This window comes from Watersipora subatra, chromosome 3 (genome assembly GCF_963576615.1).
Source record: "Watersipora subatra chromosome 3, tzWatSuba1.1, whole genome shotgun sequence".
Lineage (NCBI taxonomy): Eukaryota > Metazoa > Bryozoa > Gymnolaemata > Cheilostomatida > Watersiporidae > Watersipora > Watersipora subatra.
The window spans coordinates 69,194,563-69,254,851 of NC_088710.1; the positions used below are offsets into that span (position 1 = coordinate 69,194,563).

At 37.0% G+C, this 60,289-nt stretch overlaps 3 protein-coding genes across 4 annotated transcripts; 2 read left to right on the forward strand and 1 right to left on the reverse strand.

Moving 5' to 3' along the window:
• Positions 1–1,333: 1,333 nt before the first annotated feature.
• Positions 1,334–13,099, forward strand: LOC137391116 (ankyrin and armadillo repeat-containing protein-like). The gene is made up of 10 exons (XM_068077480.1): positions 1,334–1,543; positions 2,896–3,023; positions 3,276–3,428; positions 5,314–5,585; positions 7,072–8,173; positions 10,098–10,351; positions 10,538–10,694; positions 11,668–11,815; positions 11,924–12,046; positions 12,509–13,099. The coding sequence occupies exons 2-10, from the start codon at positions 2,969–2,971 to the stop codon at positions 12,750–12,752; spliced, it is 2,508 nt and encodes an 835-aa protein (XP_067933581.1). The 5' UTR covers positions 1,334–1,543; positions 2,896–2,968; the 3' UTR covers positions 12,753–13,099.
• A 649-nt stretch (positions 13,100–13,748) lies between these two features.
• LOC137390226 (all trans-polyprenyl-diphosphate synthase PDSS1-like) lies at positions 13,749–21,656 on the reverse strand. 2 transcript variants are annotated; one of them, XM_068076538.1, is made up of 8 exons: positions 21,533–21,656; positions 20,864–20,983; positions 20,637–20,770; positions 17,555–17,811; positions 14,965–15,074; positions 14,586–14,666; positions 14,294–14,488; positions 13,749–14,042 (listed from the first exon to the last, which is right to left on the reverse strand). In XM_068076538.1, the coding sequence occupies exons 1-8, from the start codon at positions 21,569–21,571 to the stop codon at positions 13,902–13,904; spliced, it is 1,077 nt and encodes a 358-aa protein (XP_067932639.1). In that variant the 5' UTR covers positions 21,572–21,656; the 3' UTR covers positions 13,749–13,901. The 2 variants fall into 2 exon arrangements, with proteins under 2 accessions (XP_067932639.1, XP_067932640.1); XM_068076539.1 differs by having other exon boundaries at positions 14,586–14,641; positions 14,928–15,074.
• Positions 21,657–22,594: 938 nt separating this feature from the next.
• LOC137390938 (zinc transporter ZIP4-like) lies at positions 22,595–49,537 on the forward strand. Its single transcript, XM_068077252.1, has 16 exons — positions 22,595–22,810; positions 26,121–26,310; positions 35,312–35,404; positions 35,851–35,927; positions 36,662–36,773; positions 36,861–36,965; positions 38,597–38,745; positions 39,752–39,853; positions 40,676–40,856; positions 42,967–43,136; positions 43,313–43,424; positions 43,994–44,052; positions 46,286–46,381; positions 46,981–47,188; positions 47,360–47,550; positions 49,095–49,537. Exons 1-16 carry the CDS (start codon positions 22,595–22,597, stop codon positions 49,227–49,229), a joined length of 2,196 nt encoding a protein of 731 aa, XP_067933353.1. The 3' UTR covers positions 49,230–49,537.
• Positions 49,538–60,289: the final 10,752 nt, after the last annotated feature.

Consider the following 60,289-nt stretch of genomic DNA (forward strand, 5'->3'; position numbering starts at 1 on the left):
ACTCATGATAGAGACAGTACTGTTTCGGCTATATAATATATGTATATTTATAACATATATATACACATAACAGATAGGCCTACATATAACATATATATATACCGGTGTATATATACATGTATATATCTAGATATATAACATATATATATATATAATGTAGATATATAACTCATATGTGTATACGCATATACATTATATAATTTTAATTCCATGTAAAAAAGAGCATTTCCAATAAAAGCCTAACTGAAAGGTATTCATTGCGATTATTGATCTTTCAGTGTTACTAGAGCTAGACTAATGTGGCACATGCACTCACAGCCTTATTAGAGACACTTTAACAAAACCCACAATCTGTTTGCCAATACTTGTCTATTGAAAGGGAAATCAATAAGTCAAAATGTCAGCTGTGTTTAACAATGCAGAAACGCGTGTCGTAAAGAGTAGATATCACTAGGGATATGGTCGAGCAGACAAACACAGTTTAGATATTTGAAGGCGAGTCACAAGTGGAAGCTGGAGATAATCTTTCACCCATTAAGTAAGTTATAAGAGAGGAAAGCTAAGAGAACTTCTGTGTTCCATTAGGACTGGTCTCATTTGCCCAACTGATGTCTTTAGATATACCACTGGTTACTCAGCTAGTTGTATGAAGTATCATTAGATTGGATTTGACAGGCATTGATAATTTCTAGAATAATTTTGCGACAGGCTGTAGTGTATCTGTGAATAGGAGAAGAATGAGTTAGCGATACAGTGTTGTATTCTTATAGAAAGGTAGTCGCTTTTGAGGAAAATTGGTCACGCTGTCAAATCAGGACTGTCTGCTTGCCACTGAATGAGTAACGACAGCTGAAAGTTGATGACTTCTCCAATTAAAGCTTGTAATTTAATAATTTCATGTATTGGAAACTTAGGCTAAACCATTATTGGAAACTTAGGCTAAACAAACTCATGCTTTTTCTTTTGAAGTTTTTGCTGCCTTTCACTATTTTACTGAAACTAATATTTTATATATCAACAGATAAGTTCATCAGATATTCTTCTGCAAATACAAATCTTTAGCTGCCTCTGTTGCAAGAATTGAAGATTATGAATAGTTACCATGTCAGTGCATGGTACTACTTCTATCAGCATATTGATTGTAGCGGAATGCTGCTAGTGTTGAATACGTTACATTAGTCACTGTTAGGCTTTTCTCTGTCGAGGCTAATGCCATGCCACCAGAGTATTATGTATTTTCAAAATCATTGTTTCTCAGGCAGCTCTACACTGCTCAGCAGAGGTCAATCTCTTTCTATAACAATACCATCATGTCACTCTACAATATCAAACCTTTGACACGCATAGATTACTGCAGTGGAACTTCAATGGTTGCTAAGTGAATATACTAGTATTTGCAGACTGACTGTACGATCATCTCTTCTCAGCATAGATGGCTAGTCGCTGCTTTCCTGCGCTGTCATAAGCTCGTGACAGCTCCTACTTGAGACTGGATCCTACATGTAACATGAAGCTCAATTAGCTACTAATTTCAACGGTCACAGTAAGTTCTAATTGGTATCGATGGCAGAACTAATGCGAGCGTTTGTATGTGGCATTGAGATTGAATGTTGTGCTGACGGTAATTTAGGCCCCAGTAGACCACTTAGGGATCTAAATAAGAAAGTGTGATATTGTGAGGTTTTTTGCGCTGTATTACACCGAACTAGCCAGACAAAGATGCTCGCTGCTGACACGTCTAAGGTGAAGAAATTCAGGGCTGTGTAAGTAGCTTACCACTCCTGTAGGCAGCGGATACTCCGGTAGTAGTAGTAGAGCTGGCTAGAGTAAATACTTCATACAGATTGTTGGCAAAACTGGGTAGAGACCTTTCTAAAGAAAAAAATATTTTGAAATTGCTTATCAAAGCGACCGTATTACCATTGCCTAATTTCTTATCTCTGCCTGTAGATTTTTCTATGAATTAACCTGTTTCTCAGTCTCAGCTATCAGAGAAAAACAGGCTCAGGGGTTATGGTATTAAAAACAAGTTTTGTTTTACTGATTTTTGGTACTAACAGCTGAATTCATCTCATCCCTACATGCAACAATATTTTAAATTACCTAAGCTATAGCACAGCATAGACCAGCCTTGCTGCTGGATAGAAATCAGCTCCATAGCTTATCTCAAGAATGCTAGCGGCAGCACGATTGCTCCATGTGTGAAAACCGTAACTTTCTGTAGCCCAGGTATTTACTTCTTACCTGCTAATGGAATGATGAATTTAAGAACAGCTATAGTTCAGCATATAGCTAGTATAATTGGAAGCTTTCTGGTTTGGTCTAAAATATCATCAAGTTAAATAAATCAAACTATCAGGAGGCTGTCAATAGGTCAAGGTCATAATATGTTAAAAGCTCGACTTTGAAATGGTTTCATATTGAAGTATTTAGTAGTAATGCTTGGTGCAGTGTCTCTGAGCTCAGACTACAGTTACATTTTTCATCAAAAGTGTACTGAGAGCATATGCTAGTATTGACTGACAATATAGTGAGGTGTGGCTCCGTGCTTATTGATATCTTAGCATATTGTCATTCACTCACTTGAACCTTGCTACATGGCTCATTTCTTTAATAGTTCACTACTATAGAGAAAATTGTGAAATAAATGGTTTGTTAGAGGTGATTCAGCATACAGCTGAGAAGTTGTCAGCACCCGCCCAAGTCTCTAGATGGGATTTGCAATGACTTAACAGTAAAAACTATACTCATATATAAACTGCACAATTACTAGCAATTTTGGAAGTTCACAAGGCAGTCATTAACTAATCACAAGGTGAGCTACCAACATATCTATAAACGTGTTTATATGCGGACGTTGTTCATTTCTGTTATTAGCTGGTTTGTTCATTGTAGAGCCAGATCTGCTGTGGTTAACGTTCGCCTCAGTAAATCAGTCTACACTCCTGGTGCTATAGAACGGAGGAAGATGAATGAAGTTGATGAGCATGGATGGGCCCACATTCACCAAGCAGCAAAGAAAGGTTAGTTGTCACCAGCTATATACATAATGTATTCTAGTCACTTGGTGATTGCTGACTAACCTGATGTGCATTTATAAGTCACCATGTCATCATTATGTCTCTCAAAAACAAGGAGCAAGAATTTTTGTTGAAATTTGTCGGTTACTTTCTATTCGAGATGAGGAGGTATTTAGGTGTTCCAGAATTTCTGCATGATTGATTGTTGTTTCTAATTATTTATGCTGGTTGAATGAGAACCTCTCAAATCTTCAGGTTACTTCAAGTCTGTGGAGAAGTTCATACAGGCCAGCGATGATCAGATAGAGTTTGAGACGCAAGATGACTTGAAAGAGACGCCACTTATGGTTGCAGTCAGAGCCGGCAGCAGCAATATGGATACTATCAGCACTATTATTAAACTTGGAGGTACATCCACTTGCTATGGCTGACTTTTAGTTTAAGAACTAGGCAGCCTCTTGTACAGAAACTGCTATAAAATTTTGACCTCTGCCATGACAGGATCACCGGCAGCATAGTTTTACTTTTTCCTATTCCTATTAGTAAGTATTGCATCACTTACTTTCTCCCACCAGCGAAAAGGTCTCCATAACAAAGTGTAACTCTATACATATGCCTCATAGATTCGGTAATTGTTTCTCAAGACGGATAGTATTTGGTCAGGCTTCTAAATGGCCTTTTTTATAAAAAAATTTTTTTTACAGATGCAAAATATCATTTTATAATCCAATCAGCAGAAGGTATCTGCTTTAGATTAGATTTATGCGAGTTGATGGCAGCGCTGTCTTTCCTAAGCAGTTTTATTAAAACAGTTTTGACAGAGCGCTGCAAACAAGCTTCTCAGTGATCAATCTGTCTAATAGTCAGCTATCAGCCCAGACTAGGGTCGTGTAGATGTATGCAGTCACACGTAAGGAGAGTAGTTCAGGCATTCTACTGCCTATAAGAAGATTCCATTAACATGAAATGTATTTATGTATCACTCTATGTATGTATCACTCTATTTATTTATCACTCTATTTATGTATCACTCTATTTATGTATCACTCTATTTATGTATCACTCTATTTATATATCACTCTATTTATGTATCACTCTATGTATGTATCACTCTATGTATGTATCAATCTATTTATGTATCACTCTATGTATGTATCACTCTATTTATGTATCGCTCTATTTATGTATCGCTTTATTTATGTATCGCTCTATTTATGTATCGCTCTATTTATGTATCGCTCTATTTATGTATCGCTCTATTTATGTATCGCTCTATTGGTATTAGTAATCATCATCAAGACGATGTTTTTTATTCCAAGTTAAAAGAAAAAAATGAGAAGACAGAAATCAGGAATTGCTGAGTGAGTAGAACAAGTTTTTATAAGTTGGTAGTCTAATATAATTGTGAAGGAGTCAGGATAGTGAATTGTAGGTTGCTGAAGCAGAAAGTTTATAAACTGAAACAAATGACAGTGAATGTAGCATGTTAGTACTGAATAAATTGTTTTCTCACATTGGATGACAACTTCTTTGAAACATGGAGGAAGTTTTAGAAAGGTTTTATATATCTATCAACTAAACATACATGTACTTCAACATGTCAGCATCCCATCATTAATAATATGGGTAGGTGACTTACCTTTCTCAAAAAGTCTAATTGATTAATTCACCTGGATGCAATTGCTCAGGACTGAGTTCCCTCATGAGTATTATCTTCGTGCTAATCATTAGACTCTGAATAAGAATGGGTAATTGTTTATCAGTTATCGCTTATAACTGGTGCCTTTACAAATCTCCATAGTATCAGTTAATTTCTATGGAAGATATTAGACATGTTTGCAGAAAGTTTTACATTTTCATGACTAGGTTGGTTTTTTAGTACTAGTATTCAGATATGAACACTAAAGAAACGCCAACTCTAACAAACCTCTGTATTAGTAGCCATGTGTGGACTTTTTAGTATACAATTCTTCATGACTGTTCTTCAATATACTGTATGTCTTATCTGATGTAGAGAATTCATGAGAAGTACATCAGATCACAAGTCAAATTTTGTAGGTCTACCAGAATGCGAGTTGAACACTTGATTGAGAATCCGCTATCCAAATCGTTATCAATTTATTGGCAGCTGTGGATATTTTAGGTGGCTTTACTGAATAAAAAGTTCTTTGACTGCCTACTTCTTGGCAGAACCCAAATCTGCTCCTTCTAACTTGGAAACCTTTCTAGTAAACCTCTTGCATTGTAAGCATTATGTTAGTCGATTTGGCGAATGCATTTGCTTCCTGTATAGGAAAACTGGATGCCATCAACAATGTCAATCACGGACTGGTAGAGATCTGTTGCATGGAGGGACACACAGACGTGCTGGACTACTTGCAAAACTTGGTCAGGCCGGAACTGCCGGTATGGAATAACCTAATCAAGTTCTGCGCCTCTGACCTAGAAGAGGAAGCTGAGTGCGCGGGAAAGGCTGCCAGGATACTCACAATGTCCTCTGACGGAGAAATAAATAGCAACTGGAAGCAGATTTACGAATGTGGTGGTGTGAGTGTTCTAGTCAAGGTAGGTCAGCAGGGGGGTCAGCGTCTCACAGTAAGTAGATAGGTTAGACCAAGGTATACAGCTGTACGCTATGAGTAAGTAGATAGGTTAGACTAAAGTATACAGTTGCACGCTATGAGTAAGTAGATAGGTTAGACTAAAGTATACAGCTGTACGCTATGAGTAAGTAGATAGGTTAGACTAAGGTATACAGTTGCACGCTATGAGTAAGTAGATAGGTTAGACTAAGGTATACAGTTGCACGCTATGAGTAAGTAGATAGGTTAGACTAAGGTATACAGCTGTACGCTATGAGTAAGTAGATAGGTTAGACTAAAGTATACAGTTGCACGCTATGAGTAAGTAGATAGGTTAGACTAAAGTATACAGTTGTACGCTATGAGTAAGTAGACAGGTTAGACTAAGGTATACAGTTGCACGCTATGAGTAAGTAGATAGGTTAGACTAAGGTATACAGTTGCACGCTATGAGTAAGTAGATAGGTTAGACTAAGGTATACAGCTGTACGCTATGAGTAAGTAGATAGGTTAGACTAAAGTATACAGTTGCACGCTATGAGTAAGTAGATAGGTTAGACTAAAGTATACAGTTGTACGCTATGAGTAAGTAGATAGGTTAGACTAAGGTATACAGTTGCACGCTATGAGTAAGTAGATAGGTTAGACTAAGGTATACAGTTGCACGCTATGAGTAAGTAGATAGGTTAGACTAAAGTATACAGTTGTACGCTATGAGTAAGTAGATAGGTTAGACTAAGGTATACAGTTGCACGCTATGAGTAAGTAGATAGGTTAGACTAAGGTATACAGTTGCACGCTATGAGTAAGTAGATAGGTTAGACTAAGGTATACAGTTGCACGCTATGCTGGATGCACAAACGTATTTAATTGTTCAACTACATGTAATTGCGTATGGAGCTCTTTATTGTTAGTTGTCTTCACATGGAAACAGCCAATCTCTACTGCTCATTAGAGATGAACTTGCAAAGGATTTTACTAGATTTTATCAAAAAACATTGGTATTTTTCTATTATTTGCAATTGTTTTTGATGTTTGACATTATCTGACTGCCAGGATACTTCAAGATTAAAATTGACACAATTTTATCGCAGTTGAAATGCTCAGATCAAACACAAGTGCGATTATAACCTCTATAGTTGCAAAGAGAGCGACAGAATAGAGACGTATAACGCTGCAACTTGAACGCAATAGCCAACATCAACTTTAGCGACGTTATAGAATAGTGACATAATTTCGCACTTATTTTACTTCTGAAGATTTCAACCGCGATCATGTTTTATCGATTTTAGTCTTGAAACATCCTGGCAGTAAACTCACCTCAAACATCAAAAATAATCGCAAATGATAGCGAATACCGATCCTTTCTGATAAAATCTACCAGAATTGTGTGTAAGTTCAGCTTTAACCCTCTTTTTCCTGCAATTTCTGTAAGTGGACCATTTCCCATGCTCTTGTTTTGTTTGCAGGTGATGAAGGGTGGTATAGGAAATAAAGCCAAGGCTGAAGTCATGTCTTGTTTAATAAATGTTCTAAGGCAGCGGGAGATCACGGACCAGGTTGTAACGTCTGGAGGAGTTGAAGCATTTATTAAGCACCTTAAATCTTCCAACAGTGCCATTGTTCAGCGGTCAGCCACAGCTCTCGCCATCCTCAGCACTGTCAGAGACTATGCTGAAATCTGCTGCAGCAAGGGAGCCATCTCGGCTCTGGTTAGTAGCCTGCGGACAAATGATAAGAGTGAAGTTCTGGTGGCGGTCGTCAAGGCGCTGGGCACGATATGTGAAGGAAGCTCTAGTCGACAGTCAATCCTCAACTCGACTCCGGAAGGCATCGAAAGTTTGTGCAGCACTCTTGAAAACTGCGAAGATGCTGAGTTGCTTCTGGTGCTCTGCCAGTGCATGACTAAGATCGCCCAGCACCACCCAAACAACCAGAGAAGCATCGTGGACTGCGGTGGAGCGAGCGATCTGATAATGCTCGCTGAAATAAAGAACAGAGAGATCCAACTGGCAGCTGTTGACACGATACACATGCTGGCTGATAGCAATCCTTTCTCTCAGGCTAAGCTAGTCGAAGATGGGGTGATCGGGCCTCTCATCAATCTTCTCAACAAGAGCAAGTCTCAAGTTGTGCAAGAGAAAACAGCGAGTGCTCTTTGGTCTCTTGCAGGAGAGGATGGCGATGAGAGGAGAAAGATGGCCTTGACCATGGGAGTGAACCTGCTGATAGACTTTCTCAGCTCCCTTTCTGAGATTCTACATTTTATAGGCAGTGAAGGATTGGGGGTGTTAGCGTACGGCGCTCATAATCAGCAGGACATGATTGCTGAGGCTAATGGAGTCTTCCCGCTAGTGAGACTGTTGAAATCAGAGAAGGAGCATCTTGTCTTGAGTGCTGTCAGAAGCATAAGGCATCTGTGCCTCGGGGTGGGCTACCTCCCTCATGCAGAGAACCAGAAAACAGTTTCACAGGCTAGAGGCATCAAACTGCTGATTGCCCTCATGATTCTCTCCAATAACGACCTAATACAAGTGGAGTCTGCGTTGACCATGGCCAGCGTAGCACTAGGTGAGTTTACTTTGACTATGACAGTATTAGGTGAGGCTACTTGGACTATGATTAGTATAGTATTAGGTGAGTCAACTTTGACTATGATTAGTATATTCTATACTAATCATAGTTAGGTGAGTCAACTCTGACTATGATTAGTATAGTATTAGGTGAGTTCACCTTGACTATGATTAGTATAGTATTAGGTGAGTCAACTCGGACTATGATTAGTATAGCATTAGGCGAGTATAATTTGACTGACTAGTATAGCATTAGGTGAGTCAACTTTGACTATGATTAGTATAGCATTAGGTGAGTATACTTTGACTATGACTAATATAGCATTAGGCGAGTATACTTTGACTATGACTAATATAGTATTAGGTGAGTTTACTTTGACTATGATTAGTATAGTATTAGGTGAGTCAACTCGGACTATGATTAGTATAGCATTAGGCGAGTATAATTTGACTGACTAGTATAGCATTAGGTGAGTCAACTTTGACTATGATTAGTATAGCATTAGGTGAGTATACTTTGACTATGACTAATATAGTATTAGGTGAGTTTACTTTGACTATGACTAATATAGTATTAGGTGAGTTCACCTTGACTATGATTAGTATAGTATTAGGTGAGTCAACTCGGACTATGATTAGTATAGCATTAGGCGAGTATAATTTGACTGACTAGTATAGCATTAGGTGAGTCAACTTTGACTATGATTAGTATAGCATTAGGTGAGTATACTTTGACTATGACTAATATAGTATTAGGTGAGTTTACTTTGACTATGACTAATATAGTATTAGGTGAGGTTACTTTGAGCAAGAACATAATACTACTATCATACAAATTTATTGTTTTCATTCACAGAGTATGTCAGTTGAGTGCAAAGACATTACTAGACCGCCATTACTAGCTTAATTTAATTTTAATTTAGCCCACTGACTTTTTCAACATAGAATTATAGCCCAAGTTCTCAGCCTGGTGCACGCAAATTTTTTAACTCGCTCAAAATGTGGTCACAATTTGGCTAAAGTTAACTTTTTCTTTTCACTTGACAACTCCTCAAACGACTGCTTCAATTTTTTTTTTCAAATTACCCAGATCTTAATTTTGACCAAATCAGGATTAACTTTAATAATAAATGACTCTATTTATTGGTTACTCAGAATGAACAAAATGGCCTGAGATGAAAATAAAAAAACTATTATTTCCAGTTCTATTAATTTGTCTTGTACTGCTTCGCCACTCGAAATTATTCAGTCAGTAGCATATGTGTAAGAATTGAGCCTGCGACAAGAAGTGGCAGCTATGACGTCACAACATACAGAAACATTTAATAAATGTCGTAATAATGAGAGAGTTGTTTCTGCAACTTCCATCTATTGCTATGAAACTGGGGTGTTGTTCAATAATTCTATAGCCAAGGTACTAAAGCTAACTCTGAGAACTTGTGAGTGAGCTTTCTATTTATGATATTTGAAAGCAGAAATTTGCAGCCTTTTAGTATCGCCCTGTGTTGAGTGATCCAGCCATAGACCTATTAACTTTACTGTATAGTTAATAGGTCTATGGATCCAGCTCATGCCAAGCCAGTCAGATACCTTAGCCCAAGTATCTCGACAGTAAGCCTCTACTCACTTGAGCAGATCTTCTCGTAACAAGGGTTGATATAGACTCAGTTTTAGCTGACAGAGACAAGCTATAAACTTGCTATGACCCCCCCCCCCTATCAGCGTACATACTACTGCAGTTTTACTCAGAGCTACCAAAGCCAAGCTTCAGTTATAAGAACCAGTTAAAATAAGCCTGTGTGGGCTGCTCACTAAAAGCTCCAACAACTCTGCTAAGATTGAGTGTCCATGTATGTTTTATGTTTTGCCCAGCTGGACAATACCATGTCTACTTCAGTTATTTACAAGTTAGTCTTTTTTAGGCAACCCTACAGTGATAGAGGAAGTCATGAGCACAGGCCAGCATCTTCAATTTAGCTATGTGCGCATCCTCACCCATCTCTACTCTGAGGACAGCGCTGTAAGGGTGCTAGCAGGAGCAGCGCTTGCAACATTTGCCTATAACAACATGACTCAGCAGCAAATGATTGCTGCTGAGGGTGGAGTAAGGTTCAGTTGCTTCGCTGACTTCCTGCAGTCAAGTGATGAATATCTGAGATGCAACACTGCTTTTCAGGTGAGCCTTCTCTTTACATATTGAACACTTTTTAGTCTTTCACTAAAGATACAACTTTGCTGCCTGTCTTTTTTTTTAGATGCAAGCTTTGAAAGGTTCTTAATAAAGGCGCATTTTAAAGCTCAGAACTTTGTATCAATTCAACAGCATGGACAAACAACTCCAATATAATGTTCTTGTACATAGGTGGTTGTATTGGCAAGAATCATTCCAGATGAAGAACAGGCAGTAGCTTCTGCTGCGGGAATTAAGCTACTGGCAGATATTTTAAATGATTCATCTAGTAAGATCATTCAATCGCTTGCTTCTGACTGTGTCGCTCGCCTTGCCCATACTAGAGCAGGTAGGTCTACCACATACACTCTAGTAAGCAGGTAGGTCTACCACATACACTGTAGTAAGCAGGTAGGTCTACCACATACGCTCTAGTAAGCAGGTAGGTCTACCACATACGCTCTAGTAAGCAGGTAGGTCTACCACATACGCTCTAGTAAGCAGGTAGGTCTACCACATACGCTCTAGTAAGCAGGTAGGTCTACCACATACACTCTAGTAAGCAGGTAGGTCTACCACATACACTCTAGTAAGCAGGTAGGTCTACCACATACACTCTAGTAAGCAGTTAGGTCTACCACATACACTCTAGTAAGCAGGTAGGTTTACCACATACACTCTAGTAAGCAGGTAGGTCTACCAAATACACTCTAGTAAGCAGGTAGGTCTACCACATACACTCTAGTAAGCAGTTATCTCACATATACTCCAAAAGGTATGCTCTAGTAGGCAGGTCTCAGCCATACTTAGGAAGGTCAGTCTCAATGATACTCCAGTAGGAAAATATCTAAACTCAAAAAGCTAGTTCTCCCCTGTACATGATCTGAGCTTCAGTAGGTACATGTAGATCTCACCCATACTTAAGAAGTAAGGTTTCATTTTAATTTACCCCAAGCAAGTCTCACCTGTTGTCGAGTAGGCAGGCCTGATCCATACTCTAACAGCTGAGTGTTATCTGTACTGAAACAGATACGTTTCCGCCATATTTGACTACATAGGCCTTGTTAACAGCCACTAAGCCGAGTATCACTCATAGCTGATAAGGTTGGGTGGGAGTCCATCATTTACTGCTCACATTCTAACTAAAGAAGGCTTCAGTCTGTAAAAGGGTCAAACTTTAAGAGCATGGTTTTATGTAAATATTGTGCATGTAGATTTAGAAATATATATTGTATTCTTGCACCATAATCTCACCTTAGTTTATGCATTTCAGTTTTTCTAAGTATTCAAGTTGCCAAGTTCTACTTTCATTACACTGGCAGGAGTTCCTGAAGCATTAGTTGCCATGGACTGTGTAGAACGACTTTGCAGTCTAATGTACTCAGATGTCACGCAAGTGCGAGGCTGCGCCGCTATTGCCTTAGGCTACTTGTCATACAACCATAAAGCTGAAAGACAACTCCTGAACAGGTAGCTCAAAGTACCTCATGTTAAAAAGAATTGCTTTGATGTATTGCATTGACTCAGGCTCATTACAACACAACTATATTATATTTTATGTGAATTTATTCGCTGTAGGTGCAGAACAGATCCCTACCTCATCAAATGCCTTCGACATTACACAGACAGACACAAAATCTCTAAACGCTTCAAGGATGAGTGGAAACATTATAAAAAGCTGGGAGGACTACCAGCCATACAGTAAGGTCTTAATTGTGAAAACAAGTTTTGTTTCAAACAACATGCTGTTCTCCAAGACCTGACAGGAAAGGCAGCAGCCATCATGTGTATCATCATGACTGGGAGGAGACAAATCATAGAACATTGCAATCTGGTGGCTAGAGCACGTGCATTCACAAGACGCCCAAGCAGATACTCAGTGAATATGACACGCCCATGATACCTTAGCAACATGTAGCAAATGTTCCAGAAACAAGAGAACCTTAGCAACATGTAGCAAACGTTCCAGAAACAAGAGAACCTTAGCAACATGTAGCAAAAATTCTAGAAACAAGAGAAGGGAGATGGCAAGATATTAGGAGCTGTTGAATGAGCATTTTAATATTTTAATTTCCTTCTTTTATTTCTAATAGTTAAAAAGAAAAGTTGTTAGTACTCAACAGTTTGAAGTCAGTGTTAATAGAGTTGGTTTAAATTTTCCAGGGTTGGCCGACCTAACTTGGTGAGCAGAGATTACAGGACACTGGCACTAGCTGTCAAGACAAGACCCCAGCGAGGTGTTCTTCCGGACACTCCCACTTCCTTTAAAGCTGGCTCTGTTAATGACATCAACAAAGCTCCCATTTCTCGAGTCTCGACTGCGACAGCAATGCAAGATACCTCACAGAGTGCAATTATAGAGGAACAACCTATGGCCACTCCTGTTATGCCTGTTACAGCTGAGTGATACCTTGCCTCTGGCAGACCAGCTGTAGGGCTTAATGGGAAATGCTGTGATATGACCATGACAAGGGAATCACTCCCAAAATACTCAGAAAAAGGAATATAGCTAATCCATAAAACCTTGCTATATACAGTAATGCAAACTCAACCCCGAATTACTAACAGTAGCAATTTGACATTTCCAATCGTGTTTGTCTTTGAAGATTTGTTCCACTGAACGTACAAACTTATCTCATGTACTTGTAAGCATTATATGTACATCCAAAGGACTTGTACTAAAATATTGAATTCCGTCCCCATGGGCCATACTCTTCGAGTTAGCCTCCCATGCAGAATGAATAAAACAAGTACAGTGGACCCTCGCCATACGATTTTAATTTGTTCCAGTGTTGACATCGTGAGGCGACAATTTCGTTTAGAGCGGTATAGAAACTCACAGTAATCATCTAATAAAATATACCTACAGTATATTTAGTGGTTATGTTCTGCAATAAAATGTAACGTTACAATGTACTATGTGCAGTACTTACCGTAAGAAGTTCTTACCTTCGAGGCAGACATTTAACATAAACATTTAATTTACTAAACACATACGTAAGCTAAGTTTTAGTAATTATTTTAGTAATTTTACTGAACTTCAATTTTTTCATCAGCTGAAATTTTATGTTTCTGGTTTTGTTTCCACTATAAATAATAACGAACAACGCTGAACTGAACATCGTATCTATTTCATACGTTGTGGGAGGGATTTCGGCAAATAACATATCGACATCTTTGTTATTCCGTTGTATTTAGCACACCGACTGCCAAGTTTGAATTTATATTTCACATGGAGAGGACGAAAAAATATCCTGTTCTACATCGTAAGTTGAAAAATTGTATAACAGGGTCATCATATCCGAGGGTGCACTGTAACTAGATGACTCCTGGTGAGCACATACTAGCTCTCTCACACATAGCTCAAGAGATCACAGAACAAAAACAGACTTATATGCGTAGTGAATATAGTTATATCTATTATTGATATAGATCTCATCGAAAGAATGACAAGCTATTAAAATAGAAATCTAATAGGTTAATCAGAAAAGGATCACTTAAAAAGACACAAAAAAGGAGCAAATATAATGTTAACAATTCAACTAGAATTGATTGCCTATTTAGTCCTGTCTAAAAGTTGTTGAACGTATTCTATCAACTTGTGGCTGTGTTCACTCTCCCTGATGTCTGAGATCACACGTATGGCCTTCTTACCGTACCTGCTAGCCAGTGATCTTGTCTGCTCCAGTCCGCAGCTCTGAAAAACACCGGACCAAGAAGTTAATGTCAAAAAGCAAGAAAAATAGTACTGAGGCATATCAAACGGGTGGAATATTTAGTTTTCAAATTTAATATATATCCCATGTACACATGAAAATCCTTAAAAAAATGCTGCTACCTTTTCTCCAGCATGCAGCCAATAACGGCAGCTCCACTGACTATAACTCCACTTACACAACGCTGCCAAGCACAAAACAAAGAACTTCATCCACGATTGCATAAACAAACCTGCTTCACGAGGTGCAAGGCCTCTTCTACATCTCCATCTTGTGAGAACCTTCGAAGAATTAGTGAGTTCAGCCGGGGAAACTCATGAGCGGCAAAAAGAACAGGGGCAGTAGCAAGCCCGAGCTTTAGATCTGCCCCTGTCGGCTTACCCATATCTTGCTCAGTTGACTCATAGTCTAATGCGTCATCCACTAGCTGCAGCAGAAGTAGTGAAGATTATAGCAAGGTCAAGGCAACAAAAAGGAGTAGTTATAAACTATTCACTACATAAAAACAGCAGTTTATAAAATACCTGAAATAAGATTCCAAGATTCTTGCCATACTCGTATGCTAACTTGATCTTATCCTCTGTTGTATTTGCCAGAACAGTAGCCTGAAGACAAGCAATAAACAAGTCTAAAGCGCTGGGGACTATCATACGACTCCTCCCAATAACAGAAATAGCCTAAACGCAAACCAAGCATAAAAGTTGCATTTTAAGAGAAAAGATGATAGCGTCTACCAATTGGCTTGCATAGCTAAGCTAAACATTGCCAACAAGCTTCAACCGCATATATAAAGATGTTGACAACTATCTGAAGTCACCTAATTAAGAAATGACAACTCCAAAAATTTTCAGCACCACAGGCAGTACCTGCCCAAGTGTAGACAAAGAATGGTATTAAACTTACTGCTTGGCAACTGTTCGCGAGTAAGCTAGCAGTCTTTCGGTATGATTTTTCTATATAGTGATTAAATCTCTCATCCTCATTAGCCTTTGTACCTAGTTGCATGAACTCGCCTACAAATAATAGCCTCTAAGGTAGGGCAACAATTGAACAAGTGTACGTACAAGCTCAGGGCACAATGAAAAAACATGACGATCAGCATTTTAGCAACAGCACCCTGTTTGTAGGTCAAGTGTAATTAGCCACTGTTGTGTCAGCTCCTCTCCGAGTCAATATTCACTGCTATATATAAGAAAAACTCTTGTAACTTTTCCAAGAAATCGCAGTCATGTTATGAAAAAGAAGTTAGTTTCATCTGAACATTCAACCTGCACAAACATTTATGTTGATAGGGTTCATTTATGTTAAATACAGTCAAACAATAACTTATAATTGCCTTTACGTACCAAGTTGTCTGTATTTGATGTAAAATTAGTGCAAACTAGTCCAATATGTCATACAGATTAATAATCGGCATATCATTGGAAATTTCTCAGAACATTACAGTAAGTTACATCATCTATTTTTATCACTCAATCTACTTCAGTTGACTTCTGTTTTTTGGGTTTTGAAGCAAATTCAATGAAATATATATTTTTACAAAAACATTTGCTCAAACGTGTGATGGTTTTGATGATATTGGGTCAAAATGTCAACATACTAAAAGTCGACAACCAAAATGTCGATGAGCACAACATCGACACATAATGGACTAAATGTCGTCAGATAAAATGGCGGCATCCGGAAACTTTCATACTCTTTTCAAAAGTAAATTCCTTCAGCATAGATTTTTTTTTCTTTATAATTTATTGTTCTTTATTTAAGTGTATTTACTCAATTAACAACACAAACTTTTTTACGAATGTCTGATGTCAGGTATTCACTGAAATAATTTTAATCTTGTTGTAAACTGTTCTCTATATAAGTGGTTCACATAAATTAAACATGCATTATATACTTACCAAGATATACAGTAGGGCCTATATACTTACATAAATCTACAGTGTATACTTACCTAAATACACTTAATTGAATATACAGTATATACAGTCATTTGCAAAAGTTTAAGACCACCCTTGATTTTTCCAAAAAATTAACATTTTTGGTATTACACCAAATTTTTTCTTTGTTGTTTACGCTATGATACAAGTTAGAGAATACATAATCTATACTGTGCTTCAGTTACTCCAAATGCTGCTAATGTCAATAATTTGTATGTCGTCCCTCGTTTTCTATTACAGCTTTAAGTCTCCTTGGCGTGCTCTCAATAAGTTTTTCACAAGTCATCGGTGATCTCAGTTATCAAACTGTCCTAATTGCTTCATATACAGCTTAAGCAGTTGGGGCTGCTCTTTTGCTACTTTGTCCTTGACTTTGTATCACAGATTCTCAATTAAGTTGAGATCTGGGCTGTTACCTGGCCAAGCAAGAACTTCGACTTTCATCTTTTTCAGATAATCTATCACCTTATTCAATCTGTGGCAAGGTGCTCTATCGTGAATAAAGACAGTGCATTAATGTACCTCATATATAAAGCTATATTGTGTTCAAAAAGTGTTTTTTCTTTTTCACCATTCATGGTGATGTTTTTATCTAAAAAGTGTCAGCCTGCAGTCCTTTTGACGAACATTGTCTTCCATGCCATATGACTCGGTGAATGTTTTATTCTTATGACAGCTTTATCTGTCATCAAAGCAAGTTACTACTGGTCTACAAATGTGTCTCTTGCGTAATTTAAACTACATTAAATTAGACCTATTTTAGAATAACACGTTTGACCAGTCTTGAATGGTCCAGTGGCTATACCTCTTGGTGACAAATATTTTGGTTTGGCTCTAGCAGTCGGTGCCAAGGCCTGTTTTAAACCATTTTCACCATGTTGTTTAAACTAATATTTGCCACAAAACTGAGCCAAAAATTAAGTAAAGCATTAATCTTTATGCTCGACAATAATGAATCGACTTAAGGAGCGACTGATTGTATAAGGATCGACATTGTGACCATCGACATTGTGACCATCGACATTGTGACCATCGACATTGTGACCATCAACATTGTGATTGTCGACTTTTAGGCTGTTGACATCTATTCATTCGGCATTTTGTCTGCACACCGTTTTTACATTAGAAGTAACTAGCAGAAAGGATTAACTTTGTATGTGAAAGTTTAACTACAGTTTTATAAATAGCTGACTTACAGAGAATGAAGTGGTACAAGCATGTGTACTACAGACAATGGAATGATACAAGCATGTGTACTACAGATAATGGAGTGGTACAAGCATGTGTACTACAGACAATGGAATGATACAAGCATGTGTACTACAGACAATGGAGTGATACAAGCATGTGTACTACAGACAATGGAGTGATACAAGCATGTGTACTACAGACAATGGAGTGATACAAGCATGTGTACTACAGTCAATGGAGTGATACAAGCATGTGTACTACAGACAATGGAGTGATACAAGCATGTGTACTACAGACAATGGAGTGATACAAGCATGTGTACTACAGATAATGGAGTGATATAGGTAGAGAATGACAGCCACCTTGTACGAGGTCCTCCAATATCTGAGACATAAGTTGCATGACACGGTTGTGACGCAACCTGGAAAGATGGAGCGAGGCTGTGCTCATTATATAGTCTCCGGTAATCGTTCCTTGCAGTTGACCCCAGCGAGCAAACGCACTTGGATTGCCTCTCCTGCTCAGGGACTCGTCTATGATGTCATCATGGACGAGACTAGCCGTGTGTATCATCTCGGCTACCATGGCAACAACAAGCTGCTCCTGAGTGGCAGTCCACCTACAGTTACACACTTGTTGTAATAACAGTTTAAACAAAACAATAACTAATAAAACAAATATTTTGATATAAAATCAAATAACGGAGTGAGATGTTACAACAGGTCAACAGCATTTCCTAGATTCCATATAGAACTTTAAAGGGTAACTGGACTTTTGGGCGACAGCCGATAGGGTGACAAACACTTAGGCAACACTTTCGGTTCGAAAGGCGACAACTTCGGACGGAAGGGCAGACCGGCGACAATTCCAGATCGAAAGGGACAACTTGATTTGCAGTTTGGTGGAAGGCCAAGTACAGTACTGTATTGACAAACTGAGATTCTGTCATTGCGCGCAGTGCTTACACATATTTTTGAAGCGTAGCCTTGACAACATTGTTTCCTTTTGTACGAATTTTTTTATAAATAAAAATAGTTGCATGCATCTTTAAACGCCATTGGTGGAATTTTTCTGATTATGCTAGCCCAAACATTTAACAAAATTTTAAGGCTAGTTTAAAAAAATGCATCTAGCTTAATCAATTAAAATACAAAAAATTTGTTTTTGTATCTCCATGTCTGCTCAGCATGTCGACAACCTTGTCTCTGTTTCTTGAAATTTTAGAGTTATCTTACCTCAAAAAGAAATAATTTTCTGGTTTCGATCATCAGAATCCACAGTAGCCTGCGAGAGAAGTTTGCTCTTAGCATGAAATAAAAAGACAATTCCCTATTATTGTGATTTCTCATTCACTTATGGCAAAGGTGATTTCCTTATCTTTGTTTTTTTACAATTATGATAATAATCCAAAGTCATTATAATGCAGACAGATTGTATTTGAGTATGAATATGAAGGCTTTTTCTGACATAGACGTCTAAGATATATCCGTATTGTATTAATTTTGCAGCTTGTCATAAGGAGACTAAGCAACATCACAGAAAGCTTATGGAGAAATGACCTATTTCAAATCATAGAAATCAACTGGTCCTCCATGTTACCCTTAAAGTCATTTGAGATATTTAACCAAATCACTCTTGTCACAGATGCCGATGGCGCACACAACTTGTAGTTTGAGACAATGAGGAGTCATCAACACCTCAAAGACCTTTGTGATATATACTCAGCTGCAGTTGTGGATTAATGCTGCCATGTGCCACATCATAGACTATATTTTGCATTTTAATTCGCACTATAAATCTTTTTTATAAATGACAATTTTAACAAAGGACAGACTTCCTAAAACAACGGAAGATATTACATTGACAGCCGTCGGCTTGAACTCTAATGACAGCTTTATTAAAGAGTGGTGTAGGGAATTTCCTGCTATTATTTTTGTGTATGATTGGAAGTGCTATTATTACTATTAATATATGTATTTTTGATAGTTATATATAAAAACGATCAGCTTTACACGTTTGTATAGATACACCAGAAAGCAAATTTATTAACATGTATCAAGTTAAACTCAGATGTATGTATTTTATTTCTATAGTGCAAATAGAACAAGAGTATACATTAGTTGGAGAGAGTTACAATGAGGGTCCAAATACATAACATGAGCCAGCGATAGTATAATAATCCATCAACCGGGGGTATGCTACCAAATACATGATAACATGAGCCAGCAATAGTATAATAATCCATCAACCGGGGGTATGCTAGTGACTCAAGAATGCATCGCTTCAAAGAAGTTAAAAAAAGTTGGTATCTCCATGATGTCATATGTTAGGCGGTAAGGAATTTCAGACCTTTGCCACATTGATAAGCAACTTGCCGTTTTCACAAGCAGCCAAGGAAGTGAAAAAGAAAATAGTGACTGTCTAGATAACTTCTGAGCATGTAGAGTTGACAAACTCTAGAGTTAAATTTGTGGAAAAAGATGAACAGAAGAATAGTTGAGTTATTAAAGACAGATAAATTTCAGCAGCTTCTTTTGAATAATATCCATCTCAATTAAGTGAATATTTGGTACAAGCTTTAATACAATATGAAATTCTACTGTGTTTAAAAGAATAATGTAATCAGATTAATGAGGATATAAGCGGGTAATAGATGCCAAGGAAATAAGGTAGAGCAATGATGAAAGATGTACTAATGTAAGATTTCTGATCGGGGCATCAATAAAGCTGGTGTCTTGTTAGTGTTCACTACAAATTCACAACAACGTAACAGGATTTAATATTTAGAATTAATGCTGCCCAAAAGTCGCCTCAAAGTCCGGAATTGTCACCCTTCTGTCCGCTGTGTCGCCCTTCCGTCTGAAGTTGTCATCTAAAAGTCTCGCCTAAGCATCTGTTGCCTTAGCGACTGTCGCTTAACCGTCCATAAACCCTTTAAAGGTGTTACTCAAATAAGAATGTGAAAAACAAACATTAAAATTCCAAAACTTAAGGTCACACCAAAAGTAAGTCATTTGTAACATTTGAAAATGGACATGCGTGCTTGCTATGAACTTGAATACACCTCCAGACTTAATAAGTTAGCTCACAAAGTATGTGTACTCTTGTGTGTCAACCTCTATAGCAGCTGGACAATGGATTGGCAGTGTCAGTCTGCAGTATTGAACATGTTCTTATGCATAAATCCTCTGCTACCTTGCCGAGACTGTGTACAAATTATCAAGTTACAAGAAGATTAATGTTTGATGTCGGTTGAAATTGGGTGATCACAACGTATATAAAGAAGACTGTCACATGATTTGCTGTTAACAGATTGTTGTATGTAATGTAACCACTGTTCAAGAACATGTTTAATAATCAGCTCAGCTGTGACGACCTTAATAATTTAAGTAAACCTATAAATGAGCCATCACGCCAAATAAAGAGATCAAATTAGAACCTGACCTTGAACCGCGTGATGAATCATAGTTAAAAGCTTGAGCCGCAGTCAGAATAATAGTAGGTCGAACAGCTTTTCCTAATCCATTAAAATGGTAGTGTGATATGTCCCTGAGTAATGCTGAGTCTGTATTCAAAACCTAAACATTTGCAAACTACTAGCAATAGCAGAATTTATGAAGGCAGCATTAATATGAAAGAATTAGTGATGAAATGATGAAAAGTATACACACATTTTGAATATTTCTAAAAACATCTGCGGTGCTATACTTTGGTGGATGCAACTCAATCCTTTCTTGTGTTGAGTAGGTGAGTTTGGCTGTGCATCTTTTGCAAATACGACCCCACTTGACCTGCAATGAAATTGTATTCATTAATCAACTGAAAATTTACACTATTCATTGCATTGCTAAAAGTTAAGGCCAATCAATTTACTATAATGCTATACAGAGCACTGAGAGTGGTACCAAGTTATTATGAAGAGAGAAGAGAACGTGGTAACATGTTCTATAAACCAACAATATTTTGGTTATTGTTAATAACAGTTTGCTATTTACCAACGACAAAAAAACATTGAAATAGCCTTAATTTTCTGGCAAACTCCTACAAAGAAGGCTAGTAATAGAACAGATGGCTGTTAAATGTTAATAATATATTTCTAACAGATCCAAGAACAGTGGCTGACAATGTGAAGAAAGCTCAATATTTTATATTAGTAACAGAAACTATGTTACGTTAGTAGAAAGTTTAGTATATAAAAATACAAACAATGTCGCACTTTTTTTTAGGTACTTGATCATCAAATTTGTTTAAAATATTCAAGCTCATTCGTATTTCATAGTTAAAAACTTGATAAAAATTAGTAATATGTCTGCACGACATATGTACAAACTGATAATCACATTTAAGCGACCAACGCTGCTGCATATAGCTCCAGACATAGCGCGGCGATGCCTTCAAATGTTCAATCTTCGTTATATAACCTGCGCTCAAATAGTATTGCGTGAAGTCTCATATCTATACCGGTTGCATCGGAAATATGAGGATACAAATCAAATGTTAAAATAGTGCGCGAAACTATCGCTCGATTAACGATTGTCGTTTTCCAGCATTGCCGAATGTATGCGTAATGTTGTTATGTGAAACTGGCCTACTTTCACGTTTCATATGTGATAGTTTCACATTTCGCCAAGGCTTGCTCAGAGTAGGTACCACAATAGGTTTCCATAGGACTACATTACTCATTAGGTGATTCATATATATGCACGGTACTATTATAATATACTATGCTTATAGTCAGAAGCTTTAAAGAAATGCGGATAATAATTTTTAAAAATATAGTTGTATTTACTATTAACTATTACACAAAACTTTCAAAAAACCAAAAACATTTGTTTTTGGCATTTTAATGACATTCCTTGGTAAGTAAATTGTTTTGCTAAATTTTACGATGTTTTGGTGAAATGGACTCACATCTTTTGACAAGTACAGGTAATTCCGAGAAAGATTATACGGTGAAGATAATTCCTAAGCGTTGCTGCAGGCATCATATGTTAAGGTAGTTTTGTTCTATTATATACAAATATAATCTGTCGTCATTTGATTTGCGTATTGTGAACATGCAAGAAGGATAGTTCAGTCAGCCGTGACATTGTCACTGTGTGTAAGTGAAGTACAAGGTAGGCTTCAAATTAATCTTTGGACAGTTTATAGGTTCACAAAAACTTTTTGTTTAAAAATTCAATGAAGCATTAATAAAAACTTTTATGACCAATTTTATGAGCAAACAGTATATGAAAAAAGGCTGTCATTGGCACCTTTTATCTACATAAAAATCTATAGAAATAGTGTTGATCCGGTAAAAATCTGACACCTCTCTTCTTTATATCCCATTACCTAAGTTTTTCAATGCTTGATTCGTTTATTTTCACAGAGACTGCTGTAGTAAAGCTGCCTGAAGCAAAATGCAATTCGCTCTTCTCATCGTCGGACTTCTCGCTGCCTCTGAGCTAGGAAGCTGCGACTTCGCTGCCGAGTCAAACGCGCTACACGATGTCATCCACCACCTTTATGGGCCGTTCTCTGGCAGCACGCATCTCATGCAGACTACTCTCAAACCGCTCTATGAGGAAGTATTTGAAAAGGCTGAGTGCGCCGAGAAGTCTAGCAACTGTTCTGAGGTTGGTGCATACAAAGTGACTTCCAAACTGAGAGAAGAAAAGCGGCATTCTTAGTTTTCACATATTTAACTGAATTTGATTTGTTTGCTCAAATGTTTATTTACCAGAGTGAAAGGTTCAAAGGTATTTAAAGCCAACAGATTTAGGCTGAGATGACTTACTGTGATTACTCAACCATTTACTAATTATACTGCTGCAAAAATGGCTGACATTTTCTTATCACAGTTGCCAAGGTTTCCACCCAGCAGCGTGTAATGCTAGCATTGAACATTATGTAAATTACTTAATCCAACATGTTTTTTTAACAGTAAAAGAATTCTGTGGCATCAAGCTCTAATCAACAAACAAAAAACAAATGGCGGTCGATTCGCGTGAACACACAGCTCAAGAGCCTCGCTGTCTTGTTTACCAGCAAGATTATTAGGTTAGCACCTGGCATGTGATTTCACTACTTGAAATATTAGTATAACCGGGCCGCAATGGGAATAGTTTCACATTTTACTTCTCCGCCTGGCTAGCCTCGAATAAAAGCTCCATATTGCAATGAGCTTGACAATGGCTGCCCTAAACAAACGACTACCTCAGCAAAGTTCCGAGTTTGTGCAATCAACTCCATGTATAAGGCTTCTATCATGCTCATTGAAATGTTAATGCTATTGAAATGACGTCCGTTCGCTTACACCTGACAAGCTGTAGTTCATAGGGGTCCTATATGCCGCAGTCTATAATAGAGGCTGCAGTCTTTAGAGGACGTATACGCTCATAGCTTCAACAAGTAGTTCTTTTCTGTTTTTCAAATGTAATTGAGCCGGTGTTTTTTGTCTGCCCCTGTCACAGTTTAGATAACGCCTTAGGGCAAACAAAGGAAAATTTAAACTGAAAAGAATCAACGTTTGTTTTTTTGTTTCAGTAAAATAGCTTTAATCTCTGATCAAGTCTTATAACACCGAAGTATTTAGTTACCTTCATTTTGTTTTTTTAACATATTGGGTGGCATGTTTGCTTCTAGAACTGGATAATAAAATATAAGTTGATGTAAAGTGTATAGTCAATAGCTATAATCGATCAGCTTTTATACCTGGCAGCTTTTATACCTGTTTATTTTCTCACAAAACTCCCCACAAACTCTCTCACCAAAACTCTCCACAATCTTGTTTCATGGATGCTTTTGGCCCAATCGTTAAAACTAGCATTACTTGACCCGACCTGATGCTTACTATTGCTTTAGTCTGGCCACAACTGTACTTATGTTTAGTGAGGACCTGTTGGGGCTGTATTATGGCTGTTCTTAAGAATGCTGCAAATCAAGCATATTTCTATTTCCTTAAAACAAATAGCAGGACAGAACAGATACCTAATTATATGTCATACTTGTTTGTGTGAGTGAAAAATGTCGTAAGGCCTTGGTTCAGGGAAATTTGCTAAAACCCGCTGTTGGCATCTATTTTGAAGAAAGCCTGTTTTCTATCTAGCATAGCTATCCTGACATCAATTGACTGCGTTAGATAGGTCTCTGGTTGTATGCGTTTGTTTGACTCAACAAAATCAGGAACTATTTAACTTCATCGATATTAGCTTCTGGACCAAGACTGTGGAAACAACCCATTATGTAACTTTGTTTGGTCCAGCTCTCTTTATTGCATCAGCTACTTTGTGACCAAATGCCCTATTGGCGCCGCTTCTCAGTAAACATTCTATTGTCTGAGTGCATGAACAGCCTACAGCACTGCATTCATCTTCAGCTCGATTGAGAAGTATATGTCAACTTTTCCGAGAACAGCAAATAGTCTCACCTTAACAATTGATAGTTCATCTGGCATTGACTTTCATCAGCTGTTACCAACTTCTACTGATCATAAGTCTTTCTCTCGGTAACAGTGTCTTCTCATATAGAATGACCTATATAGAATGACCTATATAAAAATGACCTATATATAATATAAAATACAATGAGCGGTTAGCTGTCTCTCAGCAGATATATATTTGCTAGAAACATATTTGTAGTGATTGACTAACACCTAAGTACTCATTATATTCTATTCTACCGGTATATTATAGTATGATTAATTCTACACTTAGTGTATTGACTGCTCTTTTTTATTATTCCTTATAAAAATAATGTTTCTAATATATATAACACATTACCATATATTGTTAGCACCCCAGGAATTTGGCTGGTCCTTCATAGGTTTGTATATAGTAGCATTGCATCAAAGATAATTCGTAAATTATTTACGTAAAATACCCATTCTATATATCATCTGTGAACTGAGATTCTGACCTATGTCACTAACTACATACAAAGAGGACAAAAAAACTTAGGCAGACTTTTTATCCACTCAACGGTTTTGTGATAGATGGAGTGAATTTATAAATCTGCTCAGTTTGATACTGCTAATCCTTGTGGGCAATTTTATAATAGTTTAAACCTACTGCAATCCAAATAGCAGCTTCTACTGTCAGAAGAATATTATTTAGATATGATTCAAGAGCAAGGCAGCCATATATATGTGTTATAATGCTATACATCCTTTTATAATGTTATATATCTCACTATTTATGTCGTATATCAGTTTACAAGCATTATATATCAACCTGTTACCGATGACATGTACATCGTTTAGTTCTCATAAATATACACTTTATACCATTGACATTTTCACAATGTTCAAAATTCCTTGCAGTTTTACTTCTTACATGTGTGTATTTTTATTGACAGTAAGCAGTTTTGTTTAGCTGCTGCCGGTAATATGCAAAGCACAAGCTGATGTATGCGTTGGTCACCTTCTGTCTTGAGTGCGCACTGTATGAGTGAGAGAAAACAGAATAATAGGTCATGCAATAGTTAATTGACTTCCTCGTAGGTTGGAAATGTAATGAATGGTGATAAGCAAATACAGTCCATATCCGCGCGTAAAAACCATAAAGTATGAAATATCTTTTTGAGAACACTGCTTACATGTTTTTATGCAATTTATACATTACTGTATGTATTTATAATTTTTTATTGACATTGGCGTCCACAAAATTATGTTTTTATTACGTGTCAAAAGGGAAAAAATGAAAAGACAGAAATCAGGAATTATTGAATAAGGTGAACAAATGCGTTTTGAAAGTTGCTAACCTACTGTAATAGTATTGTGGAGTCGGGATAGTGAACTGTTGCTTGTAGTAACAGAAAGTTCATAAACTAAAACATACGATGGTGAATGTAGTATGGGGAGGTCACAGAATAGAAAACGATGTTAATCATGTGTGGAAAAATAAATTGGTGATCAGAGGGCACATGAAAACCTTTCCTTACCTACAGTGTCTGAACAGTCTGATCAGTGTCTTCATTCCCGAGGAAATAGAGACACTCGCAGAATGGAACAATGCTTCTGAAGTCATGCTCTATGGCATACTGGACATGCCTACCTTTTGCAACATGACATTAGAGGAGATGGAATCTTTAAATGTGACAAACGCCCTCCTTGGTGTTCTTGGCGTTGAGCCATCAGGTAATAGCCATATAGATACATGTATGTATAAGATGGTAAAGTGAAGCTGTCTTACCTAGCTGGTATCACAGCTTCTATCACCCTCATCAGTCCTAATTCTGCATAGTGAAGCTGACCTGCTGGTTTTTTGTGCAAAATCAAATTTTTTAGCACTTCAACAGCAGTTAGTGGTTTCTACTAGTCAACAGACATCGTTAGCTTTTGATTACAAGTCCATTTAAGTTGGTTACTTAACTACAAGTCCATTTAAGTTCATGAATTGATTACAAATCCATTTAAGTTGATGACTTGATTACAAGTCCATTTAAGTTGGTTACTTGATTACAAGTCCATTTAAGTTGATGACTTGATTACAAGTCCATTTACGTTGGTTACTTGATTACAAGTTTATTTAAGTTGGTTACTTGATTACAAGTCCATTTAAGTTGGTTACTTGATTACAAGTCCATTTAAGTTTATTACTTGATTACAAGTCCATTTAAGTTGATCACTTGACTACAAGTTCATTCAAGTTGATGACTTGATTACAAGTTCATTTAAGTTGATGACTTGATTACAAGTTCATTTAAGTTGATGACTTGATTACAAGTTCATTTAAGTTGGATACTTGATTACAAATCTATGTAACTTAAATGGACTTGATTACACGTCTATTTAAGTTGGTTACTTGATTACAAATCTATGTAAGTTGATTACTTGATTACAAGTCCATTTAAGTTGATGACTTGATTACAAGTTCATTTAAGTTGAATACTTGATTACAAATCTATGTAACTTAAATGGACTTGATTACACGTCCATTTAAGTTGGTTACTTGATTACAAATCTATGTAAGTTGATTACTTGATTACAAGTTCATTTAAGTTGATGACTTGATTACAAGTTCATTTAAGTTGGATACTTGATTACAAATCTATGTAACTTAAATGGACTTGATTACACGTCCATTTAAGTTGGTTACTTGATTACAAATCTATGTAAGTTGATTACTTGATTACAAGTCCATTTAAGTTGATGACTTGATTACAAGCCCATTTAAGTTGGTTACTTGATTACAAATCTGGTTACTTTCTGTAGAATGTTCATCACATAAAAATTGTAGCTTAAGAATCTACTTGAAAGTATAGAAAAATATGACACACTTTTTGCCATAGATAGATCATGAAGCGAGTGTGAATGTAAAACGCTTTTTCTTAACCAAAACACTATCTTTGTAAAAACTGTCAAGAATCAAATATGATTATAGTTGGCAAGTCTTCTAGTTAGAGCCTCAACATCAAGCTTGCTTTATATGGTGTAATAATGTAGTGTATATAGTGTATATAGTGTATATAGTGTATATAGTAGTGTATATGGTGTAATAATGTAATGTATATAGTGTATATAGTGTATATAGTAGTGTATATGGTGTAATAATGTAATGTATATAGTGTATATAGTGTATATAGTAGTGTATATGGTGTAATAATGTAGTGTATATAGTGTATATAGTGTATATAGTGTATATAGTAGTGTATATGGTGTAATAATGTAGTGTATATAGTGTATATAGTGTATATAGTGTATATAGTGTATATAGTAGTGTATATGGTGTAATAATGTAGACAGAACGGAATGATGAAACAACAAAAGTAATTGCATTGTATTCCAAAGTCTGTTACCTTACCTCCTTTCTTGCCTTGTAACCTCTGTGCCTCCTTGTTCTCTGCGCCTCCTTGCCCACTGTGCATCCTTACCCACTGTGCCTCCTTACCCACTGTGCCTTCTTACCCACTGTGCATCCTTGCCCACTGTGCATCCTTACCCACTGTGCCTTCTTACCCACTGTGCATCCTTACCCACTGTGCATCCTTACCCACTGTACCTCCTTACCCACTGTACCTTTTTATCCACTGCACCTCCTTACCCACTGCGCCTCTTTACCCGCTGCGCCTCTTTACCAGCTGCGCCTCCTTACCCACTGCCACCTCCTTACCCACTGCGCCTCCTTACCCACTGCTGCCTCCTTACCCGCTGCGCCTCTTTACCCACTGCGCCTCCTTACCTACTGCCGCCTCCTTACCCACTGCACCTCCTTACCCACTGCGCATCCTTACCCGCTGTGCCTCCTTACCCACTGCGCGTCCTTACCCACTGCGTTTAATTACCCACTGTGCCTCTATACTGTAGTACCCTCTGCCAGTGAAAACCTCCCTAACAATGTTAAAGACATGGCTATATCTATCTATAACAGTGGTTCATGACCTCGGTTCAATTGAACTATTAGAGCTCAGTAAGGCAATCCCAAGGACTCAGTGAAGAAGTTCATTTTATTTCATTTATTTATATTATAGTTGTAATTATTTTATTTATATTATATATAACATTAAGTATGAAGAGTTGATGAGTGTGCTTAAATTACTTGCAGAGTTAAGCACCTCTAACACAGCCAAGAATCACTGACCTAGATTTTTAAAAAGGTTGCAGCTGTGAAAAAGATAACATGCTCTGTAAAGTCAGACATTTGTAAAATACTGAATCACTATTACAAATGTTAAATCTGCATACGAGATACTTTATGTGTGTTTTAATAGCGTTAGTTATCTCTGACTCATCTTCACACCTAGTACACTAAGAATTCAGCAAATAGGTTCTAAACGTCACCGTGTTGGTAGCAGGAAATGGTACAATAACTCTATAATATGTATAACATGAGCAAGTAACTTCAAAAATTTCAACAAACCTCCAAACTAAAACAATATCAAAAGCATTAAATTACCACCACAGGATGTCAAACACAGTAAATAAAGTATAGGAAATGTCAACCTATCAGCCATTTGGTCATGACCAAATAAAGCAAGGCAAGGGGAGTTGTCAACTCGATAAAGCAAACAAAGATAACATAATCATTCTTGTTCTGGAATTCTTGTTCTATAATACTGACTTTTTTAGATCTGTATACAAGTAACCATGACTACTCGCTAACAACATCTGATCTTTTTCTAGCCAGTCTACCAGTCTCTGTGTCAACTACTAATCTTTCTAATATTTCGTCACAAATCCAATCGATACCTTCTGTGTAGGGTGAACGAATAAACTAGGTTTGACTACGATAGTTTTGTTTTATCGTGAACTTGTATCGCTAATCGGATAGTCAGTTTGATTGTCTGGGCACAGGGTAATCTTACTGCGTCACTCCAGTTGTCCTGAGCTCGAGTTGTGGATGAGAAGTTTAAAGACCAAATGCAAGGGAAAAGTGACATGCTTAGAAAGCCAAGTATAGCTCATCCTCTTTTGCTCTTTGCATCTAAATAACCTGCTAGCATTTCTACACCATTTCCTTAGCGATGCCTACAGTACAGGACTACTAGGAACATCTCTGAATCCATATTCATTTCCTTAATTAACAAACCTAACTATGAGCACACTGTGAGCCATTATCTGACAGAAACAATATCAGGTATGCTGCCATAGCGAGAGTACACGGAAGTGAAAACCATGGTCACCTTTTTCCATGGAAAATCTGGAGATCCTAGTAAAGTTATTGAAAGATAACGTGCTTAAAGGTTGACTTGCAACAAAATTCACATTACAGCTATTTGGTATCAAAAGATTCACCATGTCTCACTCTGTTGTGTTGTAAGTGCCAAATATGTGGAAATGTGATTACAAGCTCTTAAAAGCTCAAAAACGAAAAGCCGCCGTAGATTGGAATCTCTTTATTTCGATGACGTAGTCATGAAATTTGGTTATCGTCTTGTCACGTATGTTCTCACGTGAACTGAAAGGCCAATAAAAAGCTCAATATAAAACTTATCGTAGTACTAGTTTATGACAAACACTTTGGGTTTTACCGAAGACCCTGTATCAAATATAGATGCTCGCTACTTTACAGTTTTGTTTCGGCCTGGTCTAATCGGCCAGTCATAATCTGATCACGTGACCCAATACTTCGCAAAAAATTTTTGCAGCACTTTTCGATTATCATAGGTGACCAACAGGCTCGTCATGATTATCAGACAATGATATGTACTACTTCGAGGTAAGGTTAAAAAGTTAAATGAATTTTTACGGTAAGTTATAAGATATCAGTGCTAAAAGTGACAGCATTACGATGACGATAAAACAGACGCGTAAGAACAATAGACATGGTTTTATTGAATGCGTGCAGTATATTTGTGAAAATATTTCGACGAATAAGGTTGCATGAAAGTGTAAACAGAAACCATCTCCCACAAATGCGTCACATTTGAGCCGTTTTGGAAAGAGAATCCAAACTACAGCGGTCTCGCGTGGCTGCGATTAACTGTTCGTTTTTGAGCTTTTACGAGTTTGTAATCACATTTCCACATATTTTGCACCTACAACACAACAGAGTAAGACATGGTGAATCTTATGATACCAAATAACTGTAATGTGAATTTTGTTGCAAGTCAACCTTTAACAATAAATGACTAGATGATAGTTTGTTTTTGAAAAAACAGGAAGTCTGTGCCAAGCACCTGCCTGGGTTAAACAGGAGTTCCTGCTAGTCTGAAAGGTTCCAAAGAACATGTGTGGCAAACTTCTTTACAGCTGTTATTTTTGCAGTTGCAATGTCTCTGCTTTATATCAGTGTCAATGGATGACTTGCAACGAAAACCAGTCTCCAATTTCCATCTTCTTAGACCTGTGTGAGGTTTGCACCTAGACACACCTTGCTGGTCGCTACAGTCTCCCAGGTTACATCATGCATAGTCAGCAAAAGCTGATTTTGAAAAAATACTTTTTCTCTACCTGAATATGAACTCCTGGGCTTCTGATCAACCCCATGTTTTTTTAACAAGTCTTGTAGCGCCTCTGTAACATATATTAACTGGCACAAAAACTGCCCACACTAGTTTGCCATGCTGAAAAAGCTCCTTACACCATGACTATCACCACAACAAGGAACATCTGATATACTCTGTGACTTTGAGCCAGCATGGATATCTTTTTCATATTTAAATAACTTACAAACTCCCCTTACTCTCGCACTAAACCCGAACTTTACCTTGCTAAGCATCGTTACTGCTGCAGCAATCTTGTCCAGAACAATGTGTAGTCTGGTAACCTGCTGCTGATGGTCTTTTCCAAGCACAAGCTTAGAAAAGACTTGATGTTGATAGCGGCTCTTGCACAACATAGAATTCTGTTCATTTCAACAAAGAATATTCCTGAGCTGTCAGATAGACCTTGTGAATAATGAAGGTATCCGAACTTGTCTGTGTGGACAAAGACTTTGTCTGCACAAGCAAGTTCTTGCTTGTCTATTGTGTGGACTTGGATGAATTTGCTAAGACCCGCCGTTGGCATCTATTTTGGAGAAAGACTGTTCTCCATCTTGCATAGCTACATTGACATAAACTGACGGCATTAGATTGTATGAGCTTGCTCAACTCAACAAAATCAGAAACTACTCTAATGTAATTGCTATCAGTTTCTGGACCAAGACCACAGGAACACCCAATTATGTTGGTTTATTTGGTCCAACACTCTTTACTGCTTCAGCTGCTATGTGACTTCGTGGCCTGTCGGGTTTGCTTTTCAATAGGCATGCTATGGATGGCACAGTGTTCACTACACCATCTTGCCAAATCATCAATCAGTCTGAAGTGGGCCACAGGGACTCAAGGGCAGAAGGATGAAACCGCGTGGTTGCTGCCGCGACAAGTTTTAGTCACAGCAAACACTGTCAGGTTTTAATATACTCTAACTCATCCATCCCTCACTTCTGGTTGCTCTCTTACATCTCACTATACCAGTGCAATGGACTAGAATGTGCTCAGATTGAATAACTTGTTGTCAGCTACCGTGACCACCTCAACACAATGATTAGGTCCACATACACTAAGCGCAATAATAATAATAATAATAATAATAATACCAGCTTCTGCATGGTACGACCACAGTGCAGAAGCTGTATTGGAGAATGAGAAAGTGAAGTTGCTATGGGACTTGCAGACAGACAAGGTTATTGAAGCTAGAAGACCAGACCTGATACTAATAAAGAAAGAAACCAAACAGTGTCAGGTCATAGACATAGCAATATTTGGAGACACAAGGGTAGTACAGAAAGAAGATGGGAAGATTGGTAAATACAAAGAGCTTGGGTTTGAGATAAACAGACTGTGGAAGGTGAAGACCGAAGTGATACCAATAGAAATTGGTGCACTCGGAACAATATCAATGAGGCATATAGCATACTTGGCCGAGGTGGGAGTGAACATGTCTTTTGAGACTATACAGAAGACAGCCATCTTAGGAACAGCTCACATTTTGAGGAAAATCCTTTCTTAGTGGAGTTGAGGAAGATGTTGGATCCTTTGGCCTTTTGTTAAGACCCGGACTCAACATGGACTAAAACCAGTCACCTACCACCACACGACTGTGAAGAAAAACTTTTACAATAATAATAATAATGAAAGTTTGTGTGACATCAGCAAGCTTTTCGCTTGATGCTCCATCCTTAACCTTGTAGTTTTATATCACCCTTTGGAGTTACCTATTCTGAATTCATTCTGTGAGCAAACCGCTGAAATTCCTTAACCACTTGCATATCAAAATAGAACAAGCTTCTGGCTCTCAGTTGCCTTAGTAGTGCATACTAAATCTATAGTTTATCACTGAAAACCTTTTGGCAACTTCGCCATTTTCTAGGAAGATCTCCCAATCTCAAATCCGAATGCTGTCTTTGTCTACATTTATTATAATAACTCCAGACCTAATATTCACTATTCCTTCATTTTACTTCTGAGTCTTTTTACATCGCTTCTACCATATTGAACCTGCATACAACACATTATGCATAGCATAACAGTGCTCTGATGTCTCTGATTAATATTTATGTCTCGTGTGGAAAGACTTCCGCATAAAAAGCTACACATGCTCTGTTTTCTGTTACAGAAAATTGAAAAATTCAATTTTCTGTAACTGATACTGTAGCTATAATATCAGTTACAGAAAATGATATAAACCTGAATAGTATGTACAGCATGAGCAAACAACTTCAACTACTTTAGTATAATATCACAACATAATATTTACAAATAATTTAGATATGCATAGAAAAATATCAACATACTGCCTACTAGCGTTCAACAAATATGAAAAAAACAAGCAACTAATGTACAGAGTCAGTTTACCTCCATTTAACTAAAACTTATTCAAAATCAAAACCTAACTAATTTAATCTTACTTTCTTTTACAACTGCTGTAAAATGTATCGAGGTTACAAAAGGGTTTAAGAAAGCTCTAAGCACATTTTTGAATTTGACCTCTGGCGTGATACAGACTGATATTTTGAAAAGAAACTGATAAACGACTTGCCAATGCATAGGTGAATTGTTTACGGTTTGGACAGCTTGATACATTGCATTCAAGTGAATCATTATCTACACATTGTATTTAGAGCATCAGCTGGCTATTCAATAAGTTATGTCAGATGAAAAATGTGTAATTTAATCTTAGGAGATGATTCATTAAACCTCCCATATCTGTATTCTAAAGAAAACCATTCGAGTGTGAAACCTATCAGAATGCAAGGAAGGTTATGGTGGTTATCGCTAATCGACCAGGTTTAGTACTGCTCATTACCAGCTCCTACTTAATCTAACATACGTTATAGTAAGACTAAAGCAGTCATCGCTGCTGTCATCACTGTTTTTACTTACGTACTCTAACAGGCTTTAAGTTGTCTGGTTGTAATAGAACTAAGTGTGAAAAGATATCAAGCACTAGAAATATCTCTATTAAGAACAGCCCACACCCTACTGATAGTGCTGACTTTTCAGTTTATCAGCCCTCGAGTGATGGCAGCATAGATAAAAGACTTCACTGCACAATACTAAAAATTAATAATAATGGTAATCAATGCAGCCAAAGCGATGGATTCAGATGTCAATAGCAAAGTTACAAAACAAGATGACAACATACTAAGACGTGAGTTAACAGGTCGGGAGTTGAGTGAGGACCACTCATAAGGATAGAATGGACTAGGACTGGAGGTCGGATTCAGTTCCAAGCTACTGCCTACTTCTCTGTCAAAGGTCAAAGGTCTCTACCGCTTGAACCACAGTACATCGGCAACACGTTGCAACCTTATCTCTTCTGGGAGGGCTGTAGTCTAGCTAAAACAAGCTCGGCAGATATAAGCAGTGAAGTTGAATAACGCAGAAAGAATGGTTGCCAAAATCAGCTTTAACAATTAAATGTACGCATCGCTTCTCTAAACTCGTAATTAACTCCATTTTATGAAGATTTGTAAGTTTAATACAAAGAAAGAATAAGTTTGAGTAGAAAATAGGTTTATAATCAGTGACCAGTTCTAACCAATAGCTGATGAGCTCTTAACAGGCCACTCCTGCATTTGTCCTGCTCGCCAAACTTTGCAGATTTATAGCATTTTAGCTGTATAAACAAATATCAGTGACAAGGGGGTAATGGGCAGGAGTTCATGAAGGCTATGTAAACCTAAAGCACTTGCTTCACTGGCTGGTCTTCATAGTTATTTTCTAAAGAACCTGTCTCACTAATCACTCTTTTCCGCGTTACTTATTGGAGTACCTGTCACACTTGTCACTCTCCTCAAGTGAACTAATCAAACAGCTTCATTATTTCTCCTTTCAAGCTGCTAAGTGACTGATTAGAATTTTCCATTATTACAAAATATTCTTCAGCAGCTTTGATAGAAACATTCCTAGAAGGAATCTACGCAATATGCAAACAGGAAACCAAATCCTAAATTCACCATAGGCCACATTAAAGCTCAACTTAAAAGCTTATGTTGTCAGAGTGATTGCTCCATGTTAGACCTGGTACTTTCATCTCAACAAGTCTCTCGACTTTCTACAATTCAACATGCCTAATGTTGATATTTTCACGCAATTTTTTAGTTCTGCATTGACATCTAGGTATTTCAGTCCAGCATTGACATCTCGATAGTTAGGTATAGCATTGATATCTAGGTATTTATATTTGACCTATATATATAGTTATCCTGTAGGTTCTGTTGGAGAGGAAGAGATCGAGGAGCTTCTTGAGCTGCTACATGACGGTTTCTCAGGAGAAGAACACCATGAGGAGGAGGCGGCTGCAGGTTAGAAAGTGTATCTAGATAACATGCAGGGCATACTAGAGGACATGCAGGGCATACTAGAGGACATGCAGGGCATACTAGATAACATGCAGGGCATACTAGAGGACACATTTAAATACTTTTACAATATTCGCAGGACATACATTGTAGTATGTATTTTGGTTTCAACAAATATTTTGTAGGTTGCATTTTAGAGCCTGAAATCTTTTCTCAAAATGAATTTCTAAACCTACTTCAACCGTTTTCACTTTTAGCTTTTAAAAATCGCAGAGAAATGAAGACAATGAATAAATCATTGTGATGCATGTAAGGGTCATTCCTTTGGCAGACTGCATGCAGAATGTCTCTGAGGATTAGTACTCCGCTTGCTGTATGTATGAAGTAACACAACTCCCACTTATGAATGGAGTTTCCATAAATGTACAACCTTCTAGTTGTATACACAGGAGGAAGCGAAGTGGCAGCTGCTGAAGATGATGATCACCATGATGAAGAGGACGAACATGACCACGAGACAACTAGGGTATTTCTTTATTGCGCCATTTGTGCAGCTGCTCAAAAAACTTAGAGTGCAAATAAAAACTGGATTGGTTAATGCGGTACAGTTGAGTGTGTCATGCAATTATTTTATAGTTTGCTCCCAAAAACTATGTTATTAAGGTCTGGAAACTTGCGTTACAAGTTTATATAAATGTGTATCGTTCTTTTTACAACTTATTACATATATATTTAAGAATATATATTACTATACATGTACATATATACATGTATATATATATATGTATTTATATATATATATATGTATATATATTCATGTACATTGTACTTATATATATTTATATATATACTTTTATTGGGAGGTCAATAAAAATTTTTGGAGAAAAAATGTTTTGCATACAATATTACAAAAGAAATTTTAAAAAATCCATAAATGATATATTGTCATTGTCATATTGTCATGTAGTGTCATAAACAGAAAAACAAAAATATATGCAAGGAGGACTTGAAACTACTAAGTTTAGGTGTACACATTTTTTCTTTTGACAAAAGACTAAAATAATTAAAAAATTAGCAATACAGTTGTTGTGTGCATCATTTAGTAAGTAAAAATGCAAAATCATCTCGATATGAATTGAGAATTGATAACTCAAACATGAAAATTTAAACATATCAATGATAACATATCAATGATGCATGAATGAGTTAAACTTGGAGAATGGAAAGCTTTGAGACTTATTTGTCAACCTTGTTTAACAGTGCTTCGGTGAAGGAACCCTCCTCTACTACCTTGGCCTAGATCATGAGGAGAGTTTAGAAAGTGGAAGGGTTCCTGAAATGGCGGGTATTCTCATCTCTTATCTTGTTCAGGGTGAGTTATTTTGACTGAACACTTTTTTAGTCATGCTTCTCAGGCTTCTACTGTGAGTCCATTTCCAGCATTTGTTCTCTTTCGCAGATTGGATAGTAGCTGACGTTTGTGAAGTTATACCCAAAAAGGCAGACGTGTTAAACGCTCTGTTTGAAAGTCTTGGAAACACTTCTGGGACCCTTAGTGAAGAAGGTAATAATCTGTTCAAATTAAAATCATATAGTTATATTGTAACTTCAACAAAGCAAGCAATGAATGCAGACCTTCACATTACCTTGACCTTGACCTTCACCTTCACATTGCTGTATTTGGTTGTCAATCGCAATCACTCATAGTTGAAAAGCTGGAGACTTTTTATAAATAACACATTGAATTTTTTAATGTGGTTTCTTTAAGATCCTCGATGATGCTGATCAGAATATGAAATAAATAGTGTTTTGTTATTTGTCACCCTTCATTACTATTATTGCAGTGCTTGTAAAATTATACATTTTGTTATTATGTAGCCCATTTCTTAGCATGGTCTGTGTGGATGCTATCTCTTCAACTAACTCCTGTACAATGTACCTTTTCAGTTTAAAGAAACTCCGTAATTGTATGTTCGTATGTTTGTCAGTTCTGACAGCAAAGTATCTCCAGATAGCAGGTTCAGACCATTGATTTTGTATTCGGATTGACAAGATAAACAACATCAATTTGTCGTTAGAATATAATTAAATTTATTTACATATGGTGTCTCAGCGGAATATTTAGTAACCTGACTGAATAACTTGAATATTGAATTGAATATAAATTGATTAATAAGAGCCCTGCCTGCTTATAAACAGAAGCAAAACTTCTAGAAAGTACTCGAATGAAAATGTGCCCAAACATGACCACTGTATGAAGAGTCAGCAGTGGTCGTGCACAGAGAGTAGTCCTATAAACTATGCAGTAGTCACAGCAAACCACGCCATATATACAACACAAAGCGCTAGCCATACACGATAAAATTAACAGAAACAAAAGCAAAGATGAGTAATAATAAAACCACATAGACATCTACATGCACAGACAAGCCTAGAACTTGTGACAGACATATGATGCACTTCCTGTTATCCTCAGTCTTAATCATACAACTATTCAACATGAAGCCTGTCGCGTGGCTGGCATCACCTGATCAAATCAACAATTTCCTAGATGATTCAGATGACATAAACTACATTACGCCACCCCACAGTGAAAGCAAACAACGGTCATAGAGTGAACTATTATGGGTAGAACGTTCTCCTTGATATATCTATGAGTACAGAAATTGGTGTTGATTATCAGTAATTATTAGAGTGTTTATAACATCTCCAATGCGGAGTTGCCTTCTATGCTCGTGTAGGTTTGTAAGTTGTTTAATGGTTAAGTTAGATTTCCACATGAAGTTTTCTGCTCTTGTACACATGTTATTCTTCTAATCATTAGGCAACGACTACTATTCCAACTGTTTGAGTGTGAAAAATAGACCAAACATTGCTAGAATCTACTGCTGCACTAATTGTGATTGACACAATTGACAATAAACTGTAACATATTGTAATAAACTGTAACATACTGTAATAAACTGTAACATACTGTAATAAACTGTAACATACATCAATAAACTGTAACATACTGTAATAAACTGTAACATACTGTAATAAACAGTAACATACTGTAATAAACTACAGCATACTATAACATATTCTATTGTTGTATATATTGTATTGTAATATACTACTGTCTACTATCGGTCATGATTACTGTTGTTTATTCTTTCTGGCTATTATAATGGGTGGATTTCTGCAATTGACTAGGCTTCGAGATGCTACTAGAGCAGCTGAACATTGGTTCGGTAGCGGGTGCACCTACTGTTGCCCCAGACGATGGTCACAACCACAAGCGTTCAATATCTAGCCTTACTCGATTCAGGAGAGATGCCGATGAGGAGGCTATCACCTCTCAAGTTAGTGAGAGTTTCTTTACATTTCGAAATTTTTAGATTTTTTACCAGGCTTCAAAAAATTAAACATGCAAATTATAAACCTGAGTCAAACCATACTTCTCTTTAGTGCCTTAGCTATAATATTCTTAGATCAGACTAATATACCCTAAAAGGGTTCACTCACAACAGCTAAAGCTTCTTCAAAGTATTCTTAGATATGGTTTCACACTAGTTAAAGGGCATCTGACATATTCCCTGCCATCCCTTGCCTTTCTCTCACAAACCCCTGGCTATAATGCAAGAAAAACTAAAATTATGGTATGACAACTTTTTCTTGTAGGAGAGCTCTCGTGTAAGTTAAGATATCCTAAGCAAAAGTGGTATTTAGTAATAATAATTCCTTAGGAAATTCTGTGCTCTGATTAGCAGTGTTTCCTTTTTTCCCTTGCATTTGATATACAAATAGAGTTACACAGAGTTAATATAAAGTAGATTAAAATATAATTAAAGATTAATTATTATATTAATATAAACTAAATATTTATATTTATACTATAAAGATTAATAAAATAATTAAAGATAAAATAAATTTAATAGAGCTATTTAATCTTGTAACCGATCTAACTTATTAATAGCATGCTAGAATAATTTATTTTTTATGAAATAAGATGACTGCTGCTCTCAAACTAAAGCGATTTTGCTTTTAAGGTTGGAATGAAGAGTAGCTTCATAACAAATTTTTTATGTTAGTAAAACTACTAACTTTTTTACTAGAAAAATTAGCAGTTTTACATAATAATAAATAAATGAATAAATGTTAGCTGCAGCTGCGCAAAACCTAGATGGGTATAGAGCAAGTGTGACAGGACAACAATGGGGCTAGCTAACCCTTGCGCATGAAAATTATATCTTCTATATCCGATGTAATATTTACTATTTCTTTTGGTTTGAGAAATAGTTTCTCAGGATAATTAGCTATTGCAGTACCGACTATTATGCCTGGTTGAGAGCAATGTCGTGTGTATAGCGAGAAGAAGTGCAGCCCCTTAGCACAATGGCGCAGAACAATGTTCTTGTGGAGTACGGGCAGGATTTAGTTGCGTCATCTTGTGATTTCCTAGCTATTGCGGTTCGCATCAATCGCACACCTTCATAAGATTGTATAGCAGAGCGCAGTACCTCACATTACAATGGTCTGAACTAGGCATTTCTTGTCATCTCCATGTAGACCCCTTTGTTAAAGTTACGACATACAAATGCTTATCTGAAACATTTTGCTAAGTGAACCGCTGTCCAGGGCTACATGAACTCTTCGTATATTCACGGGAGGCCAGCGAGCTATGATCGATTAGTTGTTTCCTTTCGGTTAGTTTAACAAGCTCAAATCTTGCACTGAATTATTTTTGCAGTTATTAATTGTTGAATGCACCGACTCAATACAGTAGTGCTGGTGGATTGCACTTGTACAAATTTTCAATAGCTTGAGTTCCATTGTTATGTTGAAAGCAGTTAAAGGTATTGTGACACCGTCGCAACGACCTTCTCAACCATTGATATAATATTGATGTAGCCCATGGTATCGAATGATTCAATGATCAGCATAAGGTCAATAATGAGTGCTATTTACTAGTTCAGACCGTGTGATCAAATTGCAATTGTATGGATGGTTTGAGAATAATCCATGGATCTGGATACGAGAAAACTAATGTAGTTGTAATTCTATACAGCAAGGAGTCTCTCAAATACTTAATAGTTACACAAAGCGGCTTTGCAGCTGAAGTCTACGCGTTATCAGTTATGTATGGCCATGCCACCCAGCACTCCACTAGTTCATTTTTTATGAAAAGATAATTAAACACAAACTAATTTTTAGCATAGTTAAAATGCTATGCTATGATCTGCTGCTACCTTCATTATGTGCGTCTTTAATTACATTGTTTTATTTTGGCAGTGTATGGGAGAAGCCACCTTAGCAGCCATTTATGACCTTGACATCCACAACGGCATCAGTCAAGACGAATTTTTGTCTCTATGTCCCGCTCTGATACAGCAGCAGATCAGTGGCAGCTGTGAACCTGTAGTGAACACAACTACTCCCCCGAGCGGAGATGATGGCCCAACGACAGCTGAGAGTAAGCTTTCTAGTGCTGACACCTTTTACCTTTCTTCTTTACCATCCCTAAATATGTGCACTTTTTAGAAAGAGCAGTTGTTAAGGTCAAACTACTTAGTATTTTAACATTTTGAAAATTATATATATAATTGTGAGCGATACTGAATAATATATAATTTAGTACAAATAGATATACATGTACAAATACATATACTCAAGTATGTAGCAGCTAATACATAGAACAGTTCTTAAACTTACTTACACAGTTTCTAGACTCATTCAGACTGTCTCTTAACTTTTATAGACTTCTTCTAGATTCATATAGACCATATAGACAGACTCTAGACTCATATAGACAAACTCTAGACTCAGATAGACAGACTCTAGATTCATACCGACAGCCTCTAGACTCATATAGACAGACTCTAGACTCACATAGACAGACTCTAGACTCAGATAGACAGACTCTAGACTCATATAGACAGACTCTAGGCTCCTATAGACAGACTCTAGACTTACATAGACAAGCTCTAGACCAGTGGTTCCCAACTACCTTGGAGCCATGGACCCCCTGAGCTCTTTATCTAAAAGTCACAGACCCCTTTATAAACATCATAATATATGGTGTTTATAACAATACATTTTAAATTAGAATAATGTAAGAGCCAATAGATTTGACATGTTTCTATTTATTTACTTACATAAAGCAATGCTATACTAAATTGCTTTGACTGTTAATTTTCAGTTTGTTAGTGGGATAGATTATACTTCTTGTTTTTTACCAAATTCTCAATCTTTGGGGAAATGGTTGACAAAGCGCATCGGATGTCATTTTCAAGTCCTAGTCGGTTTTGTTGTTTCGATTTGAGAACAACCATGGAGGAGAAAGCGGACTCGCATAAGTATGTAGACACAAATGGGAACAGAGTTCGAAGGGCGTATTTAGCTGTCTGTGGATGAATCATGGAAGGCCAAAATTCTTCAATGGTTTTATCTTCATAAACATCTTTGGTTATTTTACCGATCTGCTGGTTTCATTTTGTTGTCAAATAAATATAGTTGCCAAATATTGTCACAATTATGATCAGTCAGCTGCAATTAACAAGCATTCATGATATTAATAGTCGCCATCGTGAAATGACCCAAATTTGGTTTTACATTTAGATTTTGAGTAGGAAAACTGCTGTCCCATCTTACTGGCCAGGTCAATCAATGTGACAACGACAAAAGACTTTGCCATTTCATATTATAGGTGGAAAAATATTTATCAAACACAAGGGGAAAAAAGGCCGTTGTTTGGGTGATTTCGGGTAAATTATATTCAAATTTAAGCATATACTAAGACCCCTACCAATCTGAAAATTGGTAAAAATAAGTAAGTTGAAATGTTTTATTTTCCATGGATCTTAGTACATCGCTGAAATTGAAGAGGGAAAGAGAGAATTACGTGTTTGCTGGTTACAGGTTGTGCTGTTTTGTACTACTAACCGGAAATCAGGTACTATCCAGCGATTGACGCACATAGGCGATAAAAGTCTAGACCCAAAAATCTAACAAGACAACGCGACTACCCCGCGGGAATTGCATTAGCCCGGAATCCCAGGCTAGCACAATCTCAACAGACTTTGATCATTAAACCCCGCCCATATGATAGCCGTCGTCTATACTTTTAGGGTTTTATATCATTGATCCAACCACTATGACAGAAATAGCTGTAAATATCTACATAGCTAGAAAAACCAATACTGGCACCAGCCTGTGGACCCCCTCAAAACCTTCTGTGGACCCCTTGGGGTCCATGGACCACCAGTTAGGAACCACTGCTCTAAACTCATATAGACAGACTCTAGACTCATATAGACAGACTCTAGACTCATATAGACAGACTCTAGACTCATATAGACAGACTCTAGAGTCTAGACTTATATAGACAGACTCTAGAATCACATAGACAAACTCTAGACTCATATAGACAACCTCTAGATTCACACAAGCAATCCATAGATCTGTAGACTTTTACAGGTAGCTTTTAGACTAATATACATCTTCTGTATATTATCATCCAGTCTCACAAAGATGTCGTGATAATCTGTAAGCATTCTTCTGATAAACATTTATGTATTTTTCAGTTTACGGCTATGGCACTTTGGCAGTGATAATCATCAGCGGCTTGTCTCTGCTCGGGGCGGTACTCATACCCTTCCTCCACACTATAGCCATTAAGTATGTTTTGGGCTTTTTCGTTGCGATGGGTATCGGTACAATGCTTGGTGATGCACTCCTTCACCTTATACCACAGGTAAAGCTCTATAGAATGTTTCTTATTCACTTATCAGAAACATACTTATACTCAGACTTTATGGTCTGGCCAGCATGATGTCTCGGGCTACATAGGAGAAAACAACTTGTTATTAGTGTGGATCCTTCGAGACATATTTAGCATAGACTGGTGATACGAGTGATTTATACTACCAGGCTCTTGGACTGCACGCTCACGGTGAAGAAGAAGGAGCAGCAGAAGAAGAGGGTCATGCTGTCGGGCCTACCCTCACTAATACTGTTGCATTACAGCTCATCAGCTGCGTAGGTAGGTCATCCTCAAACAGCTTTGTTCACTCTGTCTACCTATCACCTATATCTACATAGTTTTAGTAGAATTTAGTCATATAGTCAATGACTATAGATTTCATACAGTCTCGTATTGATAGTGAGCTGTGCTTATGTGTGTAGCTCCCTTCAAACACAAGACTTCAGATAAATTTGCTAATTGGCTCTCTGATGTAAACAGGATTCATGTCTAACGGCTACGTACATGATATGAAAATGCAGTACATTTGCACCATGAATAGAGAAAAAACCGTGAGGCCTTCCTTCTATAATGATATTTTGCAATACAACGAAAACAGAACAAAATTTGTGAAACTAGCTAAATTTGAAATTTTAAAGTAACAATAAAATGCTCTTACCAAGTCAACACACCAAAATTTTTCAGGCCTGTGAGCACACCTGTATGTTCACAGAGTTTTTGTCACATCCTGTTGATAGGAATTATGAGCATCGTCCTATTCATTTCAACTTTTATATTACGGTCTCTTGACCCCTTGACATCACCCTTCACATGTCTTATTTCAGCTACTTTGTAATATCTGTTTGTAGCCATCTACTGCTTCTGGCTGTTTGAGTCTTTCATGCTATATTTTCGACCAGCCTCTGCAGTAAGTACCTAAAGATTCCAATAAGGAGAGTAAAGCATATTTGTAGCTTTATAGTTGTCAGTCTACAACATACGTACATGTAAATCTATCAGCTGATTATTGTTAATCCACTTACTAGTACTAACAATAGTTTTAATAATTATTGATTGTTAATAGTTTTACAGGAGTTTGTTGAACTGCTTTCACGCTAATCTAAATTTAATGTCTAAGTTTTTAAGCTGACACTAGAGATTCATCTGGAAGTGATTTGGAAGTGATTAGTGTCAGAAGTAATCTAGTGAAAGTACTACGAGCATAAGAGTTGGTCATCAGATAATGCACAAAAGGTTTTTATCCAATCCAGTATACAGCATCGGAGCCTTGTGGTATCACTAAGGCTACCATGCGGTATCACTAAGGCTACCATGCGGTATCACTAAGGCTACCATGCAGTATCACTAAGGCTACCTTGTGGTGAGTAATTGTCACGAGAGTTCATCAGCTGGGAAAGAGAACAACAAGAATTGTGTCTGAACATCTCTAGCAATCTAGCTTCTTTGCCTGTTTGCTAACTGTCTAGTTTGATACTGTCTCAAACGTGTAGAGAAAGCTGAACAACCTAAAGAAGAACCTATTTTTTCAGTTTGAATTCTGATTATAGGTCCTGCTCAGCCAAGAAAAATGTCTAGAGACTTTGTCTAAATAACTTCTCATTCATAATTCTGCATTTCTTTATCAATCTGACGATTGATCAAAAACATCATATATAAAAAGTATTAGTCTGTATAAAGTCAAGCTGTTGCCAGTGAGAATGTCTTGGTTTGAGTCAAAGATAGTAAAAGAGTCGCCAAAAAAAAACAGTGTCGGTTGTAGTTTATCTCTACAGCAGAACTCAAAGAAACACTGACCAAGTTCATTCCAAAGAGATGTGAGGTGTGATAGAGAGTAGAAAGTACCACAGGATCATCATAAAAACAAAAATAGTGGTCATAGGACTGATTTTATTAGCCAAACATGGTAGTTGAGTTCTACCTATAAAAATAGCAGCAAATTCTTCAAAGACAAACATGTTTCACCACAATGGCTATTACAATGTATATAAGCAGTAGATTCAACTCAGCTACTTTCAACTCTGTCTGGTCAGTCAGCCCGTATTCCAACGGTTACTGTGGAATCTGCTGAACCTGACACCAGTACCTGCTACTCATCTATTGGTTATGAATAACACCACACCAAACTATGTACCAAAAGTTATCTAGAGAAAAATAATGCCTACATTGTTTATGAAAATAATAACATGATACCGTGAATGGTTATATCAAGAAACATTTGCAAGAGTATAAACAAATATAGACGGGCAAATTAATCTGGCCCAAGTACATGTATATAGAAAAGGACATTGATATTAAATGCAGAGAAAAGCTTGTTATCACGCCTGTTCCATTTATTACTACTTTATTTCTGTTATTCATTATTTTTGCAAGCATTTTGTTCTGTATTATACACCAGTAGGCCTACTAGTACACCTACTAGCCGAATGCCACCCAGTTGCACAAGTAATAGAATAATTACCTGATGAATTTGAGTAACTTACCTGGAAAGCTAGATGTTTACTAAAATCCTTACTAAAACAATACCTGCTTTTAGGAACAGCTTAACAATTGTTACGTGTAACTGTGAACAGTGCTAAGTATTTACCCCAAGCAAGTGATTAAAGCATGAGTATTTTAACCAATGCAATGACTATTTGCCCAATGAAACCATTGTATTCCGTGTAGCTTAATGGTTAAGTTCTCCGCCTCTCCATCTGCAAGTTTTGAGCTCAAATTCAGCGATGTGATGAATTTTAATTGGCAGGTCTTAATTGCTATAACCTAACACAGGGTTTAAAAAATGAACAAACACTGAGATTTATATATATAGATTGATGGTAGATTGCTAGAAGTAATATCTCAGAGTCATAATTTATTGTACATGTGTTTTCTTCTCTATGTTTAGCTTGTGTTCCCTTCTTACAGTATATATTACTTATAACACGCATAGAATTAGTCCATAAGCTTAACTACAACTCGATGAACTCTATTGCTAAGGAAGGAACTCATACATATCACAATTGATAGTCAGGACAGACATGAATATTAGTTTCCCATCTGTGTACAGACTAACTCAGGCACTATCCATAGTTCTCATTTACCAGAATGAACCAAGGAGATGTTAGTTAAGGGTTAAAATATACCTATCTATACACTTTCAGAATCGAGTCAGCCATGGGCACAGCCATACTACTGGTGAAAAGACACCTACCAAGGTTTTTGTGACTCCAAGTGAAACTAGTTCAGAGAGCGGAGAGGTTAGTTAAGCGAAATAATTGAATGTAGATTTACCAAAGTAATTTAATAGAAAGTGTGACAAGTTGTATAAAGAAGTTTGGCAAGGTGTATAAAAGAGTGTGGCAGGTTGTATAGAGGAGTACGACAGGTGCTATAAACAGAAAAGATCAATTGATTCGGATGTAAGCATGATAGGTGGGACGAAAATCAAAAAAGGCATTACAGATGGTATAGAAAAAAGTGGCAAGTGATCTGAAGGGAAGTATGCAGTACAGTATCTGAAGGGAAGTATGCAGTACAGTATCTGAAGGGAAGTATGCAGTACAGTATCTGAAGGGAGGTATGCGGTACAGTATCTGAAGGGAGGTATGCAGTACAGTATCTGAAGGGAGGTATGCAGTACAGTATCTGAAAGGAAGTATGCAGTACAGCAGTATCTGTTGAAAGAAAGAATTGTCACATGAGGCGAAGAAATATTTAGAGGTTTTAAAAAACACCAAAATTTTGACTTCTATTTAACAAGTAAGAAATTTGGCTTTTCAACATCTCAAACTCTGGAATTCTATGCAAATAACTCTATGCATTAAGGCTGAGGTTTTCAAGTCTCTGATTTTTCTAGAGTAAAACACCTGTCTGCGGGAAATCTGATGATTCCAAAGAGGAAAATGACGGCAGCATCCCAGCTCTTGCCCTTATGATACTCATCGGTGACGGTCTTCATAACTTCATAGATGGCATTGCCATTGGTGCAGCTTTCTCGACAAGCCTTGAGGATGGCCTTGGCACTTCCATAGCCATCTTCTGTCATGAGCTGCCGCATGAACTCGGTAGGTTCGAGCTATGTCCCAACTAGCATGCACATTATACTGTTGTCAAGTACTTGTAAAGGTCTTGTTAAGGATATTTATCGTATTATATGATGGCTGTATGTAGTGCTATGCTATGAATAACAGGCTGTCAGAGTATACCAGACGATGCTACCAATTCTTGTGTTTCAGGGGACTTCTCCGTTCTTCTTAAAATCGGTGTGTCTAAGGTAAAGGCGATTCTTTTCAACCTGCTGTCTGCCAGCATGTGTCTGTTTGGCCTTTTCATTGGAGGAGCAGTGAGTTCAGCCAATGAAGGAGCTAGACAGTACCTCCTCGCCCTCACAGCTGGCATGTTCATATACGTGGCCCTTGTTGACATGGTGAGTGGGTGTTATCAGGCTGTCTCTCCTAAGTATGTTAACTCTTTTGTTTCTGAATCGATATGTCATGACCTAGAGAACTGATATTTCTGGTATTTGCAAACTTTACGCAAATGCTTGTTGAATTAGTTTTCTTGCATTTTTATGGCTTATATATTCTTATCCGTAGAGCCAAATTTATTTAAAGTGGACAGGATACTTTAAAAAGAGGTGATTGGAAAGCCTTTACCGCCAAACTAGTATTTGAACCTACACTGTATTATAGATGTTCATAACATCCATCAAAATCAATTATGTGTCGATATCTTGCTAATACTAAAATAGCAAATATTATTTACTTTCTGTTGAAGCTTGTATGTATGTAGTTCTGCTGAGTGAGGCTAGGTTAGATTCCTATAGTTACTTTTAATAGCAACATATATTTAGTAGAGAATTTTTCTTTATTGCAAAGCTTATCCATAAATTTGATACTGTGTAATGAAAAGAATGATTTATTTTTAAAATTAGGTTGCAGAGACCGGAGTCCATAATTTAAAAAATATGAGAAATAAAAGTGCAGAATTGTGGGTAACGCAAGTAAGTGGCGGTTTTTCAGATAAAAAAGTATTGAGTATAGTATTGAGGATCTCCTAACCAAGAGTAATATGTTTAGAGCAGAAGTGTACTTTTTCTTAAGTGGTTTAATTCTAGTTATTGCCTTTATACAATAATGATATGGATTAACTCTTTTCATTGGTTAGTACATTATAACTAAAGCTACCTAAAGGAATGTCAATCCGTAAATGTAAATATATGTACCCGTATGTAGTGCGACTCCAATATTTCTTTGTTTCCTTCTCCATCTCTCTCCTCGTTTTCCTCTCTTTCTTCTCTACCACCACTCTCTTTACTTTCTATCAAGCTATGTCTACTCCCTTGGCCCTGTCGAGGCTCGCCATTTATCAAAAAGTTTTGGTTTTAACCTTCTCCGACAAAAATAAATATTATTTGCAAACTAAACAGTAAATAATAAAACCTAGATTGTATCTGCGTAATAATGACAAAGTAACCGATGAAGTTTGCTCTGGATTGGCAGAGCAGAACAGCATATCGCAACATAAAATGAATTTAGTAAGCGCTAGTATACTCCGTGATGTCATAGCTGTAACCTACTCTTTAGCTATTGGTTCATTTCAACTTGGAGCTATGACTTTTCTGGTAGATTTTTAACTGCCACAGGGACATGTATTGTTCATATAAACCCACTACAGTCCCTCTAATATTAACTAAATGATATTGTGCAAGAAAAAGAGTGTCAGTAAAAAGAATTTTTGCTCAAGTGAAAATTGTGACCTAAACCTAAAACTTTTTATCTATGGTTTTTACATCTGTGGCTTTCACATTTATCTCACTCATGTCTATGGCTTCTATATCTGTGGCATCCACATCTATAACTTTCGCGTTGATAGCTTCTTAACTTACAGCTTTTTGTTGTCCTAGACTTCCTATCACTCGGCATGTTGTGAGATACGGGCATATAATTTACTATGACTTTTGTTTTACAGATGCCAGAGCTGATGCAGCCGAACAAGGAAGGAAAGTGGTACATTCACTTTATTTTGCATAACATAGGAATGATTCTCGGCTTCTCACTCATGCTCATCATTGCAGTTTTTGAGGAGGCCCTGCTGCATATGTAGAACCTGAGTCTATTTACCTACTGAACATTACTGACACACCTCGCAGGTGTCACCTAATGCTCTGCATTTTTTGCAGCAACTATTATAATTGTTTGAAATAGTGAAAGAGTGTGCACTAATTTTGGCAAAGATTTTATTTTAAATCTCTTAAAAGAAACTCAATATTTTTGTATTTTATTGTGTCAAAACATTTGAAGTGCCACAAAAACAGTTTTTTGAGCAGCCTTATACAATTTTCGCACTTTTATTGTTGTTTTTAAGTGAGAGAAGATTTGTCAGTTTGCAATTTAATTTTAAATAACGGTTGAGGTAACACGTATGTTGATTAAAATAAATATACATATTTTGAGTTTAAATCTGTGTTTAAATCTGTGGTCATATGGTTTCTCACTTCGTATTCTTTGCATAGCTTGACAGGCCTTGGTGAGTTGATTATTTGATACTGTCTGGAGACTTCGAGACTGAGATCCTTCAATTCTCCTTCACCTGCCCCTTCTTGTCCACAAATTATTCTAGTCTATCTTATTCTTTTAGCCATGCATGAAGCTAGTAACCACAGCTCTAGCCTGCCTTCATCAAACAATAACAATGTAGCTGGCATTCTTGATGCGTACCATCTCATTTCCTGTCTCTCAGGCTATTATGTGACTAATAGAGCTCTCAATATAAATACTGTTTCTTTGGGGATGAAATATTCAGTGTAAGAAGCCAGAGAGCGATATTGAGATGATGCAGACAATCAGCATTGGTGGAGGCAAATTACCCCTGAAGGAATATCAAATATTGATTGCCTGTAGATATCATTCAGCATTTTCTTTACTTTGATAACAATACAATTGCCCCCCCCTCCCCGCATCTTCGAACTTCACTTCCCAAGGATGTTTCAAGATTAAAATTGGGAAAACTTGATTGCAGTTAAAACATTCAGAAGAAAAATATTTCTCCAAAAATGATGTCAGTAGTTGTATTAAGTATATAAGCAAAGAGCTAGACTCACAACATGCCTGCATATCAACACAGACACCTCTGCGCAGCAATGATAGTTAATTGCAAATAAAATTCAGGGTTATCTGCACTATGATTGAATTAGTAGTCTCCCGTCATATCCTTTGCCTTTTTTCTATTCAAACATCGCTATTATTTGCAGGTTGACTTGCAACAAAATTCACATTACAGTTATTTGGTATCAAAAGATTCACCATGTCTTACTCTGTTGTGCATGTTGTAAGTGCCAAATATGTGGAAATGTGATTACAAGCTCTTAAAAGCTCAAAAACAAAAAGCGGCCGTAGATTGGAATCTATTTATTTCGATGACGTAACCAAGAAATTTGGTTATGGTCTTGTCACGTATGTTCTCACGTGAATTGAAAGACCAATACAAAACTCAATATAAAACTTATCGTAGTACTAGTTTATGACAAACACTTCGGGTTTTACCAAAGACCCCGTATCAAATATAGATGCTCGCTACTTTACAGTTTTGTTTCGGCATTATTCAATCGTCAAGTCGTAATCTGATCATGTGACCCAATACTTCGCAAATGATCTTTGCAGCACTTTTCGATTATCACAGGTGACCAACAGGCTCGTCATGATTATCAGACAATGACATGTACTCCTTCGAGCTAAGGTTGAAAAGTTTAACGATTTTTTACGGTAAGTTATAAGATATCAGTGCTAAAAGTGACAGCATTACAATGACGATAAAACAGACGCGTAAGAACAATAGACATAGTTTTATTGAATGCGTGAAGTATATTTGTGAAAATATTTCGATGAATAAGGTTGCAAGAAAGTGTAAACAGAAACCATCTCTCACAACTACATCACATTTGAGCCGTTTTGGAAAGGGAATCCAAACTACGGCGGTCTCGTGTGGCTGCGATTTTTTGTTCGTTTTTGAGCTTTTAAGAGCTTGTAATCACTTTTCCACATATTTTGCACCTACAACACAACAGAGTAAGACATGGCAATTTTTTTCATATCAAATAACTATAATGTGAATTTTGTTGCAAGTCAACCTTCTAAAGATTAGGATAGCTATGCAATGATGCTAAATGGAGAATGCCTGTTAAGGTCGGCTATACTGCATAAAACAATCTGTCTGTTCATAGGTGAGTCAATGTGGGTTCAATCTTTTTGTCTGGACCAATGTGGTGTATTAGTACAGCTATGCGAATTGACAGCAGTTTGATTCTGCAAGTCGTGTTTTTGAAATGGATTTATGAATAGCAATTGTTGAAGAGTTGTGATCTCCCAATAGCTGCATAAAAATCTTCACCCTGCATTTCTAACATGAGCTGATACAATATTTACAAAGTTTCAACACCTTTGAGACCGGTGTTTGTCATAGTTTCTACGATGTAGCCAAATAACATATGCTCATTGGCTAGTAAAAGAGGTGGGTTTGTGTAGCTAGTAGCCAGGAATAGAAGTCAGTAACTGTGCTGCTTTGATTGCAGCGGTTTTAGAACCTTTCGTTAAAGTTCTCTACAGAACTAATGCCGGTGAAGGATGGTGCAACAGACAAGCAAGTTTTTCACAAAATTTAACCTTGTAGATGCTTATCTATTGAAGGACTAGATGAATGCTTTGCGTTGCACGAGTAATAAAAAACAGCTTACAATAAACATTACATTCCCTACATTATGGTGCCTACTACATTACCTTCACATTACACTACCTGCAACTGTTTATAAGCTGTTTTTATTACCCGTGCAACACCGAGCAATTAACTAGCGAGGCCGCAAGCCTAGCAAGACATCGTTATGTATGCCACAATATCATTATATGTATTTTAGCCGATGCAATTATTATTCTCACCATTCTTGATCAGCTCACTCTGTTGAATGGCGTAGTCTAATGGATATGTGTGATGCCTCCAGAGCTGGAGGCTGTAAAATCAGATTCTCCAAGGTGGATTTTTTGCAGACACTCACATTTGCATATATAGATTATCTGAATGTTCAGCGTTATCGGAGTAATAAAAAGGTCTTTACACAGAAAATTTATTTTCATTTAACAAAAGTTACCATTTTAGCTATTAAACTTTATATAATGAAACAATTGTTTTGTGCGGTTCAAATAAATTAAAAGAGAAAATAAAACAACTGTAAAGGGGTTTAAATGTGAGATAATTAGCAAGTAAGGGCTACACAAAGTCTGTTTCGCTACGATCACAACGAAAAATGATTTAGTAATGATAGATTGAATACGAACTGAGAAAACAAAATGAAAACATTGAATATGTTGAATAATAATAACGATGAGTGCACAGAAGTGTGTGTTTAAAAAGGTTACAGTGTAAAGGAAACTGCCGGTTCCCTTTACTCCTCCACAAAGCAGAAAACAACAAGACTGAGTGTTAACTGCCAATGAAGTATATATTTATTGAATAAATATATGAGTATACATGCATGACAGGCAATCAACCAAAAACATACGTGCAGAGAGCGTGTGCGAAGTACGACTCTGCTTCAACAAACGATTCCTTTTACTTTTATGGTTTTATTTACAGTCTAGGCTCCGCCCCTTCTCTTTGTTTTTCTTCTCGATTCCTCAGCTTTTCTCTCGGTAGTCCGAGTTCTTACTGGTGGCCGGGCCTTCCTCAATATCTCAAAGGCTTGGTCCTACGACCTTGGTGGCCAGAAGGTCTATCGCAGCGACCCTGATCACAATGTGCTTTTAACATTTACTGTTGCAGCAGAAGCTATCCATCAAAACTTTGAATGCGATAATTCTGGTACCTGTCGATACTGGTACGAACGTAAAAATGAGATATCGGATCGTCTCTGTCTGATACTTTGTCTGACTAATCAAAGAGAGAATGTAGAAGCAATTCTTACTGGAAAGGATACAATTGTCCACGGGAAAAGTATTTAGCCTTTACAGGTTTAGCGATTGAACTTTAGAAAAAACTGGTAGTAGGAGTGTAACAGCACATTTGAAATTGAAACGGCGCATTTGAAAATGAAACGGCACATTTGAAATTGAAACGGCACATTTGAAAATTACAAATTAAAAACATAGGTAATGGTAAAAACTTAGCTTTTTAAAAAATTTCAACAAAAATAAAAAATGCAAAAGTTAATGTTAATGATAATAAAACGTGCACATTTAGCTGTGTGCAATCAGGAAAACAATATACAGTATATGGTAAAAGCTATGAAAATGATAGGAGTGGGTTAGCCTTGTGGTTACATGCCTTGTGGTTACATGCCTTGTAGTTACATGCCTTGTGGTTACATGCCTTGTGGTTACATGCCTTGTGGTTACATGCCTTGTGGTTAGCAGACATGCGATTTGAATGTTGGGAGTTCAAATCCATCACAAAGGTGATCTTTTGTTGCTATAACTGGACAGACCAACAACCTGTGACAGACAAACACTGAGACTTATATATATAAATTATACATGACGATTGCATATCAATACACAAATAAAAATGTGTATATGTATATTATAAGCATTTTATGTGGCCGCTGCATGTACTCTTTCCTAAACTTGTGCCTGCGCCCATATCCGTACTCATGTTCATGTTCATATTACTATAACACTAATTTTAAAGGAATGCCTTTGTCCAGAATAAATAGCCTAAATATATATTATAATCTAAGTTTTTCACATCATAACAATATTATATATTTTTGTTCAAAAAGTTTTAGTTACAAGTCTATTAATAGATCTTCATGGTTTGTCATTATAAAAAGTTGCATTTATAAAACTAAACTCATTTAAGCCACCTACTCATATCCATTCAAGCCATGCAACTCTGCAATAGTATGGTATGGGTTGGTTTGAGAAGGACTATATAATATTTCATGCCACCACAAACTACCTGACATTGTCATGCCATGCACATTGCCATTGTAGTCTAACCTGTTGCAAACGTCATTTCTGTACGGTACGCTGATTGATCGTAGCTCCATTGTTTCTTTGAAAAAGAATTTTAACCTTCAAAACTTTCTGAGGTTCTATACAACTGTATTAATGCTTTATTAGATTAGTACACGGGTAAGTTGTACGCTTGAAGTTAACACTATTCTACATCAGAGTAATCAGACGAGTTTACTTTACATTAAACTGTGCTCATTCACCGAGTTGCCCGCAAGCTGCTGTATCATACCTACATAAACAAGCTGCTGTATCATACCTACATAAACAAGCTGCTGTATCATACCTACATAAACAAGCTGCTGTTTCATACCTACATAAACAAGCTGCTGTTTCATACCTACATAAACAAGCTGCTGTATCATACCTACATAAACAAGCTGCTGTATCATACCTACATAAACAAGCTGCTGTATCATACCTACATAAACAAGCTGCTGTATCATACCTACATAAACAAGCTGCTGTTTCATACCTACATAAACAAGCTGCTGTTTCATACCTACATAAACAAGCTGCTGTATCATACCTACATAAACAAGCTGCTGTATCATACCTATATAAACAAGCTGCTGTATCATACCTACATAAACAAGCTGCTGTTTCATACCTACATAAACAAGCTCAACAAAAAGGTTATGAAAGAAATTACACAAAGTGTCATACATTCAGATCCAGCGATCAACCCGAAAAAAGACTTGAGGTTTGAGCTAATATAGCCCGGCATCCCTCTCGCTCATCTTTGTCTGTGAATACAAATGTTTAAGCTTAAGCAGCTCGTATGCATAAGAACTTTTACTACCTTTGTTTTCAACGGAAGTTGTTGTCTCTAAGCAGATGATAACTTCAATATTGCAGAACTCAAACTGAAGTCTTTTTAGTAATTCTATATTTTTTACAGTATTTATTTGTTGATACATTTAGTATAAACGAAGTTAACTATTGAGTGTCATGTTCTTCAGATGTTTATTGCTGTCATGGATAAGTTTAGCATATATGTATACCATGAACAGAAGGTGCGACTATGATTGGCCACGCTGTGACCCACTGACCAATCAAATGAAGAGCAGTCTAACAATGGGAAATCATGGCAGCTATTATGCCTTTATCTCGTTATAATTTGTATTCTTTGTTGTTATCTAACAAAAAATTAAATTGTTATACTTTGTTGTAAAAGATGAACCTAATGTTCTGTGTGGTACCTACTACTAGCATATTCATAAAATGGCAGTTTATTAAAATTCAGTGATAAGAGAAGACAATTACAAAAAGTACTTAAACTACCGTAAACATCAAAGGATTATTTCAGAATTCAAAAGATGTAAAATGTACAATAAAATAGATGATTTTTTATTGATTGATTTTTTATATTTTAAAACTCCACATTTTTATTTCTTGAGGACTATGTGTTTAGCTGGTCCCCCATGACTGTGTGAGGCAACAAGGAAAGAGACAGGCCGCTATTTGAACAATCACGTCACGTCTCATCAACAATGAGCTTTATGAACGCAACGCACTTCATGATGAGATGATACACACTCATTCATTGAGCTTAACAGTTAGACAGTGCTTATAACTGCTTCAAACTGACTGTATAGGAATAGTTATCTGTTAACTTGGTGCTGTCAACAAAGATGAACCGTAAATATTTAACATTTAATAATAGAGGTCGTAAATTTATGTATAGCTATTTTTAGTGAAAATCAGAGCTACGGTTGTCATTTTTGACTCAACCTCTAGTCGGTAGCGAACTGATACTCACTGTTTGACAGAGAGGAGTTGTCTTCACTGTTTAGTTCCAAGACTCATAGAGTATTATAGTAGTGTACAGAGGATCATAACTTAACAGAAGCTCACAGCTGAGAGTCTAAAAATGGATTCTGCCATAACCAAGGAAATTGTTAGCAATTATAAGATATTCAACAAAAGGATCAAAAGCAAACTCGAAGAGAAGAAAGGCTCTCAGAGCTCTGTGTCTAAGTTAGTACTACCAAAGAAAACAAAGCGAACACACAGAAACTATGTTCATTCGAAGAGTGATAGAATTAAACACTCTAGACACAACAAACAGCAAACGAGAAGTAAAATTTCCACAAACCTTGAGCCAGCTGAGATGGAGGCGCAGGTAATAATGTTATGATGAAGAGGGTGTGCAGGTAGCAATAGCACTGCGGGGTAGATACACAGGTAGTAATAACACTGTGGGGTGGATACACAGGTAGCAATAGCACTGTGAGGTGGATACGCAGGTATTAAAAGCACTGCAGGGTGGATACGCAGGTATTAAAAGCACTGGAGGTAGATACACAGGTATTAAAAGCACTGCGAGGTGGATACGCAGGTGGTAATAGCACTGCGAGGTGGATACACAGGTGGTAATAGCACTGTTAAAATGCCAGCAATATTTTACATCATTGTAACAAAGCTTAATGAAATTACTTTAGAAATATTAACACTTTCAGCCCAAGATATCTAAAATTTTAATCAGTATGTTTAACAGCCTATATTAGTTATATCGCTATGAGGTCAAGGTCATATTGCGTTCCATCCAATAAAATAGCAGCTATAAACATGCAATTTTCAGTTTTAACTGTTTAACTTGGATTATGAAATAAATGAGATAAGTACAAGCATATGCTGTCACTGTCAGTAGCTGAACTGTTAACTAATATAACGGTTTTATCAAGTTAATATGTAAACAGTTTTATCATTAGCAGGGCACAGCCTATTCTTACAAAAAGCTACCATCAGTATCAGCTGTGCTGAAAGTACAGCAGACACACGAAGCTCTGCCAGTGAAAGAACTGAGAGATCGAGTCAAGGAACTGGAGCAGACAACTTCATTAAATGAGCTCACTGAGCAGCTATTGGGTAACAGCACAACTAATCGACCAATAGTGAATGTGCGACCAAAGCTACTGATATTTAATATCTGTGACCCTGACAGAGAGTGTCAAGGTAGCCTCCTTCTTACCAATAACACATCGAAGATGGAGCTTTTCAAGGTCCGGCTCTTGCTTAATATTCTACCTACACTATTTTCTGTCAAATTACTTCTATTAGACATCTAAATTAGTCAGCATTTCATAGTCTGAACATTCATTAGACATCTTGATTAGCTAACCATTTTAGAGCGACTTCGCACTTGACAAGAGACAATACAAAACCATTGGGAAACCTGAAACCGCTTAAACCTTTTGCAGTGGCTCAGAAACCTTGTTTTAGCCGTGCACCCTTTTTGTAAGACAACTAGGGCTGCTATAATATTTAAATGTTCGATTAAAAATGCTAAAGAGCTTTAAATCAAAGTTTTATCATAATATTATTCCCTTTTAAACTAAACAGGTCAAGACAACTAACCCATACCTGTTCAGGATCCATCCATCTACTGGATACATATATCCTAAGGAAACCCTTGAAGTTACAATTACTCTATTAGAAGGTATGTACCAGTACACAATGACAGAGGGTTTATAAAGTTCATACTATACCTTTCCTAGTTTAAAAACCAACCATAAGTGATATACGATATACGATATATATGTAGCTGCTTGGTTTACTTTGAAAGTTGCTCATCATTTAAGAGACACAACTAGCAACTAAGAAGCCTAGCTTATTATTAGCAGATTAGTTTGTACTTTGGAGTTATGTTCTTACTTCTACTTGATTCTCTCTTGGACCAATCCTTCTCCGAATACAGTATAAACTCTGAATACTTGTATAGAGTTGTCTCCACATCTCTTAACCTCCTCGTTATCTTTTCTATTTCATTCACTTACAAATAATCTTCTATTTTCTTTCTTACTTCTTCTTATCCTCCTTGCTTTTTACTTTTATTGTTTTTCTTATCTATTATTTGTTCTGTATTGTTTTGCACATTTCCCAGGAGTGGATGTGAGGAGTGACAAGTTCCTAGTTCTAGTTGCTGAGATAGACAACGAAAGAGAGCAACTTGACAAGATGAGCCCAGCTGAGCTCATACAACTCTGGAAGGTTGTACATACAGCCAGCTACAGTTCACATATATACCAGGAGAAGTAAGTAATTTTACCCTACTTCATCTCTATCTCTCTAGTCATCGTTTAAACCAAGCTAGAAAAGCCTGCAGTAGATCTACATTGGATAGATTGGTAGATTAGATATATATATATATATATATATATATATATATATATATATATACATATATTATCACCGCTGCTTTTCTGCATATGCCTAAACCCTCTAAGCAGTATGCTGGAGGAGACTCAATATGGGTACCAGTTTAAGAGTGGCACCAAGATAAACCACCTCTTCTACATAGATGACATCAAACTGTACGCTAACAAAGAAAGGGACATTGATTCGCTAATACACCTCACTCAGGTATACAGCAAGGACATCGGAATGACCTTTGATATTGAGAAATGTGGAAAGCCAATTCTTAAGAAAGGCCATTCTATGCTCACAGATGGCCTGAGAATGCCAAATGGTACCATCAAAGATATAGAAGAAGGGTACAAGTACTTGGGGATTATGCAAAGCGACATCAACCACGAAGCCGAGGTACGTCACAAAGCCATTACCGAATACAAGAAATGCCTTCGGCAGGTCTTACGGAGCCAGCTCAATGCCAAGAACCAAGTCATGGCAATAAATACCTACGCACTGCCAGTAATAAGATATCCATCAGGCATAATAAAGTGGACTGAGGAAGCCATCAAAGAAACAGATATAGCAACTCGTAAACTGCTGACCATGCATGGAGCACTCCACCCAAAATCTGATACTACTAGACTGTATCTTGATAGGAAAGATGGTGGTAGAGGACTCAAAAGTGTACAGCAGACAGTAAAAGAGGAAGAGCAAAGCATCAAAGCATATGCAGCCTCCATGGCCATTTCAGATAAGTTGCTAGCTGAATTTCAATCGGCTGCTCCTACAACGGACCTACGCCCTGATGATGAGGAAATTGCCTGGCACACGAAACCTCTTCATGGTGCTTACCACCAACAAATATCTAAGGTTGGCGATCTTCACCAGACATATATGTGGCTGAACAAAGGAAACCTAACGGCCAATACAGAGTCGCTAATCATGGCAGCCCGGGAGCAAGTGCTCCCAACAAGGCAACTCCAAACGAAAATCTATCACACTAGAGACGATCCTAGATGCAGACTGTGCAAAGATGCACCTGAGACCATCCAACACATCATCAGTGGATGCAAGCAGCTAGCAGGAAACGCATACACTGAGCGGCATAATCATGTCGCAGGTGTTGTGTATAGAAGTCTATGTGATGAGTATGGCCTTAATAAACCACAACACTGGTGGGAAGCTCTTGGTAAGGTCAATGAAAATGACCGCGCTAAGATCCTCTGGGACTTCTACATCCGAACTGACAAGCATGTCCTAGCAAACCAACAAGATATAGTGGTGGTAGACAAGGAGAACAAGAGGGCTACTATAATCGATATAGCAGTACCCAATGACTACAATATAGCCAGCAAAGAAAAAGAAAAGGTAGAGAAATATCTCCCTCTTGGAGAAGAGATTGAAAAATGCTGGAATGTAAGAACAACTGTACTCCCAGTAGTCATTGGGGCACTGGGCGCAATAACACCGGCGCATAAAATGTGGCTTGCCCAAATACCAACAACAATCAACTCAGGTGAGTTGCAAAAAGGTGCGCTATTGGGAATAGCTAAGATCTTGAGGCGAGTGCTCAAACTCCCAGGTCTCTGGTAGGAGACCCGAGTTAGAGCAGATTTTACCACCCATACGGGGTATCTGGGGTGAGGAAACAATTTATATATATACGTATAATATAATATCCATCTGCCTGATTGATGCATAATGAGCCAAAACCCTTAAAAGTATCATATACATCATGCACTACAATAATGGAGTCAACTGTATGCATAGTATTTGTATCTGTATGTATATACTGTATGCGTATGTGTTGATTTTGACTGCCAAGTAAAAATAATAAATATAAATTTTAGTATCACATTTCTTTTCAAACATTATTCACAAAAGTGCTGCAGCAAAAATAGTGTTTTAGACTGACAACATGAATACGCAATGTAATTGGGTACCATGGACAACATAGAACATGTATTCAAACACATCCACATACTGGGATCAGGTTTAGCTGTATTCTGTAAAGTTGAATATGCAATACAA

Coding starts and splice junctions, on each gene's coding strand:
- LOC137391116 (XM_068077480.1), top strand. CDS start 2,969: ATGAATGAAGTTGATGAGCATGGATGGGCCCACATTCACCAAGCAGCA. Junction 5,586..7,071: donor GTGTGAGTGTTCTAGTCAAG/GTAGGTCAGCAG, acceptor TTTTGTTTGCAG/GTGATGAAGGGTGGTATAGG. Junction 8,174..10,097: donor CATGGCCAGCGTAGCACTAG/GTGAGTTTACTT, acceptor AGTCTTTTTTAG/GCAACCCTACAGTGATAGAG.
- LOC137390226 (XM_068076539.1), bottom strand. CDS start 21,571: ATGTCTGGAGCTATATGCAGCAGCGTTGGTCGCTTAAAT. Junction 17,812..20,636: donor GATTCATCACGCGGTTCAAG/GTCAGGTTCTAA, acceptor GTGTAACTGTAG/GTGGACTGCCACTCAGGAGC. Junction 14,043..14,293: donor CCTTGCACCTCGTGAAGCAG/GTTTGTTTATGC, acceptor GGTGTTTTTCAG/AGCTGCGGACTGGAGCAGAC.
- LOC137390938 (XM_068077252.1), top strand. CDS start 22,595: ATGCAATTCGCTCTTCTCATCGTCGGACTTCTCGCTGCCTCTGAGCTA. Junction 35,928..36,661: donor ATGACCACGAGACAACTAGG/GTATTTCTTTAT, acceptor CTTGTTTAACAG/TGCTTCGGTGAAGGAACCCT. Junction 43,425..43,993: donor ACAGCTCATCAGCTGCGTAG/GTAGGTCATCCT, acceptor ATCTGTTTGTAG/CCATCTACTGCTTCTGGCTG.